The 57,077-nt window shown below is 41.1% G+C and overlaps 1 protein-coding gene across 1 annotated transcript; it reads right to left on the bottom strand.

Annotated features, from left to right (window-relative positions):
• Positions 1-28,967: 28,967 nt before the first annotated feature.
• Positions 28,968-36,463, bottom strand: LOC309382353 (F-box only protein 2-like; the record flags this gene model as incomplete). Its single annotated transcript, XM_081971862.1, has 5 exons — positions 28,968-29,293; positions 29,730-29,865; positions 32,195-32,290; positions 32,531-32,576; positions 36,355-36,463. 5 exons carry the CDS (start codon positions 36,461-36,463, stop codon positions 29,159-29,161), a joined length of 522 nt encoding a protein of 173 aa, XP_081827988.1. The 3' UTR covers positions 28,968-29,158.
• Positions 36,464-57,077: the final 20,614 nt, after the last annotated feature.

Here is a 57,077-nt window from a genome sequence, read left to right as displayed (position 1 = left end):
ACAAAGTCATAAATCCACCAATACCATTAGGAAAGCTGCTGCATATAAAGCAAACCCCCATACTCACTAGCACTGATGATGTTACCTAGTTGGATAATGAAATATCTGCCAGAAAACCAAACTTAGAGAGCATCGGGGATTCCACAGTAGAGAGATTATTCACCTCAAAATCCACATTGGAGAAACTGATGCTTTTTCATTGCTCCACTGTGATATCTTTGGCCATAAAGGGAATATGTTGGTGAATGTGTCACTATGTATACATTTATATTATGCCAAAGCTTTCTTCTGCTTAGGGACACATAGAATTGCATTGTAAAAACTGCAGGTGACAACCTCCAAATCCCACCCCTGACTGGCCTCACCCATTCCATCCCACCCACCTGCCCTTCCTGGAAGTCTCCACATGGCCCGATTTGGAAGTGAGGTAAGTAAGGCCATAATGTTACCTACGGGCTCTCCTAAACATGGGCGAACCCGTAGCAGCCCACTCCTGTTCCACTCATACCAAGACCTGCATTTGTTGGAATCTATATTTCCATTCTATGTTAGTCGGTATTTCTGAAGTTTATTAGGATGTGAGGCTCTGGACAACCTAGATTGGGATAAAACTAAAATAATGAATCTGAGGTATCACTAAAAGATGGGAGAATGTCTACTTCTATACTTATATTTCTTTTATAGTTACCTTGCCTAAAACCTTAGTTGGAAATCTTTAAAGCAATTAACCTTGCATGGCCTAGATTAGATTTTCTAAATTTATTCTTTATGGTTTTGCCCCATTTAAAAGTAATATCTTTGTAGCCGATTTTAACCAGAGTGATATGAAATTGTATCCATGTCTATTGAGCAAAAGATGAAGTCCAGTCTCCTTTTTTCTATAATGAATCCATTGAGTAAAAACAATGCACTTCCCTACAATATTTTTCTTTCCTCATCCATCCAGTCAGATAAACATTTGTTAATTTATTAATTTCATGCTTTGATTTCCATCCCTCTTTACAGTGGATATAAAAAATAAATACTGGCAAAAAAAAATTGAAAGGAAAACTCTTGTATAGTTCATTTTCAAAATAAAATTAAAGTATCCATATTATATCATCCTTATGTCATATGTACAACAGTGACCTATCCGTTGCCAGCCTTACTGGAGAGATGTAATAATAGCAATTATTTCCAGTCTCTTCATTACACTTATAGACAACTTTCTATTAATTGTAGTATGGCATTATGTAGCCTAGAACCCATTCATCCAAAAAAGTACTTTTCTCTGTTGTGATTCCTTTTAATTCTCTACTAATTTCCAACTCCAACATTTTGTAGGTTCTGCTAATATATTTCTTTCTCCACTTGGACGGTATTGTTTGCGCTCACACACAGTACATACACACCCACAAACGCATGTGCACACACTCAACTCTCCAATTTTTTAAAAAAACAAGGTTTTTAATTTTTATTACAAATTTTAAGATATTTTATAAACAAAGTGTTGTCTAGGTTTTCCCCCTTAACATCCCATTATTTTACATCATAATTCTATTTCAGCCATATTATTCTCTTTCCATATTTTTCATCTGATACTTGCTTTTTTTCTTAATACATAAACAGTATCATTAATTGCACCTTCAAAGTTAAACCAAATTATCATTTCATATTCCATCTGTTGGTTTATTTTACTATAAGTAGCACACATCCTCAAATTCAGTTTTTAGACAATAAGCATTTAATTTAATTAATTATCTACAATTAATAATGTTAATATAATTTCCTTATATCTTAGTTAACTACATACTGTTAACAGTATTAACACATTTCACTTTAATCTACTAATATATCCCTTCTTTTCCTTCCTCCTTCTCTAACCATTTTCTCTTGATCTCTCAAAAATTCCACTTCTTTTTGATTCGCTTCTTTCCCCCCTTTCTCCTAGCTTCTTCTTTTCTTTTTCTTATTTTTAGAATTACTCTATCTTTTCTTCAGAATCCTTTTTTTCCCTTTTAATTCTATTGTTCTGGTAGTTTTCTCCAGGGTTTTTCCCAATCTTTTCCCGCTATTCACTTCTTTGCTGTTTAATTGTTTCTTTTTGGGGAGACATTCCTCCTTGTCTTTTTTTTTTTTTTTGTGCCACTGTAAATCCCAGTGAAATCATCTAACTATTTTTCATTTTCAGTCCCTTTTCCTTCCATATTATCTTCTTGTTCTTCATTTGAGCCTTCTTTTACCCCTTTTTCCTGTTCTGAGTGCTCCATCTGAATTCTGGTTTTTGCTTACCATTTAACTTTTCACATGCATTTTTAACATATCAAACAGTTCATCTTACATTCAGAGTTCCATGATGCCAGATTAACTAATTTTACATTTTTTTAAAAAAAAAATTCTGCTATATCACATTTGATTAAAACTTAAAGTCCATGCAGTCCCTTTTTTATTTCCAAGTTCTAAAGTCCAATTCCAGTTTTAGTCCAATCCAATCCAAATTAAGATATTTTTTCCTTCCACAGCTATGGAGAGTCAAATCAAAAACAATGTTGCAAAAACAAACACTCCTTAAAAGTTCTCATGGCATCAAAGTATCTTTTCCTGTAGCCAAGGTCAATTTCTGCAGCTGTTACTTTCACTTTTGTTCTTCCACTAGATCTTGTAATATTCTCTTCTCCCCTGTAGATGGCTCTCTCTCCACACTACACTCTGACCAGCTGGCCATCAAACATTGCCAAAAACCATTTTTAATCCACACAAAAGAAAAGAAAAAAAGGGGGGGAAAGAAATTTTCCCCCGGGTTCTTTCTTTTAGTACCTTCAAAGCCAATTATAACAACAGAAATCTTCTGAGGCTTTAGAGTTTTAACCTCTGCTTTATCCTTCTTCCTCCATGAAATTTCCTGACTGTCAATTAGCCGCTAATTTTGTTCTGGGACTCTTTTTAAAACCAAATTTAAATGTTCTTTTTATCTTTGAGTTGGCCACTCACTCATCCAATCCAAAACTCTGTTCTAACACCGCTCCTGTTTAAAAAGTTTAGTTCGGTTGCCCCAACTTTAAAGCAGTCATTTGAATATGGCTGCTGTCCCCACTGTCAGTTTGGAAATCCTTTCTCCAACCTGCCGAGGAACTTGCCAGTTCTTCTGGCTGTCCAAGATGCTTCCCCTTCTTCCCCATCCCTTCAAGATGGTTCTGGTCTGAAGACCCCTGATAGCGGTTTGTCCGGTTGGATTTTCACAGGACTCATCGGAACCCACTATTTTCCAACTGGTCTCATTGTGACGCTTCCGGTTTCCAACCCCCCAATTTTTAAACCATATTGGGCATTTTCTACCCAATACTCACCAATCACAATTCAAGTTTTTAAAATTTATTTATTTACTTATTTATTTACAAAATATATTGGCTGCCCATCTTACCATAGGGTTAACTCTGAGAGGCTTACCATCATGAAAGATATATACAATCCAATTACAGGTGGGGTGACCGGGGTCAGGTGGAGTGATGTAGACTGCCAATTCAATCATTTCTTCTGTTCTCGCTCATTTTATTCCTACCTATTCTTACATGTTAGCTCATAGAAAAATGTTACTCCAGGTTACATTGATTCAGAATATCAGAACTTGATTTTTCCAAAACTTAGTTCTGCTTCTTCCATTCACTGGAACCAAATGTTCTACTGTCACCAAGATATGGATTCCCACTTTAGCATGTACCCCCCACCCGATAATATAGATGTCACCAATTCATACTTTCTTAATTTATACCAACATCTTTACTTCCATGTTAACTGTTCACTAGCTACTAACCACAAAATCAAAATATTGTCATTGTTCCATCACATCCTTCCATTTTTCCTTTATTTCATAGATACACAATTTGGCATACACACACATATATAAACATTTTACCTTTGTTCATTAATTCATGGTCTTTACCATTTACAATATTTTCTATGCCTTGGTCACCATAAAATGGACCATGCTTGAGAAATTAACTTTCAGTTGAAGTGTGTATTTGATCAGTCAACCTTTTACTGTAGTGCTTTTTTAGTAATACAGAGAGTGTGCATATTCCCAGTTTTAACTGGATCTATAATAAATACAGTATTTCCTGTTGCTTTATTATTATAAGTTATAATTACATTTACTAGTACTGTAGTAACCGTACTAGTTCATTTTCACATACTTTATCCAATATGTCACAAATGTAACCAAAGCCCAGTTTTTCTCCTAGATGTTAATACTTTTCTATTCAAGCTCTAACCTAAAAACTACTTGCCAGCCAATTACCCTTTTTCCGTAGTCCATCAACTATGTGGTACACATAGTGCTATATACTTTCCTATTCATCCATGCACATGTGTATACACATTCTTTAATATATTTTACATATACATGCTAAAAAGATAACATCAATTTTCAGTTGTAGATAAGCATTCAGCTATTACCTATACATTGCATGGCATAAGGCAGTTACTTGATGCTGAAACAGCACCAAGAATGAAGAGCAAGAATAAATAATTTCCACTGTGAATCAAGCATATCATAAGGATATTTCATTTTAAATTGCAAGGCTACTTCCTTTCAGGAGAGGAGGGGAGAGGAGAGGGGAGAAGAGGGGAGAGAAGAGGAGGCATGAGAGGAAAGGAAAAGAAATACAGCTGAAATATGGAGGGACTGAATTTGTCCCTTGTTTGCCTTGTTTCAGCTCCCTTTGACCATACGAATTGGGGCAATCATGCTTAGGTGAAAGAATTATTATCATTCAACACTGTACTATTTTTTGTGCAAACTATAAAATCATAATCTGTAAGATTCTGCTGCATGATAATTTGTGAGCCAAAAGAATGCTTAATTCTCTGTCTGGTATGATTCATTTAGCCAAATGTTCTATCTAGCAGTAGTACTAGGAAGGTTTGGTATATTTCTGGCTCTGTCTGGAAATGCCCTGCATTAAACCTGAAAATTTCTATTTGCAAACATATTTTCTCCTCCCTGGAAATACATAAAAAGTACATCTGGGGAAGCATTGAATGAGCATATAATCTCAAGATAATAATTGAGTCATTATAGATGAAAAATAGAATTACATTGCTTTTGCTATATGACCGTTCTCAAATAAATATATGTTCTCAAGTACTGTTAAAGTATAAAACTGTACATATTTGAAGAGCTTGCTAATACATATGCTATGTTCTTGTAGGTTGTAGAATTATTTATATATTGCAATAAAACTATTAAAATTCCCAGGGTGAAAGGAGACACCTACCTATAAATCTTAAAACCTACAATGACATAATAAGACTCATGTTGCATAAATACATTTTCTTCCTGCAGAGAGAAATGTTCTTAAATGGATTAACAGAGTGCAGTGATGTTATATTAAATTATAGTTATTTCAAATTGAACACAACCGTTAAAAATAATAAAGATTTACCTCTCTGATTTCTTGGAATCCATGATTTTTCAGGATCTCTCATTGTGGAGAATCCAAGTAAGTTGCAATTAGTTGGACTACATTAAAAAAATAAACACACACAAAATATGTTCCATTTCATTTAAACATTTTTCCAAGTAATTCCATTAGAGAAGTAACTAAATAAAACAATATATTGTGCAGAAAAAGTGGCAGTCGATCTATCTGTCTGTCTGTCTGTCTGTCTGTCTGTCTGTCTATCTATCTATCTATCAATTAAATTGTATACTTCTAGGCATGTGTTTTAACTTACAAAACTGAGTTAATTAGCAGAATGCAAAAGTGTTTAACCATATGGTTTGTGCCAAATGTATAGCATTTTCTTTAGGTTACCATTTAATCACAGATAAACTACTTAGAATTTTTCATATGATTTTGTTAAAAATATTTTATTGTGAGTGCAAATCCCTTTGGAGTGTAGCAACACAACCTTAATGGATGGAACCATATAGTAGTCTGAGAAGTCATCGCTAACACTGGAAAAATTAATTTCATCACTATAAACAGAACTGGATAATACTCCCTGGGCATCATGAATTACAGTATGACAATTTTTGAAACTGCCTAAGGCAGAGCTATCAAACTCCTGGCCATGGGCCAGATATGTCATCCCAGTTTAGCAGGGGGGAGGAATCCCAATACGTCATGTGATGCCACCATGATGATGTGGGCTTGACACCCCCTTTTTAAGGGATCCTTTTGTTATCATTTCTTGACAAATGCAAAACCACTTGTAGAAACTAAAGCGGTCATCCTCCACTATAAGATGGATATAATACATTTCTTTTCCTGCATTAATTGAATTGTGGGAAAATAGAAAACAATCCACTGGTTGTGTAAAATAATATAAAAATGTAAATCTGTCATTAAGCACTGTGAACTAATAAGATCATCATAAAGTAAAGATCATGTATTAATTGCTATTTCAGCAGTATAAATGCATTACCCAATTGGAGGTAGTTCATTTTTTCTCTTCTCTAATTCCATAGCACGGGCCACTGAATCAACTTTGTTATATACATCCCTTAGCGTCACTTTCACTATGAAAAATCAGAAAACAGGAAGCCTGTTAGGAATAATTAAAATTAATGGGAGGACTGCAAATGAAGTGTGTAATTTCATTCTCTCTTGGAAAGAATGTAAGACATTTTGGAAGAAACTGCTGGCATATAAATACATATTGTTCACATAGGCAATTCACATATGCAACTGTATAATTAACTGGATTCAAGCCACTAAGGCCTTACACTCATTCTCTCTCTCTCTCTCTCTTTCTCTTTTTCAGAATAAAAGAAGCCACATTTAAAAACAGGCCTTAGGAAAGATGTATGCTTGAAGTCCATGTTTTTTTTTAAAAAGGCAAGACAGTATAAAAATTGGGGAGACTTCAACAATACGCACACATGAAAAGAACTCCTTCTGTTCTCTTCCCACACAGAAAAGAAAGAATTCCAAGTGGAAAATTACTTCAAGCTATCATGTAATGTTGCAAATGCTGTTTCAGAGTATTGATGGAATTCATAGCAAATCAACCTTATCCTACCTCCAAATCACATAACAATTTCTAATTATTGAAACAATCAATATCTCTTTTTAGAGAAAGCCAGCCTGATTCTATGCATGTACTATGTACTTAAGGTACGTCCCACTTTTAAAGTTTAAAGAGGATACGTTCAAAGTAACTGCATACAATAAATTCCATCTGGGGGAAGACAACTGTAGCACCTTCTATATGCTTTATTTCAGAGTAGAGGAGAAGACACAAAACAAAAAAATACAAATTGGGCTAAACATGACATTATCAGTGGTGTGCGTGCGCACGCATGTGTGTGTCAGGGGTGGGTTCCTGCCAGTTCTAACCTCTTCAATAGAAGAGGTTCCACAAATCTACAGTGCTGTTTAGAACCGGTTCCAGCTCCCTCCCCCCACCCCTCCTCACATCATCAAGATGAAGAGCAAGAGGAGGAATTCTGGGAGTTGAAGTCCACAAGTCTTAAAGCTGCCAAGTTTGAACACCCCTGGGTTTTTTTTCTAAAGGTTTAGGGGTGTAAGGGTCTTGTAATTTGATAGCTTTAAGACTTCAAATGACAGAGTTTTTGAGCCAACATTTTGGTTGCTAAGCAAGAGCGTTGTTAAGTGAGTTTCACCACATTTTACAAGTTGGCCACGCCCATCCAGTCACATGGCTGGCAAGCCACTTCTACAAAGCAGGCCACACCTACAGAAGAGGTTCTAAAAAATTTTTGAAACCCACCACTGGTGTGTGTGTGTGTGCGCACGCACGCGCGTGCTCATGTGTTTGTGTACACATGTATACATGCATACATACATACATACATACATACATACATACATAAATGCATACATACATAAATATATGGCCAATTATAAGAAAAGTCCAACAAAATGAATTCATGTCCCAACTCCTGAATTGAGCCTTCAAGAAGGTCTAACACTAACTTTCTCTCAAAGGTACTTTTCAAAAGGCAACTGGATTTCATTTTCCCTTGAGGGCATTACACTGCTCATCCAAGAAGCTTCTTCAGTTCTGACTGAATGACAGAAAATGGAAGGACTTGTATTCCTTGCACTCTTTCTGAGAGTCGTTGAGGCAACTTTGAGGTTTATCCAGCCCTTCCAAGTGGCCTCAACAAATCTCAGAAAGAGTGCTAATGATCAGATGATTGCAGGGAATATACATCCTTTCATTCCCCACCATTCAGTCAGAACTGAAGAAGCTTCTTAGGTGAGAAGCGAAATGTCTTCAAGTCAGAGGTGGCAATCTGCCAGTTCACCCCAGTTGGGGTGAACTGGTAGCGGCGGTGGTGGGAGGCTCCGCCCCCCCCACCTAGACGTCATCATGGATGCTCTGCGTATGTGTAAAACCGCATGCTCCCAGTTCTGAACTGGTAGTGAAGGTAAGAGGATTCCATGCCTGATTCAAACAAAATAAAGTCCAATTGCTTCTTGAAAAAGCACCTTTGGGACAACCCAAAATCTCTATAGACACTAACTTTATCATTATTCTATGAGTTTCCAAAATTATGCACCCTTTATTTAAAACACAAGGAAAGAGAGAGATCTGGACAAAAATACCAATTTGGAGTTATCCATAAACAGTACTTTCCATTTTGTTACATCGACACCTGTGATTTCATATTCAGCTGAGCTAGACAGTAACACAGTTTCTCAGTTGTACTTTGACTTATCTTTTTTTGTATATGATGAAGCAAAAAAAAGGACATTATGGAACATTTTCAATTTTACCCACTCCTAGCAAATATCCCTCTATGATAAAAGGTCTAATGAAAGGATTTTTGTTTAAAAAAATAATGATTGAACATTGTGCTCCTATACAGTAGTTTATTTCTAAAGTATTGCTATTTTACAACACACAGTTAGGATTTATATGTCAGGGTTGCTTCTATTTCATTCTTTAGAAAGAAGTAGTACCTGTCTATTTCTGTATGAATAATATAGTACTGTGGAATGAAAATCCATTCTTGAAGAAGCAATTTCTTGAATTCATAGAACTAAATAAAGATGCTTACATTCAGATAATGAGAAAGTTGCTACTGCAGTCAATATTAGCATTTCACAATTCTGCATAATGAATTAAAATTATGTGTAATAAGATTATTTTAATGGCGCTTGATTTATTTCATAATATCCTACAATGATCATCCAGCAGGTTATCTTTTCCAGATGAATGTTATATATTCTCATTGTCCAGACAGATTGGTTTAACTTTATTTTTGTTCATGCTCCTTTTTCCTCAATAGCTAAACAAAAATAAATAATTATCTTCAGCTATTTGAAAATATGCAATGACCATGTCGCCAGACTTACCCCAAAATATGCATTCAGCAGAAGCCTATCCAGTAGGAAACCAGCTACAGTATGGGCTTATACTGTCGCATCTTTTGCATCCTGTAATGCGGGCATCAGGAGGGCAGCAGGGAAGTCAACACTTAGTCAAATCACTTATTGTAACATCATAGACTTCTCAATATATTTTATAACTAAGTTATTGTATTCTCTTTCAATTCATTTGAAACATAAAGGTTCCCCTCACCCATATGTGCTAGTGGTTCCCAACTCTAGAGGGCGGTGCTCATCTCTGTTTCAAAGCTGAAGAGTCAACGCTATCCGAAGACGTGTCTGTGGTCATGTGGCTGGCATGACTAAATACTGGAGGCACACAGAATGCTGTTACCTGCCCACCAAAGAGGTCCCTGTTTTTCTATTTTACCTGCTTTCGAACTGCTAGTTTGGCAGAAGCTGGGACAAGAAACAGGAGCTAACTCCGTTATGTGGCACTAGGGATTCGAACCGCAGAGCTGCTAACCTTCTGATTGACAAGCTCGGCGTCTTAGCCACTGAGTCACTACAGCCCTCATTTGAAAACAAATACTTACATTCTGTTCAAAATTTCATTTTAGCCAACAACTAAAATTATTGCTAACTAGACAGGAAGTACTATTAAAATGAGTAATTTCGAATAAAACTTAAGATTCAATTATAGGTCATAAATATGCAAGAAATAACTCATATAAGGAAAAATGTTTAAAAGCTGCTCTGAGCTCATAGAAGAACATATAGAGATATATACAGTTCTAATTCAATCTAGCCAAAGCTTTTATCAGAAAATTGGGATGCTTCCTTTATAGGAAATATGAAGAGTTCAAGATGGAATGTTGTAAATAATTAAGCAATTAGTTTAAAAACACTACATTAATAGTAACTATGAGAGGGACCTTGAAATCCTAGTGGACAATCACTTAAATGTGCAATGCGTTGCAGCTGCCAAAAAAGCCAACGCAATCCTAGTCTGTATTAACAGAGGGATAGTATCAAGATCACATAAAGTGTTAATTACCACTTTAGAATGTTTTGGTAAGACCACACTTGGAATATTGCATCCAGTTCTGGTCACCACGATATAAAAGAAGATTTGAAAAAGAGTGCAGAGAAGACCAACAAAGATGAATAGGGGATTGGAGGCTACAGCATTTGAAGAACTGTGGCAAGAATTGAGTATGTCTAGTTTAATGAAAAGGACTAGAGGTGACATGATAGCAGTGTTCCAATATTGGAGGGACTGCCACAAGGAAGAGTGTCAAAAGCATCTGAAGGCAGGACAAGAAGCAATTGATGGAAACTAAACAAGGAGAGAAGCAACCTAGAACTAAGGAAAGACGAGGGATCCAGCTATTCTCCAAAGCACCCGAGGGCAGGACAAGAAACAATGGGTGGAAACTAATCAAGGAGAGAAGCAACTTGGAACTAAGGAGAAATTTCCTGACAGTTAGGACAATTAATCAGTGGAACAAGTTGCCTCCAGAAGTTGTTGGTGCTCAAACACTGGAGATTTTTAAGAACTGATTGGACACCATCTGTCTGAAATGGTATAGAGTTTCCTGATTGAGTGGGAGTTGGACTGGAAGACCTCCAAGGTCCCTTCCAACTCTGTTATTCTGTTATTCTTCTAGAATAAGGGATGTCTGAAGTTGAATAGCTTATTTTCATCTGGAACTTAATACAGTACAATATCAAAAGTCTTTAGAATCTGATACACAGGTAGATCATTACAGCATTAAATTGTTTATATTCATTTATTTAAATATGTGGACAGACTTAAGGCTTGCTAGATTTATGGAATGAGATACTACAACAAATAGGAGATGCTCCAGATTATGATTGGAGAAAAAGCATATCTAACTGGGACTGAAGAATAATGTCTAGGCATATGTTCACCTTGCTATTCCCCTTAAATCTCCATTTCCTCAACCTACTTTATGGAGGAAGATGAGGCCAACTGCACTAGACCAACAAGGTTATTGCCCATAACCTTCAAATGAAAAAGGCTTCATCCTAAAGTGAGTTGATTTGGGCTGATACATCCACCGTTTACAGACATAAAAACAGCATACATTAATTCATGACATTGACCGATATCTCCCAAACTTGTAATGACCATTTTGCAGGCATACAGGTGCTTCTTACATATATATAGGCCATTGATTTGCACTAAGAACTCATTCTAACTAAAACAGTGGTCCCCAAACTTGGCAACTTTAAGACTTGTGGATTGGCTGGCTGGAGAATTCTGGGAATTGAAGTCCACAAGTCTTAAAGTTGCCAAGTTTGGGGACCTCTGAACTAAAGTATCTAGTACTGGAAACTTCATCAAAATTCAAGCAAAACTTAATTTCTTTTTTTTAAAAAAAACATACTTATACCTAAAAAAAATTCTCTCACCTTTTTCCCCATCGCATTCTAATGATTGTGATTCATCCAATCTTGAATTTGAATAAATGGTGTTCAGCCTTTCACCAGTGCGCAGTATTTGTTTTAAAGGTACTTTCTTTGGTTGTGCTTTCTGAAAGGTATGCTTGCTTTGACTTTTCACACCAGCCTTTGAAATAGGTGGAACTCTAGTAGGCATCCTTCTTTCTGAATTCTCAGGAACTTTAGTAATAGAAAACCAATCATTTGCACAGATCTGCTGACCAAAAACACACACACACAAAAAAAATAGCTGTAACAATCATTACTTTCAGTCAGATATTATTTCTTCTACTCTGCTGGTATCAATCTTTCAATCCGGACTTTCCAGGAAAGTCACAAAACAGTACTGTTCCTAAAGGAAATACAAAACCTCGCATTACGTTACCAAATAAAATCATTACATTATTATATAAAATCAGCATGACACGATGCCAGCAAATTAGACCTTAATTACAGGTCTGTCTATATCCTAGTGTTCTTCTACCTGCAGTTCCTGATTTTTCTCATTAACCGCAAGAGTGCAAGGCAATTTTAGAGAATCTCAGGGGCAATGTATCATTTGCAGAGGCCTATAATAGTAATAATAGCTCAGTTCTCATGAATACAGGTTCACATCAACAGGGACCTCTTCTAACCAATGCAGAGTCATGTAATGTCTGCTTAGCGCCCACGTCAACTGTGCATGCATAAAATTCTCTCCAGAAGATTAGGAATTTGAGAAAGTAGCATTTCTAGTTGCCCTGTGCAAGCAAATACCATGCATATATTCAGGGGGGGGGGGGGAATCACAGACTTTCCCATTTCTTATAAGCCGTGTTTGTAATTTCTCTTTCCTCCTACTTACTTTAATTGCTTTTTCGTCCCACAATATTTTTAGCAAGTGTAGATAGATTGCTTCCTTTGTCCTTACATTACCACTCGCTGCAATTCGGTAAGGAATAAATTAAAGGATAAAAAGACATCCAGCCACTTCTTCTTAACCAAATAGTGGCAGAGACAAATTTAGCATTCACTTTCTGTCTTTTGTGGGAGTAAGATGGGGAGTCTGTGTCTTTCATGGAGAAAGAAGCAGCAAAAGAAAGGTAGAAAATAGGCAGAGCTGAGGCAAACAGATAGAAATTGCTAATACTAGAAATGGTAAGGTAAAGGTAAAGGCTACCCAGCACATGCGTGGTAGTCGTTTCCAGCTCTAGGGGCAGGGCTCATCTCCATTTCTAAGCCAAAGAGCCAGCGCTGTCCGAAGTCGTCTCCATGGTCATATGGCCAGCATGACTAAATGCCAAAGGCACCCGGAGTGCTATTGCCTTCCCACCAAAGTGATCCCTATTTTTCTACTTGCATTTTTACGTGCTTTCAAACTGCTTGGTTGGCAGAAGCTGGGACAAGTAACAGGAATGCACTCCGTTACGCAGCACTAAGAATTCGAAGCACTGAACTGCCAAGCTTTCTGATCAACAAGCTCAGCATCTTAGCCATTGATCCCTTTCTTTACCAGGAATGGATCCTATTTCAAATACCAATTGCAATCTCCTACTTTATTCAATGAACTTGTAATTGGATTTTAAAAAATGAAAGAAAAGCAATTTGGAAATGAAAACTGGGTTAGAGGAAAAACCTTAATATTTTCTTTCATTTTATAAAAAAGCAAATGGTACAAAAATGGTCAATTGGTCTTATTTTTCCTTGCAGATTGCAATGCAACCTCAAATTGTGCTCATAATCTGTTGATTTCACTAGAACTTTCTAAGCCTTACACTATAACCTAGAGAATATTTCCAGAGCAATAAAATTAGTCTTCACCTGACACTTTTTTTAGCATAAAGGATGAGCAATAAATTGTGCAAATAACCATTTACAACTTAAATACTCAAACATTAACATTAGTTTATATTAGAGCCTTGGGATAAAAAGTATAGTCCAGCATATCTATCAACAATAGGGACAGGTGAAATCTGCTATTGTTACTTTTAAAACTTCTTAGATTAAGCAGATGCTCTCTACATGGGGCTCCCCTTGAGATGCACCCGTAGGCTGCAGCTGGTCCAGAATGCGGCCGCGCGGGTAATCATGGGATGTACTAGGTACTCCCATATAACACCTCTCCTGCGCGAGCTGCACTGGCTACCTGTGGCTTTTCGGGTGCGTTTCAAGGAGTTGGTTATCACCTTTAAAGCGCTCCATGGCACAGGACCTAGTTACCTGCGGGATCGCATCCTACCCCATACATCCCTGCGACCAATTCTCTCTCACAAGGAGGGACTCCTCCGGGTGCCGTCCACTAGGCAATGCCAGCGGGCGGCGCCCAGGAGTAGGGCCTTCTCTGTGATGGGCCCGACCCTCTGGAATGACCTCCCCCCAACATCAGAACTATTACCGATCTCCGCTCCTTCCACAAGAAACTTAAGACCCACCTGTTCAACTTAGCTGGCCTGGCCCAACCGTAGCTTCAATTTTTAATCCTCCTGACCGGCATTTTAAATGTTAAGGGGTTGTCCTTTTTACCTGTTTTAATTTTTATTATCACTGTACAGACCCTATATTTAATTTGTTTTTAATAAGGGGTATTTAATATTGTTATTGTATATATGGTTTTAGCTTTTGTCTGTACACCGCCCTGAGTCCCCTCGGGGAGAGGGGCGGTCTATAAATTCAATAAATGAAATGAAATGAAATGAAAAGAATAATGCAAGATCAGGGCAAAGAGTCATATACTTAGCATTCTGCTACTCTAAAGGAGCTGATCAGTACAGATCATAATTGTAAGAGCACCATCCATTGTGTATTCCAGTAATTGGTACTGAAATACATGCTGCATTTGTTCAGAAGCATAATATAACTGATTCACAGTACTCTCATTTCTTCTTGTGGATGCAGATTATATAGCTTAATTTTATACTGTGTGAAAAAATACCAACGTTTATTGCTACTAAAACTTTCACTATGCTTATTGGGCAATCTTGGCACTCACACTATGAGAGAAAAATAGACTCTATCAAGCTATTTTCTCTGCACATATTTTAGACATCTCAACTATATCAGATCCTGCTCACTTTTTTGAACCTAAAAACTGCATACTGCTACCTTCTCAAGAACTCAGCCTTAGGGGTTACTAAGAATATCAATCCTTGTGTATTCTTACACATTAACCTCCTTCAATCTAAAAAACACTCCTCCCTCCCAAAAAAATCCCTGTTGGAAGATACTGTATGTGCATGTCTTTCTATATACACAAAGAGACTCAATGATTCTACTGCTCAATGAAGTTGTTGTTGTTGTTACTTGCGACCCCATGGGCAATGCTCCTCCAGGCCTTCCTGTTCTCTACCATCCTCTGGAGTCCATTTAAGCTCAAGCCGACTGCTTCAGTGACTCCATCCAGCCACCTCATTCTCTGTCGTCCCCTTCTTCTTTTGCCCTCAACCTTTCCCAGCATTAGGCTCTTCTCCAGTGAGTCCTTCCTTCTCATTAGGTGGCCAAAGTATTTGAGTTTCATCTTCAAGATCTGGCCTTCTAAAGAGCAGTCAGGGTGGATCTCCTCTAGCACTGACTGAGGAAGGGTCTAGAATTATTTTTTGTGTTTAAGAAAATATACTTTTTTCATAATCCTTGAGCTAATAAAACTTAGAGACCATTCTAGAGGAGTGGAGGTTTTTTTTTACTGTATTATTGTGATGTCTACTCATCAGACATTCTCTTATCTATATTCCTGACATTACTTTCCCCTGGTGTTCCATTTTTTTCAAAGTCAGATTTAATACAGTTTGAGTAATTGCAGCTTTTGTACACTATTAAGCAAATTATGTTGCATCATGTAAGAGTTATCAGGGAACGTTGCTTCAGAAAAGCTGGACGAGTGTCCTATGTATATTTAGGAAAATTTACTGTATGATGAGAAATAAGAAATATTCTCATCATTGAGGGAGAATAATTAGTGAGAAGAAAGAAAAGAGATAAGAAATTGGGCACTTGGGGGAAAATCTAAGAAAGGAACCCATTTTCCTGGTTAGGATTTCTTATTGCAGTGTTGCTTTTGTGCATGTCGATAGCTATAAATTTTAGCAATGTTAATGAAAAATAAAATAAAGCAGCAACAAGGCAGAGCTGGGTAAGAAAAAACAAAATAAACTCTGGGGTTTCATTTTGAAGAAAAGGAAGTCATTCTTTACATATAGGTTTATATACTCTGGGTATGCACATGTGTAGCCTAATGACTGCATTAAAAACAATGAAAAAGATACTCTGATTCTTTTATTATTCTATCTTAGTGAACAGCAATTATTTATTGTCCTGTTTACCTTCTACCTCACCTAATATCTTGCAACAGCTTAATGTAGAAAGGCCTATTTTGGATTATGAAGAAATGGATTAAATTCTTTTTGTAATATTTATACTATTTTAAGCATAGATAGATAGATCATGTTGTTTTATGATTTTATATCTTTTGTATTTAAGACAGAACTGGCCGTGCATGGTCTTTTGACATACTCTATCAAACTTGTATGATGATTTCTCCACATTTTTACAGTGTAAGGAGAAATATTTCAAGAATTGATCACGAATAATGGTGCAATGGCATCATTATTACTATTGAAAATTCCTAATGGGAGGAGGTCCCTAACACTAACTTCTCTTTTGGGTTTAGCTGCAATTTGGGAAGCCAAGGAATCACCAGAGGCATAATTGGGCAATAACATCTGGGAAAGCCTTGGCCACCTTGTTGCCAAGCAAGTGAAACAATAGCAGACTGGAATGTTGTTCTGCTTTTTGAAATAATCGCTAAAGCAGGGGTGTCAAACTGGTGGCCCACAGGCCAGATGTGTCATGCGCAGGATACGCCCAGCTCCGTGAAGGGGGGAAACATTGCGATACATCACATGATGACAATGTGATACCGTGAGTTTGGCACCCATGCTCTAAAGCAAATTTTGTTTCATATATTGAATGAAACAAGAACACAAAATTCAGGAGCTTTTTTCTATCCACCAATCATAATATCACAGAAAATAGTATAAGTTTCAATTAAATTACCGTTTTCTTTAGGTAAGGCATCAGACTGACGTTCAACAACTGATGTTCTTTTTCTTGGAGGGGTGAAACAGTTGTTCAAGACACGTGATTGTCTCACAACTTCCTGAGACAAACTGACAGAAACGTTTTTTCAAAAGGAATGTTGACCATGAGCAGTTTTTTAAAAAAAATTCAACTAGTAACACTCTAAACTGCCTAGTAAATTGTCTTTACTTTAGAAAATTAGAGCTAAATGAGAGGTTATGTTGAACTAATTAAATATTTTGATCTATTATGCAAAGATAGACAGTTTCTGGAGGATAAAACCTAAGCATATAATCCTTATACTTTTTAGTTCTTCTAGTTACCAGGATAGTTAGAAAATATCGTATTTTTCGGACTTTAAGATGCACCTTTTTCCCTCAGAAAAGAGGGTGAAAATGTGGGTGCATCTTATAGGTTGAATATAGCATTTTTGATCTCCTGAAACCCCACCCTACTTGCAAAAATTGCTGTGCATAGCCTTTAGGAGGCTTCCAGAGTGCTCCTGGGGGCTGAGGAGGGCAAAAATGAGTGAAAATGGGCAATTTTTTGCTTATTTTCAGTAGGGCCCCCAGCCCCCAAGAGGACTCTATAAGCCTCCTAAAGGCTATATGTGTGCCCTTTTTTGACAAAAAATGGAGCAATTTTTTGGGCAAAATGGGCCATTTTTGCTCATTTTGCCCCACCCCACCCCCCAGCCCCAGGAGCACTCTACAAGCTTCCTAAAGGCTATGCATTGCCCTTTTTGTTAACAAAAAATGGGCCCATTTTTGTGAAAAATGGGTCATTTTGGGGAGGTCTGCAGAGTGCAAACACTTGGTGCGTCTTATACTCTGGTGCATCTTATCCTCCGAAAAAATATGGTAGATCTTTGAACAGTAAGCAGTATAGATTTATATTTTATTAATATTTTACCATAGCAGTAGCAAAATGAATCCTTTGTACAGATTTCTGCCTATAAAGCAAAGAGTCCCTTCGGGGAGAGGGGGCGGTCTAGAAATCAAATAAAATATATATAAATATATATTAAATTTGGATAATAAAAGGAATTCATAGACTCAGAATTCATTTGCAAGTTTTTATCTATTATAGGAGTGGGCAATTGTAGCCTCTTTCTGACCCGTGGACTTCAACTCCCAGAATTCCTGAGCCAACATGGCTAGATCAGGAATTCTGGGAGTTGCAGTCCACAGGTCAGAAAGGGGCCATCCTTGCACACTCCTAGTCTATTGCATATTAATGATCAGTAATATTTCAATGAAAAACAAGTTCTAACAAGCTGGAAGTCTGCCCACCACTGGATCATATCATAATATACAGTTGTATGCAAGTATTCAACCTAGTGAAACGGAATTGTTTCGTGGATCAGAAGTTGACATAAACATTACATAATAGAACGCTAAATACGCATCTTTCTGATCATTTGAATACACGCTATTTATGTGGGGTTATTTACAGATTTGAAATAAGAAAATAGTGAATATGCAGGTACAGAAGTTTGAATATTTTCAGTCAGTCCTTTTAACATCTCTTGATAGAAAAACAACTTCCAAATATTTCTGTAGTTAGCTAAGAAACTTTCTGTTCTTGTTTTTTCATATTTTTTCACTCTTCTTTGTATAGCTTTCCCAGCTCAGAAATATTTTTACTTTTCCTCTAGTACAGGGCACGTCTGTAATATAATAATAGATTTTTAACAATATCCAAATCTGGAGGCTGTTAAGGACGTTCCAAAACATTTACTTTTTTTTCTGCATAATAACTTCATGGTCAGTTTGGAAGTATGTTTTTAGATTGTTGTTTTGCTGAAATATCCGACCTCTCTTCTGCTAGCTGTTGGACATTAACTTCAGAACCAACAAAAACCCTAACCCTAAGCCTTAACTAGTGATATCTACATAATAGAATCCACAGTTCACTTCTAAAAACTTCAGTTGACAAACTTTGCAATATTATTGCAAACACATTATTTTGCATAGAGTTATTAGGTTTTGAACAAGTACAAAAATGTATGATTAAAAAAACCGCTCCTCTTTGCTGAAAATGATATTAAGCTACTATACACATATTATTACCAGCTTGTTTGCAGATATAGTAAATTGCTAACATGATACAAAAGGAAACACAAGAACAATGTTTATTATATTCCATAAGTGCTATAATTAAGTTCCATAATAGATTGCATGCATGCATATCCAAACAACATGCAAACACACAACAGCCCTCCAAATCTAAAATCACAAAGTGTTTTAAAGTTCAGAGAAATGGAGTAAATTGCATTGTATTTATCAAGCTAGAAAGAAGATGATGGTTCAGTGGTTAAAGATGCTGACCTTGCCAGTTGGAAAGCTGAAATTCCTGGTTGCATTTTTTGCCCCTATTAATTAAATAAGCTATTCAGATATCAAGTACTCTAATACATTGGCCACCTAATGACAACAAAGGACTCGCTGGAAAAGAGCCTAATGCTGGGAACGATTGAGGGCAAAAGAAGAAAGGACGACAGAGAATAAGGTGGCTGGATGGAGCCACTGAAGCAGTAGGCATGAGCTTAAATGGACTCCAGAGGATGGAGGAGGACAGGAAGGTCTGGAGGAATGTTGTCTATGGGGTTCCCATTGATGACCGTGAGTTTTCCGGCTTCGTGGGTCAGTGGCAGTGTATTAGAACATGGGTGGAAGAAGTAGCAAGGGAGGTGTCTCACGGACACCCCTTCAATGTATGTTAGATAACTTCAAAGCTGGTTTTTCTAGGGACTATGGAGACCCAGTGGCTACCCCGTTTGAACTAAAAAAAATTCTGTGAATCAGAATGGCTCACCTTCGGCATAGGGTGGCCAAAAACAGGGTCGGCGAACCCAGAACTCGTGTCAAGAGTTCATCAAATAGTGACGGGTGATGGACACTGGGACCAATTTCCCTATATTGATCAGTCAATATAGGGAACCTAAGTCAAAGAAGAAAATAAAGAGAAGTGCCTCATGGTCTTCAGCGGGTTCTGAAGATTCTGTGTCAAACCATACTAGAAGTAAAACAAAGACCAGGGGTGTAACTATTGCCCCTCTTAGAGAAATAATTGTATCCGTGTTAAATCAAATGATTGGACCCCCCATCAGAAAAATCAATAACAATACAAGGAGTATCAGGAAATTTGAGTTTAAAGCCTATCTTGAAACCCCTTAAATGTCAGATTGGAAGGGGAACGGTCACTCACCAATTTGTATACATACCAGAGTGTCCGGTGCCTCTCCTGGGACGAGATCTTTTAAATAAACTAAAAGCTACGATCTCATTTGATCAGGAAGGTCAAAAACTAATTGTTCAGCATCCAGTTGAAGAAATGTGGAGACTGCTAGTAATGAAGGATGTTGAACAAGAGGCAGACTGGAAGTTATTCAATGTAGCTAAACTTTGGGCTGAAGATAACCCCCCCAGGTTTTGCTAAAAATGCAATCCCTGTTGAAGTTCAATTAAAACCGAATTCTTGCCCAATAAATGTCCCTCAAAGATACTGTGGTAGATTTGAAGGATACCATTCCCCTGGCCAAACCAAGTCAAGACGTATTTGCCTTTGAATGGACAAACCCTATGAATCGAGTCAGGAGTCAATACACCTGGACTCGCTTACCCCAAGGATTCAAGAACTCCCCAACATGTTTTGGAGAAGCCAGAATTCTGTGTCAGTTCATATATTCCATAATAACCTGAATCAGAGGGAAAATGGGGGGGGGGCTCCTTGGAACTGGGGAAAAGATGGTGTTGCTGTCTTGGGAGAGAGGAAAGTCCACCCTCTGGACAGAAGAGACCCCTGGTTGGAAAGAGGGGCCCAAGAGGCCATCTATCTTAAAACTGAACAGCCCTCTCTCAACAGAGGGGGAGGGCTATGACCTCTCCTCTCTCCTGTCTATGACACCGGGGGGGGGGGGGCGTTGGGGTGGCCCAGTCTGTGTGCAAGGAGTCATCCAGGTCTCTGCAGGCTTCCAGAATGGAGAGGATCACTAGGATACCTTAAGCGCAATGCTGAAAAAACCCAGAAACCCCTGCAGATGATGTAATAATTTAAAAATTCTGGAATGTGCAGGGATGGATAGGTTAATCCTAAGAATCAAAGGAAAAGAAGATTCAGATTATTTCATAACATGGAAACTATTCTATACATGGTTAAAAGACAGATGTTGAGGTTAGAGGAGGCAGAACTCCTGGCTGACCCACTTTGTGTGTGTGTGTGTGTGTGTGTGTGTGTGTGTGTGTGAGAGAGAGAGAGAGAGAGAGAGAGAGAGAGAGAGAGAGAGAGAGAGAGAATATAAAATAATAAGAAAGAAAGAAAGTTGGAGAGAGAGATAAGAAAGAAGGAAGGAAGGAAGGAAGGAAGGAAGGAAGGAAGGAAGGAAGGAAGGAAGGAAGGAAGGAAGGAAGGAAGGGAAAGAAAATAAGTTGGGGAGAGAGAGACAAGAAGGAAGGAAGGAAGGAAGGAAGGAAGGAAGGAAGGAAAGAAGGAAAGAAAGAAAAAGGAAGGAAGGAAAGAAAAAGGAAGGAAGGAAATAAAGAAAGAAGGAAGGAAGGAAGGAAGAAAAAGAAAGAAAGGAAGAAAGGAAGAAAGAAAGAAAGAAAGAAAGAAAGAAAGAAAGAAGCCCAAAATTTTGGTTGCTAAGAAGAGCGTTGTTAAGTGAGTTTCACCACATTTCCCACCCCACCCAGTCACATGGCCGGTAAGCCACTCCCGCCCGGTCACATGGCTGGCAAGCCACTCCCACAAAGCAGGCCACACCCACAGAAGAGGCTCTAAAAATTTTTGAAACCCACCACTGTGTCAATGCCTCACCAGCCATAAACCTCACCGCACATCACTGAAGCAGGAAGTCCACAATTTCTAAAGAACAATTAGAAGAATTCAAAGGGCTCCTGCTATGTTCTGGGCGAAGAATGGAGACGAGGCCAGAGTGAATTCTAACAGCCCTTTATTCAATACTGCCTGCGAGGTAGCTGAACTCTCTGGCTGACACCGCTCCTTTTATAGGAAACGGATCACCCGAACAACCAATCAGGAGAGAGCATTTTCCCGCTCCAACGGAGGACCAGAATGAGAACATCAACTGACAACTATATACTATTCATTCCTGAAAATGAGACCTCCCCAAATAATAAGCTCAGGCTTTTGAGCGCATGGGCTAAAATAAGCCCTCCCCCAAAAATAACCCTCCTCGGAAATATTGCAACGCAGCAGCCATGAGGTGACCATACCCGCCGCCTCTTGTAACCTCAAAACAATAAGACCTCCCCGAAAATAAGGCCAAGCGCTTATTTCAGGGGTCAAAAGAAAATAAGATCCTGTCTTATTTTGGGGAAAACACGGTACACCACATAACAATTCTCACAAAGTGGGATATCCAGGTGCTTTCCTGATTCAAAAGGAGAGAAGCTAAGCTTCAACTGAAAAGGAAAAGCTTGAATAACAAGGACATTGGCCTTCTTCTGTCCTTCAACATGGTCTCTTGTCTCCAGAGACTGCTGGGGAAGGTCACTCAGAGCTATGGAGTTTGGTGCCACTCTATTTATTCTGTTCTGTTCTGTTCTGTTCTGTTCTGTTCTACTCTACTCTACTCTACTCTACTCTATTGAACCATGGTGACGCAGTGATTAGAATGCAGTCCTGCAGGCTCCTTCTGCTGACTGTCAGCTGACTGCGATTTGGCAGTTCGAATCTCACCAGGTCAAGGTTGACTCAGCCTTCCGTCCTTCCGAGGTGGGTAAAATGAGGACCCAGATTGTTGGGGGCAAGAGGCTGACTCTAAGTGCTATTGCTCTTCTACTCTGCTCCACTCCATTCCACTCCACTCCATTCCACTCCACTCCACTCCATTCCATTCCATTCCATTCCATTCTATTCTACCCTTAGGCATTAAAAAATATCTGGACGACTAGAGTCACTCTCACCCCAGAATTCCAGGTTCAGGAACAAGCCAACTGATCAATTCCTGTTTGTCAATCGATTCCTATTGCAACCAATGAACGATCAACTGGGTACCAATCTGGAAAAAAAACCCTCAAAGGAAAATGTCCCAAAGGTGCTTTTTCAAGAGGCAAATGAACTTCTCAACCAAAATGCTGGAGATGCGGGTGTTTAGATGCTACCTTTTTTCATGTATGGTGGACTTGCAATAAGGTTAAAGCTTTTTGGATAAAAATATGGTGGGTTATGCAGAATGTATTTAAGAAAAGAATACAATTTACTCCGCAAATGTTTTTATTGGGTATAACTAAGGACTTTACTAAAGGGGAAACAAAATTGGTTTTGTATATGGTCACAGCAGCTAGGTTGTTGATTGCGCAACATTGGAAAAAAGATTTTTTACCGACAATTGATCAATGGATTCAGAAGGTGGCGGGGTTCGCCGAAATGGCAAAAATTTCAGCTTTTTTAAGAGCTCAGAAGCAGGAGAATTATACACAGGAATGGGTAAAATGGATTGATTATATGCAGAATAAATACCAGACTAGGAGGTATTATATAGCCTTTAGGTAAGAATGTTTAGACTGATAGATGATCAGAGTAAATAATACATGGGATGCTTGGAATTGTTAGAGTGGTGTATAGCGGAAGTCAGGGGGGGGGTTGAGTGGGAGGTGGGGGTGGGTTAGGGTGGAGGGTGGGGTAATATATACGCATAATTAAACTAGAAGATGGGATTAATGAAATATTGTTACTTTAAGAGAAACTTATATTATGATTGTTGGGAGGTGAGGGGAGGGGGTACAATATGTGAATGAGTAATCTACTTTAAGACGGGGGGAGGGGAGGGGGTAAAATATTTGGTATAATATCTGAATGAGAAAAAAAAATTTGGGGTTGGGGGGAGGGGAGGGGGCATACTATCTGTATGTGATTTACATTGTATGGTGGGGGGTTAAAAGGGGGGGAAATTGTTTGTATAAAACTTTTTCAATAAAAAAAAGAGGCAAATGAACTTCCTTGTTTTCCTTTGAACATGATTACATGTCTTAATTTTAAAAACAGCAACTAGCACCATTTTTAACCACAAAATTGGACTTTGAATCTTCTCCTGGCCTACGTTTTGTGTTTGGGCTTCCATCTCGTGGCCATTTTGAGTATGACAGACTGACGGCACTCATCTCAAAATAAGAATAAGTAATAAAAATAATTGCTTCAAAAAAAAATCCATGGGAAATTGCGGGACCAATAACAGCCTGCCACCTCATGGCCATTTTGAATATTTCAGGCAGAGGCCAGTGATCAAAAAGTTTAATGTACCATATTTTTCGGAATATAAGACGCACCTTTTTCCCTCAAAAAAGAGGCTGAAAATCTGGGTGCGTCTTATACACTGAATACAGCATTTTTTGCCTCCTGAAGCGCCGCCCCCTTCACCAAAATGGCCATGCAGAGCTTTTAGGAGGCTTCCAGAGTGCTCCTGGGGGCTGGGGAGGGCAGAAATGAGCGAAAATCTTTTTTTGCTCAATTTTGCCCCCTCCCAGCCCCCAGGAGCATTCTATAAGCCTCCTAAAGGCAATGCATGCCCTTTTAAAAAAAAAAAAAACCCAGGCCCGTTTTCACAAAAAACAGGCCATTTGGGGGAGGTCTGAAATGGGACAGGGCTGTGGTGGTGAACCTATGGCGCTCATGCCAGAAGTGGCACACAGAGCCCTGTCTGTGGGGATGCAGCCCGGCTCCGTCGTGTTTCACTCAATCAAGGTCTTGTGAAAGAAAAAGATCCCGCAAAGTTGGAACTGATTGAGTGTATTTTTTTCACTCGCGCGCTTCACAATGGGGCTGACGGGATCCCATTTCTCCTCCTGGAGCCCACAATGTGGTGGGATTCAAATTTTTTACTACTGGTTCTCTGGGCGTGGCTTGGTGGGCGTGGTATGGCTTGGTGGGCGTGGTATGGCTTGGTGGGCGTGGTATGGCTTGGTGGGCGTGGTATGGCTTGGTGGGCGTGGCATGATGGGCATGGCAGGGGAAGGATACTGTAAAATCTCCATTCCCTCCCAATCAGCTGGGACTTGGGAAGCAGAGAATAGATTGGGGCGAGGACACTCAGAGGTGGTATTTACTGGTTCTCCGAACTACACAAAATTTCTGCTATTGGTCCGAACCTGCTGAATCCCACCAGTGAATGGGACCCTGCATCGGCTCGGCTCGGCCAAAATAAAGTGGTTGCTTTTCCTGCAGAGCTGCCTGTGTTGGGCTGCCCCACCTCCCCGTCAACCAGCTGAGCTTTGGTAAGTTGCTCCTGGGTTCGTCAGCCTCCAGACGTCATTCCCACCACCCAGCACCAGTTCAGCAGTTCCTCTCCCCCCCTCCGGTGGGGAGAGAGAAACAGAGGGAGGCAGAGAGAGGGGGAAGAGAGAGGGGGGAGGGAAAGAGAGAGAGAGAGAGGAACAGGAGGAGGGAGGGAGGGAAAGAGAGAAAAACAGAGAGAGGGAGGGAAAGAGAGAGAGACAGGGAGGGAGGGAAAGAGAAAAAGAGAAAGGGAGGGAAAGAGAGAGAAAGGGAGGGAGGGAAAGAGAGAGAAAAAGAGAGTGAGAGAGGGAAAGAGAGAGAAAGAGAGAGAGTGAGGGAAAGAGAGAGAGAAGGAGAGGGAGGGAGGGAAAGAGAGAGGGAGGGAGGGAAAGAGAGAGAAACAGGGAGGGAAACAGAGAAAGAGAGAGAGAGGGAAAGAGAGAAAGAGGGGGAGGGAGGGAAAGAAAGAGAGAGAGGGGGAGGGAAAGAGAGAGAAACAGAGGGAGGGAGGGAAAGAGAGAGAGAAAGAGAGGGACAGAGGGAAAGAGAGAAAAGGGGAGGGAGGGAAAGAGAGAGAGAAAGAGAGGGAGGGAGGGAGAGAGGGAGGGAGGGAAAGAGAGAAACAGGGAGGGAGGGAAAGAGAGAGAGAGGAAGAGAAAGAGAAACAGGAGGAGGGAGGGAGGGAAAGAGAGAGAGGGGGAGGGAAAGAGAGAGGGGGGAAGGAAAGAGAGAGAAACAGGGAGGGAGGGAAAGAGAAAGAGAGGGAGGGAGAGAGAGAAACAGGAGGAGTGAGGGAGGGAAGGAGAGAGGGGGAGGGAAACAAGAGGGAGAGGGAGGGAGAGAGAAACAGGGAGGGAGGGAAAGAGAGAGAGAAAGAGAGGGAGGAAGGAAAAGAGATGATATTACAAAAGTTTTTTTCTTTTTTATTGTTTGCTAAACGTAATATTTCAAAAGCAGGAAAAAAAAGAAGGGGCATAAAAGTTCCTTTTTCCCGTTTTTCTTAGAACAATCAGCTGAACTCTGCATCATCATTATTTTAGGTAGTGGGACCTCATTATTTGGGTTAAATTGCCGTGTTGGCACTTTGCAATAAATAAATGGGTTTTGGGTTACAGTTTGGGCACTCGATCCCTAAAAGGTTCGCCATCATTGGTACAGGGTTGACTTGATCGAGCCAGGGGTTGGACTAGAAGACCTGCAAGGCTCCTTCCAGCTCGATTCTGATTGAGATTGCTTGACGTTACGGCTGTGTGTACAGCAAGAGAGAATCGGTCCGGCTTTTGACACCATCGGGCAGGCTCAAAACAAGAAGCTGTATTGATTTTGCTCTCTGTCTTGCTTTTGTGGCCAGGTGGAGTTTTCCAGCTCTTTTATTGGAAAGAGAAAATCCCAGCATCTGGAGCAAGTCCTTGCCAGGATCTTCCAACTCTTTTAATCTGTTAATTTTTGTCACGGAGGACGTACAAAGCGATGGGAAAGACAATGTCATGCCTCCGTCAGAGTCTGACTCTGAGATGAAAGACGAACAGCTGACAGGGAGCGAGAGTGGCTCCGTTGACTGTGGAAGAAACCGGGGAAGGGCAAAGTCAGACTGGGCAGAGCAGGAGAGAGGTAGTGTGAAGTTCCCAAGAGCTGACCTAATTAATTTACGAGCCTCGAGACAAAGTTAAAAAAAAATCCATTCATTTATTAGGACTAACATCTTGGCCCGGATTTCTGTGGAGCCTAAACTGGCTTTCGCTTAATTGCGTTTGAATTTTACTCCTCTATCTCCTCCTTTCTATCAGGCGTCACAGATCATATTCGCAAACTAGGTTGTAGAAATATGAGATCCAACTCTGGCCGAAGGTATGCATGGAATCCTCCCTCGAATGCCAAACTGATAATAGTCATGGCAACGCTTTAGAAGTTGACATCCGGCTCCCCTCACTTCCCAAAAGCGATCTGTGTGACACAAAGACAATTTGAGTACAGGTACATAATTTAGGGATGCGTTCCTCCACCAGGCTTGCCTGGATTTTCTGCATGGAATTCCGCTATAAGACGATCAGCCTGGATATTCCTACTTTTTACCCAAGATGCCTCTGATAAGGGGTAGCCCTTCCACTTGATTAAGTATTGGAGTTGTCTCCTGTGCCACCTCGAATCGAGGATTCGTTGAACTTCACAATGGGTTTGGCCCCCTATGACCATAGGGCCCAGGGGCTCCCGGGTAGTAGTCTCAGGGTGGATCCAATCACAGGTTTCAAGAGGCTACTATGAAACGCCGGGTGTATCTTCTCCAACAATCGAGGCAGTTTCAATTGCACTGTGACTGGTTGATGATCTTTACTGTGGGGAATGGTCCCATAAACTTTGGCCCCCGTTTCTTGCTAGGCAGCTTTAATCTCAAATATTTTGTGGAGATGTAAACCTTCTCTCCTACCCGGAATGGCTGTTGCGGAGCCTGGTGTTTATCTGCTTGTTTCTTATAGGTTTGTGCCATTTTAGCCAGTGCCTTTTTGACACTTTCCCAGGTTGCTTTTAGCATCAACATCCAATCAGTCAAGCTGACTGAGGAGGGGGAATTCCTTGGATACTCAGGCATTGGGACGAAGTCCATACCGCTCACTATTTTGAACGGCATGAGTCCTTTGCTACTGTGAACAGCATTATTGTACGTGACCTCAGCCAAAGATAAAAGGTCTGCCCAATTGGACTGCTGATAGTTCACGTTTACTGCCCTGCTACTTCACTTCTAGAACTCCTTATCTTGTGTGCCCTGCCAGATTAATTACATCATCTTGCCTTGTTGGATTTATAGTTGGAAGTTTTCTGCTTACAACATTTGGACTGGAGTATTGTCAGCCAAAGGCTGTTACAGGTTTGTGGGCGAGTTTTTTTTTCACCAGGCCGGAGAGTTGAAAGGGACGTTGGGGGCACAGCTGGTGATAATAAAGGGACTCATACCCATTCTCTGGCTGTGTTGCCTTTGTACCACGCCCCGGGTCATCACAATGGCCTTCAATTATGAACCCCAAATGCCTGTCGCTAAGCGAGATAGTTGGTGACTTTTGTCCCGTTTTACAACCTTACTCGCCACCGTTAAGTGAGCCACTGCAGTTGGTGAAGTTTGTAACCCGGTTGTGTGAAGTGAACCTGGCTTTCCCCATCGACTTTGCTTGTCAGAAGGTCGTCAAAGGGGATCGCGTCACCCCCTGAGCACTACATGATGGTTTCTAAGCGTCTAAATTTCGTTGACCATGATGGGGATAATGCAAAGTATGGAAAACGGCAAAAAAATCACTGTTTTCATTGCCTTTGCAACTTCAAACGGTCACTAAATGAATTGTTAAGTTGGAAATTTTCTGTATTACCTTATTTAACTATTGCAGAGCTCTCTCCCTCTCTCTTTCTCCCTCTCCCCCTCCCTCTCTTACTCTCCCCATCCTTCTCTCTCCCCCTTTCTCCCTCTCCCCCTCCCTCTCTCTCTTCCCCCTCTCTTTCTCTCCCTTTTTCCCTCTCTCTCCCTCCCTATCTCCCTCCCTCTTTCTCTCTCTCCCTCCCACTCCCTCCCTCTCCCTCTTTCTCTCCGTCCTCCAACTCTCCCCCCTCTTACTCTCCCTCCCACTCACCTTCCTTCCCTCTACCTCCCTTTCTCTCCCTCCTTCTCTACCTCTCTCTCCCTCTCAACCTCCCACCCTCTCTTTATCTCCCTCCATCTATTTCTCTCTCTCCCTCCCTCTCCCTTCCTCCCTCGCTTTCTCTCTGTCCCTCCGACTCTCCCTCCCTCTTTCTCTTCCACTCCCTCTCTCTCCCCCTTTCTCTCCCTCACTCCCTCCCTCTCTCTCCCTCTCCTTCCCCTCCAACTTTGGAGAGCTGTTTCTCTTATTCGCAGCCACAGCTGTAACTTTTTTTTTAACAGGATTTATTTACGCATTGGCCAAACGTATATGCAAGGATGCTCGGCTAAACAATGGCCAAGGAGTCTTTCTTTGCTGGCTAAATGAATGGGACTTCCTTTTTCTTTTCTTTTCTTTTCTTTTTTTTTTTGCTTTTCATGTGATATTTGCCCATTCCCAGGCGTCGTTTTCGTAGCAAGGGTTTCCTGCAGAGGGGCCAGGCTGCTGCATGGTGGGCTAAGGTTCCACCATCACCGTGCTGGATGTCACCCGGGCGCCGTACCAGCCCTTCCAGAACACCGTATCCTGACCGCCGTGTTCGAAACGGACGAAGCGCACGCCGGGACCGTAATCGGCGAAGGTGTGAGTGATCTTAAGCCAGGGAGAGAAAAGAGAAAACTCAGAGGAAAGAGCAGAGGATTCAACGCATCGCTCCTGCAGCCCCCTTTTCTCTGCCCAAGGCAGTGGTGGATTCCTACCAAACCGTTAGTGGTATGTTGGACTGGGTCGCTAGAACTGGCAGTGACTCAGGCCTGCCACACACCCCCAAACAGGTTCCCTCGTCATCGTCGCCATTTTGTTTTTTAGTCCTGCGCATGCACAGAACAGTTTTAATTGAACTGCGCGTCCAGCGCGCGTGCAAAATGGCAGTAGTGTTTGGCAGAAACCCACACCTGGCCCAGGAGATGGGGTAGGGAGCAGGGTCCCAGTCCGATTTGGGAACAGGAGCCGGAAAACAAGACTTGGCCAGCCCTTCTCTCTTCCCCCTTTACTTTGTTTTTTGGGGGGGGGTTTCCCAGGGACAAACCTCAGCCCACTCGCCCTCGTTGTCCTGGGGGACCGCAATGGTTTCGCTCTCAAATTCGGCCACTGTGTCTTCGTTAGCGGACAGCAGCTTCACCTTCAGGTGGTAGAGGCAGCCAGCATCACACCGAGCGGCATACCTGGTGGAGGAATAGAATAGAATACCAGAATAAAGAATAGAACAGAATATCAGAATAAAGAATAGACTAGAATATCAGAATAAAGAATAGAACAGAATATCAGAATAAAGAATAGAATAGAATAGAATAGAATAAAGAATAGAATAGAATAGAATATCAGAATAAAGAATAGAATAGAATATCAGAATAAAGAATAGAATAAAAATAGAATAGAATAAAAATAGAATAGAATAGAATAGAATAGAATAGAATAGAATAAAGAATAGAATATCAATATAAAGAATAGAATAGAATATCACAATAAAGAATAGAATGTCAGTATAAAAAATAGAATAGAATAAAGAATAGAATATCAGTATAAAGAATAGAATAGAATATCAGTATAAAGAATAGAATAGAATATCAGAATAAAGCATAGAATATCCAAATAAAGAACAGAATATCAGTATAAAGAATAGAATAGAATATCAGTATAAAGAATAGAATAGAATATCAGTATAAAGAATAAAATAGAATAGAATATCAGAATAAAGAATAGACTATCCGAATAAAGAATAGAATAGAATATCAGAGTAAAGAATACAATACAATAGAATAAGAAATAGAAATAGAAAGAATAAAAATAGAAAGAACAGAATAGAATAGAATAGAATAGAATAGAGAATGAATAGAATAAAATAAGGAATAGAAAATAGAAAAAAAGAATAGGATTAGGATTAGGATTAGGATAGAATAGACTAGAATGGAATAGAATGGAATGGAATGGAATGGAATGGAATAGAATAGAATAGAATAGAATAGAATAGAATAGAATAGAATAGAATAGAATAGAATTCTTTATTGGCCAAGTGTGGTTGCACACACAAGGAATTTGTCTTTGGTGCATAAGCTCGCAGTGTACATAAAAAGAAAATACAGTCGTCAAGAATCATAAGGTACAACGCTTAATGATAGTCATAAAGTACAAATAAGCAATCAAATCACACTAGGAAACACTCAATATAAATCATAAGGATACCAACAACAAAGTTACAGTCCTCCAGTCATAAGTGGGAGGAGATAGGTGATCGGTACAATGACAAGATTAATAGTAGTGCAGATTTAGTAAATAGCTTAACAGTGGTGAGAGAATTATTTGTTTAGCAGAGTGATGGCGTTCGGGGGAAAAACTGTTCTTTTTTAAAATAAAGATTTTTATTAAACAGTTTTTTTTTTTTAAAAAAAGACAAAATTTCCTTCTGTACAACATTTCCACCTCGGTATAAACCCATTGTAAATGTACTCTTCCTCACCTTATTACAGTTTCTCTTTGTCTATACATATGATACTATTATATACCTTCCTTAATTTACAATCCTTTATTCCATTTATACATACAGAGATTGTTCATCTAAATCTCTACATTGCTAATTTCTAACTCCTGTGTCGTCTTCATTTAGCCTTTCCTTAAGCTCTACATCTGTCCTCTAGCCATTTGTACCACTCATTCCATGCCATATAACCGTGATGGCGAACCTATGGCACGCGTGCCACAGGTGGTATGCGGAGCCATTTGTTAGGGCACGCAAGGCGTTGCCCTGTCAGCTCCAGTGCACATGCGCACACTGGCCAATTGACTTGGGCCTTCTTTTTAGGCCGTTTTTCACCCTCCGGAGGCTTCCTTGAAGCCTCCGGAGCGCGAAAAACCAGCCCTATGGGCAAACCAGAAGTTCAATAACGGACTTCCGGTTTGCTCGTAGGGAGGTGTTTCGCCCTCCGGAGCCTTCAGGAGGCTTCCCTGAAGGCTCCGGAGGGCAAATAACGACCATACAAGGAAACCGGAAGTCACCATTCCTGAACTTCCGAGTTCCCGGTAGGGCCGTTTTTCGCCCTCCAGAGGCTTCAGGGAAGCTCCCGAAGCCTTTGGAGGGCCTCTGGGGGGGGGCTGTTTTCACCCTACCCAGGCTCCTAGAAAGGGGGGGAGGCTTGTGCGCGTGTGCATAGCATTATGGGTGTGGCACGCCCGCGCATGAATCCTCGGTGCTCCCCCTGCTTTTGGCACTGGAGCCAAAAATGGTTATCCATCACTGCCATATAATATTCTGTTTCCTCCTTTTCTTTTATTCCTTTTGTAAATTTGTCCATCTCTGCACACTCGTAACACTTTCATTATAACATTGTTTAGCCGAGTGATGGCATTCGGGGAAAAAACCTGTACTTGTGTCTACTTGTTCTGGTGTGCAGTACTCTAAAGCGTCGTTTTGAGAGTAGGAGTTGAGGAAGGGGAATTGGGAGGCAAGGGGTGACCCAGGGAGGAACGTGGGGGGCTCGGGAACCTCTGGCCACTCACCAGTCCTTCACTACGATTTTGGGCTGGATGGTGTCCATCAGCTCCTCCCAGTAGCCTTCAGCTTGAAGGTCGATGATTTGGGATTTGCTGCACCAGCTAAGGAGCAAAAGAGTCACGTGAAAAAGGATCAAACCTGTTGCTTCCTGGTCTGGCATCCCTTTTCTTTTCTTTTTTCTTTTTTGACCACAAGGACTAGAAACTTGATTTTTTTTAAAAAAGGAAAGCAAACTGCTTTGGTTTCCCCTTGAGTTCCCTGAGCTCTGGGGACATCACAGCATATACACGCCCACCCGCCCCCGTCCAGAGCTGCCCAGAAGATGGGCAAAATGGACTTACTCAAAAGAGGACACAAAATAGGTGGGGACTTCCTCCCTGGGGAAATCTTCATCCCCCACCCCCACTCCTCACTTTACCAGTTAGAGAAAAACACACACAAACCTGTGGGACTTTGTAGATGCCTGCTATTGTTGATACCTGAATGGAGATGTCCCTTCTAGCTCCATCAAGAAGAGCCAGAAGGTTCTCCTTCCTTCCACAGCCGTAGTTGGGGACATTGGCTTCTCCAGTGGAGAGAATGTCCAGCAAGGCATCTGAAGTGCGTAAAGGGTTCAAATAATTGTCATGGATGTTGTAGCCAAGGGTGAGGTTGTGCAGAAGCTGGGAATTCTTGTTGACCAATTGAATGTTGAAAATTAATCGTAGGGTAAATAAAAAACCATAAGACTGTGTACTGTAGAAAAATGTTCAAGTTATTATCAAGAATAACAAAATATGCTTTTTTTAAAAAAATGTAAACCTCCCCCTGATCAATTATAAAAGTATTGAAATTGGCTGGTTTACAACTGTTTCTATCGCTACTTTAAACAAAAGTCAGACTTCAAGTGATGAATTGAAGATTGAACTGGGAAAGGAAAATAATATTTCAGCTTTTTTTAACCCCCATCTTTGGATCCTGAGTCTCTTCCACAAGATTAGACCAAAGAGGGAAGCCATGGAAATTGAAATTATTCAGGAAATCAGACACATCATGCATGATAGGAATAAATGGTTGCCATGATGTAAAAAAGATGTGGAGACTCTAGAAAGAGTGCAGAGAAGGGTAACAAAGAGGATTAGGGGACTGGAGGCTAAAACATATGAAGAACGGTTGCAGGAACTGGGTATGTCTAGTTTAATGAAAAGAAGGACTAGGGGAGACATGATAGTGTTTCGATATCTCAGGTGTTGCCACAAAAAGAGGGAGTCAAGCTATTTTCCAAGGCACCTGAGGGTAGAACAAGAAACAATGGGTGGAAACTAATCAAGGAGAGAACCAACTTAGAAATGAGGAGAAATTTCCTGACAGAACAATTAATTAGTGGAACAATTTGGCTCCAGAAGTTGTGAATGCTCCAACACTGGAGGTTTTAAAGAAGATTTTGAATAACCATTTGTCTGAAATGGTGTAAGGTTTCCTGCCTAGGCAGGAGGGTTGGACTAGAAGACCTCCAAGGTCCCATCCAACTGTGTTATTCTGTTCTAAACCTATGCATGTGTTTGCTAGGAATTGACACTGATTTGATGGCACATAATCATAATTAAAATTCATGAAGAATGTGAATCCAAATTTATGGCTGAAACACTATGAACAGTCCATTTGAAATGCAAACTCTTCAAACTGTAAAGACTTGGCTCTGTACAACATACTCTCACAGAAACATATTTTAAGGCTCATTTTGGTCTTCAAATTCAACCTCATGCTCCATGCAAAAATCCAGAATAAAAAATAAACAGCAAATGACTGGGTGAGATCATCCGTGGTTTTGGGGTGGGATATCATCTGTACGCTGATGATACACAGCTGTACATCTCCACCCCGAACCACCCCAACGAGGCCGTTGAAATGATGTCCCGGTGTTTGGAAGCCGTACGGGTCTGGATGGGTGACAACCGACTCAAACTCAACCCCTCCAAGACGGAGTGGCTGTGGCTTCCGGCCCCCCGGTTCAACCAGCTAATTCCAACACTGGCCATTGGGGGCGAGCAACTGGCCCCCATGGAACGGGCGCGCAATTTGGGCGTCCTCCTGGATGCCCGGCTGTCCATGGATGACCATGTGGCAGCCGTGGTGAGGGGGGCGTTCCACCAGGTTCGCCTGGTGCGCCAATTGCGCCCCCTATTGGACCGGGATGCCCTTCGCACAGTCACTCACGCACTGGTGACGTCCCGCCTAGACTACTGTAATGCTCTCTACATGGGGCTTCCCTTGAGATGCACTCGAAGACTGCAGCTGGTCCAGAACGCAGCCGCGCGGGTCATTACGGGGAATACGAGATACTCCCATATAACACCTCTCCTGCGCGAGCTGCACTGGCTCCCTGTGGTCTATCGGGTGCGTTTCAAGGTATTGATTACCATCTTCAAAGCGCTCCATGGCACAGGACCTAGCTACATGCGGGATTGCATCCTGCCCCATACATCCCTACGACCAATCCGCTCTCACAGAGAGGGACTTCTCCGGGTGCCGTCCACTAAGCAGTGCCAGAGGGCGGCGCCCAGGAGTAGGGCCTTCTCTGTGATGGGCCCAGCCCTCTGGAATGACCTCCCCCCGGATATTAGGATTACCATCGACCTCCGCTCCTTCCGTTCAAAACTCAAGACCCACCTTTTTCAACTAGCAGGCCTGGCTCAACCATAGCTCCATTTTATTCCTCCTGGCAATTTTTAAACTTGTAATTTCTATTGGGGTTTTAATTTAACTTATTTTAATATTTCTATGTTATTATAATATTGTATTGTGTTTTATACCTCCTCCGTACAATGTGTAATTTTATAATATGTGTTTTTATTTATTGCACGCCGCCCCGAGTCCCTTTGTGGAGAGGGAGCGGCTAACAAATTTAATAAAATAAAAATAAAATAAATAAAATAGTATCACCTGTGTTTATTGCATACAAAAGGGATCTTACCACCTCCTCTTGTTGTCAAATTGTTGTTACCATTAGAGAATGTACCCAAGTACCGGAGTTCGAAGAACATTTAGGTGATCATTATTGTATATACCTGATCAAGTATATCTTACTTGTATAGATAACCCATCTCATGCCTTACCAGCTCAGATGAATATAAGTAGTAACATAGACAGTAATTGCCTAAAAAGAAAACATAGCTACAGAATTCAGTAGAAGCCAAAAAGCTTTTATTTCAAGAAACAGAATTAACAACTGGAAGGACAGAAGGGGAGAAGAGGCTGATGTTTGAGTGGGATATAACGCCCAATCTGTCCTACTAACAATGGCACATTTCTACTTACATTCTATCTATTCACCCATTCAAACTTAGTTACACAAGTAAGATGCCCATAATAAAAATGTATTAAAATATACTCACTCATTAAATATATGCTAAAGAGATGCAGGCAGATGTTCATGGCTAGGTTTGTTACTATTGGTTACACCAGATTCATATGTCAGCGTATACATAAACATACTTCTGGCCAATAAATAAATTCAATCACAAACTAGGTTTAATTTGAGACACTTATATTTACCTATAGCTTCAACAGAAGTTGTTTTAAAAAAATAAATTTAGGAGTGGCACAAGAGTTCATGAGGAGGAGATTTTTAAAATAAACTCCTTTTCCATTGTAGGAGGGGGAGTGGTCACGTGTGGGTATTCTCATAGCCTGATTGGTCCAAAGACTGAGAGCAAACGCTTAAATACTCCTGGCTTTCCTTTCCTTCCCAGTTCCTCTCAGTCTTTTTGGTCCAGTCACTTGAGAATCTGTGTGTAGGTAGGAATTATTGTGTTATTTACTTTAATTTGGTCTGGATTTGGCTAATTGGGCATTTTAAATTGTTTCCCAACAATTTTAAATTTGCAGCTGTGGCCCAGAGGGACAGTTTCTGCCCTAAACGTTTGGGGGGGGGTTCTTGGGGCCTCCTGCCTCCCTTCTGAGAGCGCGGAGCCTAGCCCGACTCCCGGGACTGCGGGGGTGCCGGCTCTGGGCAGCTGCAGCCGCGCCGAGGCTTTTTTTCTTTAAGACGGAGCCTTCGGTGCCACGTGGAGTCAGCAGCGGCTAGAGAAGCCGCTGCTCGCCGGAACGAGCGGTTTTTCGCTCGGGGAGGCGTTTTTGGAGGCTGAGGCGTGCAGGCGAGTGGGGGGAGTGCGTGCGGGCCTGCCGCGAGGCCCCTGGGTGCCGCCGAGCGTTTTCTGTTGCAGCTGGAGGCCGGAGAGCCGGAACACGATTTTTCGGCCTTTTTCTTTGCCGCGTTTGATTCTGGCGGCCATTTTGAATCACGCCACGTGCGTGCAGCTGCCATTGGACTTGGGGAGCATTGAGGCCTAGACACAGGCGGGTGACCTGCCAGAGGCCTTGCTGCAACAAGGGTCCAGGTTCCGAAAGGGCCTACAGCGGCCTTCTGATCGCGATTTCCAGTCTCCTGGACACGTGAGTAAGGTGATGGAAAAGGGAGCGATTCTTCCCCAGGGCCAGGCCGAAGGCCCGGCAAAAGGGGGGCAAAGCCAGGAGGCTGGGGATCCCTCGGGTGTTCCAGGGACGGCCCAGAGGCCTTCTAGGGCCTCCACCTGGGAGGAGGCAAGGAGGCATAGGGCATTGGAAAAGACCTTTGCCAGGGCTGAAAGGCGGGCCAGGTCTGCGGGGCGGGCCTCAGCCAGCAGGTCTCGTTCGCCCATCAGGCCTAGATCGTTCCAATCCTCTCCCAGAGGATTCAGCCCCTCATCTCCTTCTGTGTCTCCACCCAGGTCCCGTAGATATTCCAGGTGGAGGGGGTCTCCCTCTCCTTCCCCCTCTATCTCACCAAGGTTAGCAAGGGGGGATGAGGAGGACCCCTTGGAGGGAACTTCCAGGGGACCTGTTTCCTCACGTAGGCTGGCCCCCCAAGGACCTAGCTCTTCTTATGGAGGGGGGGAGGATTTGGAGCACCTCCCAGAAAGCATTAAGAGGCTTATTTCGACTGCTATTACTAGGGGCATTGCACAGAGAGACAGGGGCTCCTTCTCTGCTAGGTCTCAGTACAGGGCATCGTCTCCGTCTATGGTAAGCGAGGCCTCAGCCCTGGGGGAGGAGAATCCCCAAGGTATGGGGTTCTCTGAGGATGAGGAGACTGCTAGGGCCGAGAGTCCTCCGCCCAAGGGTCTCTTTCACCCGGCCATGTTCAAGATCCTTCTGAGCAAAGCTAGGAAGACCACCAAGGTGGGCACAGGTGACCCTACGGTTCCTCCTCCAAGGGACCCGGATATGGCCATGTTTTCCAACACGGCCACTAACAAGGCTGAGATTCCGGCTCCCCCTTTGTTCATGGAGGTTCTGACCAATCAGTGGTCTCGCCCTTCCAATTTCCCTAACCCCGGGAGCAATGACCGTCGCTTCTATAATGTGGAGCAGACCTTTGCGAAGGCCATTCAGCTACCTTCCATTGACGCCCCGGTGGCCGCCCTGGTATCTTCTTCCCCAGTGGTGTCTGGGGACGCGGCTGATAAGTTGAAGCCCGAAGACAAACGGGCGGAACTTACCTTACGGAAGAACTTTAACGCCACAGCGTGGGCCATTAAGGCGGCAGCTGCTGCGTCATACTTCAACAGGGCTACGGTCATGTGGCTACACCAGCTCCAGGATCGCATTCCAATCCAGGACGAACGGTTGCACCAAGATCTGTTGAAGATCATTGCGGCTGCCGAATTTTCCGCTGATGCGACTTTGGACACAGTGAAGTTCGCGTCCAGCGCCCTGGCCACTTCGGTGACTTCTCGCCGTCTCCTGTGGCTGCGTAATTGGCAGATAGATAATAAGGCTAAATGGGATCTGGCGGCCGCCCCGTTCAAGGGCCCCAACCTCTTTGGGGAGGCTCTCGACCCGATTCTTGTCGAAAATAAGGACAAGAAGAAGGTCCTCCCGTCTTCTACCAAAAAGTCAGAGAACCGGTCTCATCCTTACCACAGGCAGTCTTATAGAGCATCTGAGTTTGATCATCACCAACGCTTTTCTTCCTTCAGGTCAGACAGACAGTTTTCACGGCAGCCCTATCAGGACCGGAATAGGTTCCAGCATCAATACCGGCAGCCCTTTCGGGGGGGCGGCGGTCGCCCGTACCATAGGGGGAAGTGACTCGAACCCGAGTCGTCCCATAGGCGGCCGCCTGTCCCTCTACACGGATCGTTGGGACGACATCACGTCAGACACATGGGTGAGGTCCACAGTTCGCCAAGGACTCAGGTTAGAATTTCTCTCCACACCCCCGAACTCCTTCAGGTCGTTCCCTCCGTCTCGGAGCCTGGAGCGCCGCCGCCTGATGGATCAGGCAATCAAACATCTCCTGGACATTCAGGCGGTGGAGTTAGTCCCCCGGTTAGAAAGGGGGCTGGGCCACTACTCCAACCTGTTCGTGGTCCCGAAGAGTTCGGGGGGTTGGCGAGCAATTCTGGACCTCAAACGTCTGAACCGTTTCCTAGTGTACAGACGCTTCAACATGTCATCACTCAAGTCTATTCTTCAGGGCATCAGGAAAGGGGATTTCCTGGCATCGGTAGACCTCACAGAGGCCTATCTTCACATCCCAATCTTCCTGTCTCACCGCAGGTTCTTACGGTTCTCGCACGGGGACCAACATTATCAGTACAGGGCTCTTCCATTTGGCCTGGCCTCGCCCCCCCGCACCTTTACGAAGGTGCTGGCAGCACTGGCAGCGCACCTTCGGGCTGTCCCAGTGAGACTTCAATGTTACCTGGACGATGTCTTGGTCCAGGCGGTGTCCCTTCCGCGGACGATTTCAGACCTCCAGCTCACCATCCGGACTCTTCAGTCCCTGGGGTTCTCAGTAAACTTCCCCAAGAGCCATCTGTCTCCCTCCACTCACATCCTTCATCTGGGGACGGTGATAGACTCGGAGGAGGGGGTGGTGCGCCTGTCTCAGGACCGTCAGGACGGGTTGCGCCAGCTGGCGGAAAAGGTCCGCGCAAATCGGTCCATTTCTGTCCTCACGTTATCACAGTTGCTGGGCAAGATGGTATCGTGCATTGGGATAGTTCCGTGGGCCAGACTCCACCTCCGCCCTCTGCAGTGGGAGCTCATTCCGTTCCAGAGGGACCGGATGAGCAACTCGCTCCGTACCCTTCGCCTCCCGGCGGGGGTGCACACCTCCCTGTGGTGGTGGACGTCGCCGGCCATCCAGATGGGCTGTTCTTTCTGGGAGCCGGACAGAGTGACAGTCACCACGGACGCGAGCTTGTTCGGGTGGGGAGCTCTGGTGGGTTCCCGCCTGGCTCAGGGCAGGTGGACCGAGACAGACCTCCGCCACAACATAAATTGGTTAGAACTGAAGGCGGCCAGGCTCGCACTCCAACACTTCCGGTCCTCGGTGGAGGGCCGACACGTGCTCCTTCTGACGGACAATGTGGCCACCAAGGCTCACATCAACCGTCAGGGGGGGACGCACGCGGTCTCGAGCACTCTGGCTGGAGGCTCTGCGGCTGGGCGCCTGGGGAGAGAAGCACCTCTTGTCCTTGGTCTCGGAGCACATCTCCGGCCTCTCCAACCATCAGGCGGATTGGCTGAGTCGAGCCACTCTGGACAATGGCGAGTGGCAGATCCATCCGGACCTCTTCCGGAGGATTTGCCAGCGGTTTGGCGCGCCCCTAGTGGATCTCTTCGCGTCTCCGATGAACGCGCATCTGCCCCGGTTCTTCACTCGCTTTCAATCCTGGGGGGCGGAGGGGACGGACGCTCTCAGGAGCAGGTGGCCGGCGGGTCTCCTGTATGCCTTTCCCCCAATTCCGTTCATCCCGGGGGTTATCTGGAAGGTAGTGGCGGAGAAGGCTCTGGTCATAGTGGTGGCCCCCTTTTGGCCCAGGCGACATTGGTTTGCGGATCTCACCCAGCTATCGGTGGCCCCTCCGTGGAGGAGGTGATCTTGCGCCAGGGGGTCCTGATCCACCCGGAGCCCCAGTGGCTTCATCTAACCGCATGGTTGTTGAACGGGGGTTGCTGAGGGCGGCTCAGCTGTCCTCGGGGGTCATCCGCACCATCGAGGCTTCCAGGCGTCCGTCCACAAATCGTATCTACAACTCGACTTGGGACGCGTTCGTGAGGTGGTGCTCCCATCATCAGATCTCTCCGACTAGAGCCACCATTCCTAATGTCTTAGATTTCTTGCAGAAGGGCTTAGAGAACGGTCTGTCACACAACACCTTGCGGCGCCAAGTGGCTGCTCTATCTTCAGTTCTGGGGGGACTGGGATCCTCTTCGCTAGCTCATCTTCCCCTGATCAAGAGGTTTCTCAAGGGGGCGGCTAATCTCCGGCCTCCCCCTGTCCACAGGTTCCCCACGTTGGACCTGCCCCTGGTCCTCAGAGCCTTAACGGAGGCCCCGTTCGAGCCGCTTAGGTCGGTTCATCTCAGATTCTTGTCCCTTAAGGTAGTTTTTCTTGTGGCGATTACATCCGCCCGGCGTATCTCGGAGCTGGGCGCATTATCATCCAAAGATGACCTCTGCCATTTTCATTCGGATAGGGTAGTGCTTCGGCTTGACCCTACCTTTCTTCCGAAGGTAAACACTCCGTTTCACAGGGCTCAGGAGATTGTTCTGCCGGACTTTTGTCCGGGGCCGTTGTCAGATAGGGAACGGCTCTGGAACCGTCTTGATGTCCGTCGAGCCTTGCGCATTTATCTCCGGTGGACGGCGGAACTCCGCAGGTCGGAGGCCTTATTTGTGTCCTTTCAACCCAGGACCTTGGGGGCTAGGGTGTCTTCGGCCACTATTGGCCGTTGGCTGCGTCAGGCCATCCAAGAGGCGTATGCGGCAGCGGGGCGTCCCGTCCCCTCAGGGATAACTGCCCATTCCACTAGGAGTGCCGCGACTACGGCGGCGTGGGCCACTAGGGCCCCCCTTGAGGACATTTGTCGGGCCGCCACTTGGGCGTCCCCGACACCGTTCATCAGACATTATCGTCTGGATTTGTTCGCTTCGGCGGATGCTGCCTTTGGGAGAAGAGTGTTACAGAGGGTGGTAGCAGATACTCCCCTTGGGCCATAGTTATTGGTTAAGTTATCCCTCCCTTGGGACTGGGCTTTGGTATGTCCCACACGTGACCACTCCCCCTCCTACAATGGAAAAAGAACGTTGGTCTTACCTGACCGTGTCTTTTCATTGTAGTAGGGGGAGTGGTCACGACCCGCCCTATTTTTGATGTTGGGGCCAAGGGGAGCCCGGGGTCCCCCTGGGGAGGGAGGTTGTGTTGTTTCTGTTTATTGTTGCAGTTCTGCTGTTCGCCTTCGAGGAACTGGGAAGGAAAGGAAAGCCAGGAGTATTTAAGCGTTTGCTCTCAGTCTTTGGACCAATCAGGCTATGAGAATACCCACACGTGACCACTCCCCCTACTACAATGAAAAGACACGTTCAGGTAAGACCAACGTTCTTTCTTTCTCTGCAATGAACCTCTGAAAATGCTGCCTTTTCCCCAATGAGGCACCACTGCAATTTTTTTTAAAGTCCTGTTACAGATGGGAGAGGGGAAGAAGGCGAGGGAGGGAGGAAATAAGGAAGGAAGGAAGAAAAAGGAAGGAAGGAAGGAATTCTTTCCTTTTCAGTACCACACTTCTAAAATGCATCTCCCCAGAGCAATTACACATTATCAAAAATATCAGTTGTTATTTTAAAAATCGATTATAATACAGGAAAGAAAAAAGATTGAATATCTAAACAGTTACTTCTTAAAAATTGTCACACTTAATCTGTTAATCTTGGAGAAAAACAGTCCGGGTTTAGAAGCTTCACTGTTTGACAGGGAACCTGTAAACTAAGGTTACACCTGCAACATTAGTGACTTACTTCAGCATTCAACATTTCTTGGTTCTTGTTTGTGGAGGCATCATACAATCAACTGCTCCAGTACTACTGCAAATATCAATTTATTCTGACAATAACGATGTTTGTGCTGATTTCAGAATAAACGCTACGTTTTCAATAAATGTTTTCCTCCTCATTTTTAAATAGGGTGATAGTGGTAGATACTGATGTTTTAAAAAGTACTTGATTCAAATCCCACCTGCATATGTATTTGTACTGATATATGTACCACATTCACACCCACATGTAGAACAGCAGAGAAATTTAAAAGCCATTTGTGAAAAAGTAAAATTATCTACAGTACATTTTTTCATTATCAATGTTATCTTATCAATACCAAATCTGTATAACTAAAGAAGGTTAGTGAAAGTTACATGCTATTAACCTTTTAATGTTTTTGGATAAGAACTCCCATAAATTCTAGCTGGGATGCCAGGAGCAATGATCTGGATCCAGAGTTTATATACACACTTGTATATTTGCACAATACAGAATGGGGGCAATAACTAGTGACTGATAGATCATTCTGTATTGGTATATAGCCCAGGAGGGCTGGAAGTATGCAGTAGTCTGACTGGACCATGAATTTCCAGTCAGTTCTGCATGTGACTGTCATTCAACCTCCACAAGCATCTAGAAAATATTGCCAGTTGTTTTGGCATAATCCAACAATATTTTCTGCCAAGACTTAAAATTCTTGACAAATATAAGGGGACATTTGAAGTACAAGTACTTTTGCAAAGGGAAATATCAAAAAAGCAACATGAACACATTTCAAAAAGAGCACTTTCTGTTTTAGTTTTAGAGCTTTACTTTTTCATCATCTGGTAAAATCTAATCCTAATGTTTCAATTTGCCCAATCATGTGAATCTCGACTTCTTCTCAAGTATTTTTTCCTCCTATTTTTTTTTTTTAAAAAAGAATTTCGTAGCACTTGCATTTCTGTCAGTGATGAAACAAAAACATCTTAAATTAGTATATTCCTTAAATTCCACGTATTATAAAGTGGGAATTATTATCTGTGATGGGATAATTTACACACTGAAGAGAAATAGCATTAATGAGATGATAAAAAGTTCTGGAAAGTCCAGGGGAAGATATAGAAGTTATGGTGGCTTTGAATCAGTGGTGGGACTCCAAATCTTTTCCTACTGGTTCTATGAGAGAGCGCTTTGTGTGCATCCGCGCAGCACTCAAAAACTGCCCTCAGTGTCAGCACTGATGAGCTGGGCTATTTTTCAGCTCAGTTGACGCTCAGCAATCTGCTCTGCCGCGTGAATCAGCTGAGGTAAAAAACAAGGGACTGTAGGACAGGGAACAAAAGGGCGGGAGAGCGGCCCAACCGGAGGTGGTATTTGCCGGTTCTTCAAACTACTTGAACTTTCTGCTACTGGTTCACCCAAACCTGTCTGAACCGGCTGAATACCACCTCTGCTTTGAATCCCTGAAACAGCATCCATTATTTTGTATTTGGAGTGAACTATTATGGATTTAAGCATTGGGGAAAAAAGTCAGCCGGAAGCACTGTTTTTGAACTCAGTTGGGTCACAGGAACTTTCTCTGCACTCCATTCTAATTTGCAGTTTTGCTATAATAAAAGCCCCAGATATATTGCTACTGTCTAGTCGTTTTATCTGAAACAAGTGTCCTTCCTAATCCCAGAGGACTTTTCTATTTTATTTCCAGTAAATCAAAGTCTGTGAAGAGCTTTGGTTCTTATTAAGACATACCCTTCACAGTCCAGGGATTGCCAACAGTGGCAAACCATTGACAGTTCATTTACATATAAGCGATGACTTTCATTGAGTAGTTGGCAAAAAACAACAACAGTGGACATTCAGTGAGCATAGCCAACATTTCTTTCTCGTTGATGAGGAATGAGTGCCAATTTATTTATGGAAAGGAAAAAATATTTTTTACCATCCTTACTGAGTTTGGGTTTGTTTTTGTTTTTTGCTTTTGTTTCCAAATGTAGGCAGCAGTCTTATAAAATGTCTGCATCTCAGTATTCTCTAGAGTCATTATGCCCCAAGACGATGACAGCAGTAGTCCTACAACTCTGATGGACCCAGTTACAGCTCAGTGGGAATCTGTTGAAAAGGAACAACCGTTATTGAAATAAACTATTTTTTTTTAAAAAAATTAAAGAACACAAGACTTTTGAGATCAAAAAGCAGCAATAGAGCTCTGAAGATTAAAAAAAATGCTATCCCAGTTATAAGATGGATATATTATCATACACTATATCATACACTGCATCACTATATAGCAAAATAATATAGTGTCATGCATTATGATTCATAGAAATAAAATGAAATTGTTTTACAAAGCAGGTTTTAAAATTTATTTATATTGGTCCCATGCATATAGGAATTTTAAGTATCGCCCCCTAGAGTCTAAGGAGACATATTTCTATTATCTTCTTTAAGAATGAAACACTTTTCATTACAACATTGGAAATTTCCGTTAGAGGAAAATGAAGTTAGAACTAAGGTCTCTTATCTATTAACTAAGGTTCTTATCTATTAACTAAGGTTCTTATCTATTAACTCAGTTGGATGTTGTTGTAAGGCTCACTTGTCTGTGATTTGCTTCCTGACTTAGTCACTCTCTTCCAACATATGTGTTTCCTCTTGTTCCATTTGCTCCTTCTTCTTTCTCTCTCGTATGGCTGTGGCAACTAAAGCACCAGGAATTCGAATATCAGCAGATTTTAGCACTGGGTGGCCTCTTGCCGTGACATAAAATAAACAGACATATGGATTAGCTAAAGGGAACACAAATAAAGGTGATTCTAAATTGAAATTATAATGGACAAAGATAAACTGGCAGATTACTTATATGAAGAGTTATGTGAACTACTGCTCGTTTCACTGATACAAAGCTAATATTCTATATTGCAAAATATTAATACTGTACATTATAAAATATACATGATTAAGAAATCAGATACATGGATGTTTAGCCTGAGATATTTTGTTGTTATGCTTTTCAAATGTACTTGTCTATGTGATTTGTGGATATTCCTTAACAAGTTTGATTTTTGATAATAGTGAGATGTTTCCTAGAGGTTTCATACAACAGAAAGAGAGAGAGGCGGGGGCGGGGGAGAGAGAATTAAATTTGTGGCAATATTTCCTTGACTAATCTATTATATGCTTTTTAAACTAGCATGTTAATTTGACTTGGAAGACTTTTTTAGAATGTTGCACAAATCTTTTTTTTTTTATTAGTAAAGCAAACATTTTGGCAACAGTAGAAAAGCAATTGTGAACTGTGATTGTTACGGACGGACAGACGTTGTTAAATTTACATGTTTTCACATGCTCACTGGGGATTGGTTGCCCAAACCCCGGGAAGTCTAAACAACTGTCATTGGCCAGGTGATCTGCTGGAGCTCCTTAAAAGGCGAACTCTGGCAGCCCAGCCAGCAGAGCGCAGTCACTAACTCTTGCAATAAAAAGTGCTGAAACTCACTCGCGCCCCTCGCCTGCTGCTTCTCACAGATCTAACACTGGAAATGACAGACAAAGGGACCTGAGAACCCTTATTGGACAAGCAGCCATTTTGCACAAGGACCAAGACCCTGCACCACAGCACGAGATGTCATCCTAAGTATCCCCTGCAACAGCGGTCTTTAACCCACAGACGGAGGACTGGCACACGTACAGGGTGTGATTCCAGATGTTCCTGGAAGCCAACGACTACCAGGACCGGCCAGACAATAGGAAGCGGGCATTATTCCTAACTTACTATGGAATGAAAATCTATAAGATGGCACAGATGTTGATTGCCCCAGAAGACGTAGAGGCTGTTGTATGGACAACCCTACAATGCGCACTGAAAGACCGCTACGCATCATCTGCCACCCCCATGGTGAGCCGGAACAAGGTTTACCACCTCTCCTTTAATTAAAGGCCTTGGGAAATGTATTACCCAACCCAGAGGTTGAAACAACAACCCTAAAGTCTTTTAACTGTGGCTAGCCATGGCGAAGGAAAAAATTCATCCAAGTAAGCCACCTGGGAAAATTATTATCTTGAGAAGCAAGATATGAATAATTGTAATAACATAATGACTATGAAAACAGAAATCAGTGTGGAATTTGTACCCTGTTCCCCTGAATATAAGACCTCCTCAGATAATAAGCCCAATCGGGCTTTTGAGTGCATGCAGTAAAATAAGCCCTCCCCCGAAAATAAGTTCTCTCCAAAAATATTGCAACACAGCAACAGCCATGAAGTGACCATGCTCGACGCCTACTGCACCTCAAATATAATAAGACCTCCCCGAAAATGCCAAGCACTTATTTCAGGGATCAAAAGAAAATAAGACATTGTCTTGTTTTCGGGGAAACACGGTATGGATCAGGACATTGTTGAGGAAGGGGTGGCTGAAGTCAGGGTATTATAGGCTGGGTCCAAGTAACTATTAGTTGCTGCTTCAAAAAGGTTTACAGGGGGTCAAAGGTTAGCAGGCATTGTCAGTTGGGTAGCAGTTATGTCTCTTTTAAGTCTGAAGTGCGTGCAAATAGGAGCGGCTACATCTGCTGCTGAATGCACAGGTCGCTCATACCATCTTTATGAACAGAAAGCCATTTATTTTGCTTTCAAACAGAACTGAAATGTAGTCATGAATAAATGAGAGAAACTGAATAAAAACCAATTTGGCACCAAGATCTTAGATCATGTAGGTAGCCAATCAATGATTTCAACATCCTGCAAGTTGGACCAAACATTTATTTTAAAAAGCATTGCAATTACTTGCATTACTATACAATTACTAGTATAAATTCTAGTTACCAATTTATACAGTAATGCAATTTTCTATTTCTGGGACTTTACTGTATTTAGTAATTAGCAGTGGTACTAGGCATGGCAATATAAAATTATGGTTGCTTAGATTCAAAATGTTTAAATATTTTGTAAGAATATGATTACATTAGTATTATCCATTCTTGTTAACAGAGACTGTTAGATTAAAAAACATTTGAACTGTAGGTACTTAAATGCACATATTCCAGATTCCACCCACCCACCCCCCAAATACATGATAATAAAATGATTATAGTGACTTCACTATCTGGAAATTTTGAAGTAGAGAATATTTGCTATATTTTAGGATTCTGAGTTGAACCGAGATGGAAGGTCTTGTGTGTTGGCCAAAGCATCAAAATATAACTATAGTTGTACAGAACATCCTCATATTTTCAAGATTTGAAAATATGGAGATTTTAACACCAAGTAGTCAGAATTTTTTGAGAGTATTGAAATACATGTATGAGACTCAGCATTCTGCAGTCTGGAAAGTGAGTTAGGAGATTCCCAAAGGTCGGCATTGAGTTATAAATAATCAGAAAAGCCATGAAATAACAATATTCATTCAATAGCTTCAATTCATTCATAATAAAAGCCCAGATCCACTGCAAATTTATAAGCTGTCATGAGTCACTATGGATAGTAAGATATAAATTAAATAAATAAATACATTCGTAATAAATAAATAATAGTTAGGGATGATTTCCTCAGCCTAAAGTAAAAGTTAACAAAAAAGAGATGAAACTTAATGTAAGGAAACACTGAGGTATATGCAGTTTGAGAAAAATCAACCATAACTTGATAGCTGTATTAATAGTATACTATTATTATACTATTTATAATTAACCAAGAAAAAAATACCCATGTTAGGATTTTTTTTTTTAATGAAGTGGTCTGTATCTGTGAAAAAAGCATATTTGATGTGAAGTAATGGTATCATCAGCATCATAATTTTATTAAACAAATTTCTGGTATGTTTATACTTGAAAATATTTGTGCAATTTGAAACCATATATCAAAATGTTTATTCCAACATAGTTCCTTATTCATTCGTAGAAAGAGCTATCGGATCAGATAGGTGGAACATCTCCTTTTAAAATACTTGAAAAAGGGTGGAGCTTTTATTTGTAAGGGAAAAGGGCCACAAAACAAAATGATTATAGTGACGATATCATATTAAATGTTCTGGACTAGTTCTGCAAAGAATAAATAATGACAATTAATATTACATTTATTAGCACTTGTTCAAGACAGATAAATGTCTTCATGTAATATATAACTGACAAGGGATTGCTTTTTTTAGAAGATTGTATAATAACCGCTAGTTAAAGCAACTTTAAAAGATAGATAAAAAGAGATTTATAAAGTAAGCAGTTATCACAATGTTCAAAGATGGAATCTTCACTCTGTGGGACAATGCAGCTCAATGTCCTAGTCTGAACTTTTAACTGCAAATATATAATTGCATACATTTTCAATCTAATCTACCAGAGATTTTTTTTTTTTTAAATAAATCTCTATAAAATACCATCCCAAAACCAAAAGGGGAAAAACTGGAATCCGGAATGATAAACGAATAAAGGGAAACAGATGGAAGTCATAACTGCAAGAAGCCACAAACTAAAAATTCTTTTGGCAGTATATGTGAAAAGCTAAACAGACTTTTATAAAATACTGTATTAGCAGGGACACAAAAGAACCACTTTCTATTCTCTTAAAAATAAGACTTGAGATATTTGACAGAGACTAGCATTTCTTTTGTACAAAAAATAAATTTTGTGCTAAAATTATTGTCTGATATAAGGTTACTTTGAATAAATTGTTCCTGAGACTTTGTTAGCAGTGGACAAATGAATAGGCATATGGCTCAATTTTCACTGGGCTTGCAAAGATAATTGTTTTGCCAACTATTTAAGCTTGTTACATGGGGGCTTTAGAAGGCAGGCAAGGACGGGTGGGGGGCACGTGAACAAGCTTATACTGACCCATTTTCTGCTTGCCGTGTTCCTAGCCTTCCGGCCTTGAGAGGTTATAAAGCGGTTTTAAGGTATCTTGAATCTTTAGCCTGTCATGTCCTTTCCCAAATTTATGCCTCTATATACATATGCAGGTTAAACTGTAGCCCAAACCCAGGTCCAAGTGGCTTTGTGACTTTACAATTTCCTCCACTGGAAGATTTTTAAACTTCTACCATAAATTAGTGTTTCTCAACTTTAGCATGTCAGTTCTCATATTTTTAAGACTGTTTAATTCATTATTTTGGATACCAAGTTGCTGCTCTACTCCTGTAGGAAGGAGAGCAAGTTAAGGGCTTTGCATAGGATTAATCCTGCTAAATATTTGGCATTAGCATCTCCCACCCGGCCTGGTATCAACATTCCTCAGTACATATTCAGAAAGCCCGGGAGCCTGATAACCTGCTGTACCAGAAGAACATACAAAGACTTGCCCTCTGAAACCACTTATTAACAGCCTTTATCTAAACCTATATAAAGCATGTTGCAAAGACAACTGACAATTGCCCAAAAGGGAGCATGCAATTAGTATCTGAAATAATTGTGATTATATTTTGTGCTAATATTAGCACTTTAAAACAGAACAATAATCCCTGACTGCATTATTGTGAAGGCCACTCAGCTGGTGATACAAAGCAATGGATGACAGTTCTTGATTGTTCGTTACATTTTGATGCTTTGCACAAGCAGACCCCCTCACTCGTATATAAATGTAAAGCACTTTGGAATTAATATTTTATTGTAGCATTGATCAGATTCTTTGCTTATTTCGGGGTGTCTTGTGGTTACAGAAGCAAACTATTGTAATATGTTCAGTAAGTATCTATTAACAGAAAGTTTTAGCTAAGTCTCTGGTTGCATGCATGGATGAAGTGAATGGGATATTCTTCTTTCAGTGGTTAATGGTTCTTTTCTATGAAGCACAAGTTATAAGGAGCAGAAATTTATAGTTCTCAGTTAAAGTCTTGGAGCCAAGCACCTCACCTTCAGTTGACATCTCATCCAACACAGATTTGGCCAGCAAACACACCTGATCACATCCTAATTAGAAATTAGTATTTTTAACAATAGGTCTATATGATAAATTATACTGTGTACTAGAACAAAGAACTAGAAATATAGCAGAAGACTATTTTCATTCTACAAAGCTTAGAACAGTTTTTAAACATACTTCTAGTTCTCATCCTGTTGGACTGAAATCCACTATTTTCTCATATATATATATATATATATAACATTCTGCCTTTTTTAATATTCCTCAAAATATTTCATTCTTCTGGGAGGGGCAGGTGGCTTCCCCCACTTCATTCCTGAAATCTACAATCAAGTAGATTCAAACAGATTAGCTTGCAAGGTACATTTCAATTAATGTTGTGATGTTCCCAGCATGTTTAATTTATAATCAACCAGGAGGATCAAGTCACATGAATAATAAAATGCTGGATACCATTCTGGGTGCTTTGGACTTTGTATGTAAAATATCACATTTCTACATAGATTTTTCTCACCTGATCCACCTGATAGTGCCTACTCTAGTGGCAATCTGGAAACTGGTAAAAACCTGAGTCTTTTGGAAGACCTTTAGGAATTGACTTTTTGAATAGTTGGCACCAGTGTGTAATGTAACATGATGCTTTGTATTGATTATTGTTATTTTATTTTATCATTAGTATCTGTAGATTAACTAAATTAGTCTTTTGAATTGAAATGGTGGATAAATCACACAAAACAAGTCAACAAATTTTGATCAAATGCACATGGTTAGCTAAGAGTAGAGCCATTTCAATCTATGGAGACAGGTTTGTTTGTTTGTTTGTTTAAAAAAACAGCCTCATAATTTGTTCTAATGCCAAAGCATGGCTTGGAATTTGCAAATGCATTTGAGTGGATATCTCCTGCAGAACAAAATGTCTTAGCCACTTATTCTTCTTGCATAATAAAAATATTTAGCATTTAGAGTCTATCAACAAATGTCAACATCATTTCATGTTATCTGGCCTTCGTACCTCTTTAAAAAGCACTAGAAGCATAATGCCCTGATAACGTGTTGAAAAGTAAGATGAAAATATCAAAATGGTAAAAGTTTTAAAAATAACTATAGTGTTTAAGGAGCTGTCACTTGAGTGAGGGTGGTTTTTATCTACAACTTCCTCAAATAAGTAAACTCTAAATACCAAATAAATAAGACACTTTTATTTGTTTGTATTAACTAAAAAAATGAAGCATCATTTCAAAGTATCATTTGCCTAAAATACCCTTTGCTATATTTCTACATAATATATAAACTATTGTACAAATCTCTTACCTTGCAACAGTAGAGTTGTTGCAATTTCCTTTTGTGTTGGAAACCGGCCACAGTCTCTGAAAAACGTAGGGAGCTCATCTCTATCCATTTCTTTCCAGCACACTTTCTTTTGAAATATAGTTTCATAAACTAGGAGACAAAATAATATATAGATCAAAAAAGTCTCATTTTGTTGTTGCATTGCGATGGTTTGAAGTTTTTCATCCAATTTATCATACATGCTTTTCTTTATTCTTTCTCTGTATCATATCTAAGTAAAAGTGTGTGTGTCCCATATCCTATAGGACAGTGATGGCGAACCTATGGCACGCGTGCCACAGGTGGCACGCGGAGCCATTTGTCAGGGCACGCGAGGCACTGCCCTGTCAGCTGAGTTCACCTTTTTAAAAGGAACAAAGTCACTTCCGGTTTGCTTGGAGGATCCTTTTGAGCGCTCCGAAGGCTTCAGGGAAGCCTCTGGACGGTCCCTGAAGCCTCCGGAGGGCCTCCGGGAGGGTGGGGGAGGCTCTTTTCACCCTCCCCAGGCTCCTATAAAGCCCCTGGAGCCTGGGGAGGGCGAAAAAAGCATGTAAAATGGGGGGCGGTACGTTGTTCGCGCATGCGCACTGGGGGGGTCGCGCATTGCATTATGGGTGTGGCACGCCCGCACACGACCCCCCTGCGCTCCCCCCACTTGTGGCACGCGAGCCAAAAAAGGTTCGCCATCGCTGCTATAGGAAGTCCTGATTCTGTAAAAGCAATCTCAAATCTTTGAGACTGAATCATGGTTTCTTCCAAATAAAAATCCTTAATGAGAGCGATATTAAGCCAACTTCAGGAATACCACATATATGAAAATTGTTCTTCTTGATAAGTTTTCCTGCTACAAATTTAGTTATAATAGGAATTATCAATCTGAAATCTTGTATTGCAAAATTTCCTCAATCAGGAAATCTGAAGGGCAACTGATATTTTCAAACCTATTTGCAAAAGAGATAAAAGATTTGCTTTTACTATATATAGGAGAAAAAACTTAAGACAGCCACATACGTAATAAATCTGTACTGTCGTCCCCTTCTTCTTTTTCCCTCAATCTTTCCCAGCATTAGGCTCTTCTCCAGTGAGTCCTTCCTTCTCATTAGGTGGCCAAAGTATTTGAGTTTCATCTTCAAGATCTGGCCTTCTAAAGAGCAGTCAGGGTTGATCTCCTCTAGGACTGACCGGTTTGATTGCCTTGCAGTCCAAGGGACTCACAGAAGTCTTCTCCAGCATGTCTGGAGAAGAACATCTGTACTACTCATTAAATAGTCCAGTGCTTTTTCATGTTTCCATGTGAACCTGAAAACACATTCTTCTTTAAGGAGTAGAACCAATGACACCTCAAAAAAGGTGTGGTTGTATAAATGAATAGCAGAAACATGTTATGTTTGCATCATACTTTTTCCTAACCGTTTTCAAAATGTGTACAGCTTTGCTTAATATATCTTGTTAAGATCTCTTTTTCTGTTGTGAGAGATCTTGATTATTTTACAAGATATATCCACTATCAGTTCTTTAATTACATGGGCACAACACTTTAGAAAGTTTGCTTGGCATTAGCTTCCACACCAGAGGCATAACGTTTAAACTTATGCTCAGTTATCATTGCAGTGAGTTGAGTATGATATACAGAAGTCTTTGAATATTGCCAAATAGTGCACCAATTCTGAATGAAAACATTGAGACAGAAGTGGATGCTAAATGGTTTTTTGCCACTTCTTGTTTGCAACATGGCTATTTTAACTCTTGTCAGTACTTTCCCCAGGTTGTTTTTGGAGTCCAGCTAAAGTTTCTCAGACAAGGAAGTACAAGAAGGAGAAAAGGTCAAGAATTTTAGCATGCTTCTTTCTGGTTTGTTCGTTTCTTTGCTTGCTTTTTGTTGGGGATGTCTGAATGTCTATCATTTGGGTATTTTAGGCTAGCAACATAAATGCTAGCAACATAAAGTACTCTGCCAGAACATACAGTGCTCGGAAAAATAGTAATAGTATTTTACCAAGATATATCTTTACTGCCCAGAATCTAACAGTTAGTCACATGATACATTTAAGTGAAAATGATACAGATTACATTTGGGGTTCCTGCAGGGGAAAATGTCTATCAATAAACTATGGTGTCTCTCCCAAAAGATGTAATTTACCGTGTTTCCCCAAAAATAAGACAGTGTTATTTTTTGGATCCCCTAAATAAGCACGTGGCCTTATTTTCTGGGAGGTCTTATTATTTTTAAAGTGCAGGAGGCAGCAAGTGTGGTCACCTCATGGCTGCTGCTGTGTTGCAATATTTTTGGAGAGGATTTATTTTGGGGGGTGGACTTATTTTAGCACACGGGCTCAAAAGCCTAATTTGGTTTATTATCCGGGGAGGTCTTATTTTGGGGAAAGCAGGATATATTATCAATTCTATTAAAAAAGACACCACCTTTGAGAAAATGCAAGCAACCTCAATTGAAGGTATTAAATAGTTTTTGAAATAGTTAACAAAGATATGGTAACAATAATCTCAACAGATTATTCTGAAAAATACATACGCATTTTATTGTCAAGCCAGTCTTCCAGTTGTTCAAATATTAGTGGTGTAGTTGTATCCAAGATGCCACAAAGGCGTTTAATTCGAAACATCATTCTACGATAATCCTTTATAACAGCTAACATATTAGGACCATGGTTTTTAGCCTGTAATTACAAATATATGTATATGTGTGTGTGTGCTTGTGTGTATACATACATACATACATACATACATACATACATACATACATACATGTAAAGTGGTATTAGGAAAAACAACATTTACAGGGTAAAGAATTATAGGTGCACAAAGTAAGAAAACCTTCCAGAAATTGTCATAAAAACAAGAAAAAATTTCCCTGTAATATTGCATTTTGATACTAAAGACTAAAGGATTTTATGGCAAAGATCAAAGTTTGATGAAGTGCTATATATCTAATAATCTGGTAACAGAAAATACTAGATGTCTATGAGATTCTCAGTCATGTAGGTTATGGTTGTCCCCAATCTGGACTTTGTTTTTCCTTGACGTGATCAGAACCCTACATCACCGGCTAAAGATGTGCCTACCAGCAAAGATGGAAGAGAAAAAATAGTAAAACAAATCAAGGAAGCCCTCAGAACATGTGGTTACCCCAGTTGGCCCTTCATCAAATCCAAAAAAAGATAGTCCCAGCAGGACCACCTCTATAAAAGACAAAGAAGAGAACAATAAACAAAGCAATGTTGTTGTTCCATACATTGCAAGAATATCAGAATAGTTCCAGAGGATTTTACACAAACACAAGATACATGCACCCTTTAAATCCAAGAATACACTAAAATAGAAGTCTGTCCACCCCAAGGATAAAACACCCAGACACAAACAAACAATGTGATATCTGCAGGACAATGCAGTGAGACATGTGAAGATATGTTCATTGGAGAAACAAAACAACCACTTCATAAATGCATGGCACAACATAGGAGAACAAACTCATCAGGACAAGATTCAGTAATCCGCCTGCATTTGAAATACCAAGGCCACTCTTTTGAAGACAGAAAAGTCCACATTCTGGACCAAGAGGACCAATGGTTTGAAAGAGTCAAAGAAGGCATGTATATTAAAATTGAATGGCCCTCTCTATTCAATGTTAGGGGGGAGGGTCTATCTCCTGTTTACAACACAGTCCTTTCAGCAGTTCCAAGAAGGTTCCACCCTATTCAGATTACTCTGATGGCATAGATGAAGCTCCAAGTGCCCTCAACAACTCTCAGAATGAGAACTAACGACCAGATGGCTGCAAGGAATATAAATCCTTCTATTCTCTACCATTGAGGCAGAACCGAAGATGCTCTTGGTTGAGAAGCAAAATGCCTTAAAAGAAAAATGAAGTCCAGTTGTCTTTTGGGGAAAAAAGCATCTTTGGGACAGAAAATACTGGTTTTTCGCACACGCACACAAAGAGATGGCTACAATTAGCCAGAAGACAAAAAGAAGCCAGGAAAACCATAGAATGGTTGGAACAATCTATCAATTGTTGTGTATAGCAACTTGATAATGGGTAAAATGAAGTCCCTATTGAGTTTGAGACTGTGGACAATATATTTTTGTGCTAAACAGAAAACTGCCCTTTTAATAGACCAGACTATTTTGTCCAAATAGCCCAGTATTCTCTAGTAAGGGCTGTAAAAATCATTGGGCTTTCAGATTTGTATAGGGATTATTTCTTGTATGAATCAACTCTGCATCTTTCAAATTTTGAGGCTAATGTTATTTTATATCAATCATTACTGTTCAAGCTGGACAAGGTACTAGCTACAGTAATGCAAACATGTCAGAGATATAATCCATTATAGTCCATCACAATATCTCATATTAATGAAATTAAAATACATTACCTTCACTTTTATTCTTTTCATTTTGCTACGTTCAAACCATCCTTTGAAAGGTTTTTGAATACAGGTCGCAGCTGATTCAATTTTTTCCTGTGAAGGAACTTTTCGGAGTTTTTTAAAAGCTTCAAATATGTCTAAATGTGGCCAAATCCTTTTCACTTTCTCATTAATTATATTTATGTGTCTTCGTCTTCTAGGGAAGAGGAGGAGAAGGGAGGGAGGAAGTTAGGAAGGCTTTGCTTTAAACTAAATGCAATGCTTAGAATAAATTGCAATAAACATGGAAACAGTGGATAATTAAACGTTTCAATACAAGAGAGTGGAAAATGGCTGGAGAATATGAAGCAATATTTCTATTCAACCTGTGGCTGTAATCCAAAGAGGCACTCAAAACAATGCAGTTTTATTCTCCCATTTTTATCTCTAATACAAGCAATAGAAAACACAAATGGTTCCAATTGGGGTTCAACACACTGAAATAAAAATTATGTATGTTAATGCTTTAGAAGACCACCTGCCATACCACACAGAAACTGTAAAAGAGAGCTTCACGCATTAAAACCTGTATGTTTAAACTCGCATCTTTTAAAAAGAAGAGCCTCAATTTTGTTTTGTGCATGTATGAAGTGTCATAAATTTACCGAGAAAAACAGCAATGTGAGAGTTCAGATAGATTAAGGAATATTGTGCAAAAGAAAGATATATTTGTAAGGAATATTGAAGTCTTTTTCTGAATTAAATGCATCTGGCTAAGGTAAACAGCAACAGAAATATAACCCATTGATGTATTGGTTTAACCCAGAGGTTCCCAATCTTTTTCGGTTTGCGGCTCCCATAACACTTCGGATTTTTTCCGCGGCTCCCTTAATAGGTACATCCGATTTTTTTTAATTTTTGACTTTTTAAGGATTTGGAAATCTACTTTTTAGTTCGTTAAGGTTAGGTTAATTGAAAAATAAATTAAACACGAGCTTTAAATTCACAATTTATTGAACATCGTTTAATGATTTAAAATTATTAATGGGATGGATGGGCTTGTTGTTCGCTGCACAACTTCTAAAATCTTGGATCAGAAAAATAGCTTTTGAAAAGTAACTTAACCACCACACTAGCCCAGTGGTGGGCAACCTTTTTTTTCAACTGAGCCAAATCTCGCCAAAACCACGATTGAAATTTATTTGGAGAGCCGCTCTTGCTTAGCAACCAAAATTTTGGGCTCAATTGTGGTCATATGTTGTTTTTCTTTCTTTCTTTCATCTCTCTCTCCCACTTTCTTTCTTTTTTTCTTTTTCTTTCTCTCTCTCTCTCTGGCTCTTTGTCTCTCTCTCCCTCCCCCCCTCTCTGTCTCCCTCTGTCATTTTCTCTGGGTGTCTATCTGTCTCTCTCTCTCTCTCTCTCTCTATCTCTGTCTCTCTCTCCTCCTTCCCCCATCTCTGTCACTCTGTGTGTGTGGGTGTGTCTGTCTCTCACTCATTCACTTAATCACTCATTCTCTGTG

This window comes from Natrix helvetica (assembly GCF_964273705.1).
Source record: "Natrix helvetica genome assembly, contig: HAP1_SCAFFOLD_253, whole genome shotgun sequence".
Taxonomy (NCBI): domain Eukaryota; kingdom Metazoa; phylum Chordata; class Lepidosauria; order Squamata; family Natricidae; genus Natrix; species Natrix helvetica.
This window is presented reverse-complemented; position numbering and strand designations above follow the sequence as displayed.